At 35.7% G+C, this 72089-nt stretch overlaps 5 protein-coding genes and 2 pseudogenes across 6 annotated transcripts; 5 read left to right on the forward strand and 2 right to left on the reverse strand.

Moving 5' to 3' along the window:
- Positions 1–14815: 14815 nt before the first annotated feature.
- Positions 14816–16901, forward strand: LOC113291661 (annotated as a pseudogene).
- Positions 16902–18845: 1944 nt separating this feature from the next.
- LOC113289794 (translation initiation factor IF3-1, mitochondrial-like) lies at positions 18846–24925 on the forward strand. Of its 2 annotated transcripts, none has more exons than XM_026539167.1 (8): positions 18846–19187; positions 19278–19368; positions 20342–20412; positions 21407–21511; positions 22325–22381; positions 23290–23358; positions 23638–23700; positions 23870–24925. In XM_026539167.1, exons 1-8 carry the CDS (start codon positions 18981–18983, stop codon positions 24767–24769), a joined length of 1563 nt encoding a protein of 520 aa, XP_026394952.1. In that variant the 5' UTR covers positions 18846–18980; the 3' UTR covers positions 24770–24925. The 2 variants fall into 2 exon arrangements, with proteins under 2 accessions (XP_026394952.1, XP_026394953.1); XM_026539168.1 differs by having other exon boundaries at positions 18850–19187; positions 20347–20412.
- A 231-nt stretch (positions 24926–25156) lies between these two features.
- Positions 25157–28483, forward strand: LOC113289795 (uncharacterized protein C57A10.07-like). Its single transcript, XM_026539170.1, has 3 exons — positions 25157–26110; positions 27592–27716; positions 27948–28483. The coding sequence occupies exons 1-3, from the start codon at positions 25516–25518 to the stop codon at positions 28263–28265; spliced, it is 1038 nt and encodes a 345-aa protein (XP_026394955.1). The 5' UTR covers positions 25157–25515; the 3' UTR covers positions 28266–28483.
- A 331-nt stretch (positions 28484–28814) lies between these two features.
- On the forward strand, positions 28815–30239 carry LOC113289796 (pathogen-related protein-like). Its single transcript, XM_026539171.1, has 4 exons — positions 28815–29093; positions 29210–29342; positions 29501–29802; positions 29894–30239. Exons 1-4 carry the CDS (start codon positions 28947–28949, stop codon positions 30038–30040), a joined length of 729 nt encoding a protein of 242 aa, XP_026394956.1. The 5' UTR covers positions 28815–28946; the 3' UTR covers positions 30041–30239.
- Positions 30240–30384: 145 nt separating this feature from the next.
- Positions 30385–34597, reverse strand: LOC113289797 (tRNA (guanine(10)-N2)-methyltransferase homolog). The gene is made up of 6 exons (XM_026539172.1): positions 34337–34597; positions 33480–33691; positions 31817–32141; positions 31633–31718; positions 31258–31332; positions 30385–31100 (listed from the first exon to the last, which is right to left on the reverse strand). Exons 1-6 carry the CDS (start codon positions 34545–34547, stop codon positions 30546–30548), a joined length of 1464 nt encoding a protein of 487 aa, XP_026394957.1. The 5' UTR covers positions 34548–34597; the 3' UTR covers positions 30385–30545.
- A 398-nt stretch (positions 34598–34995) lies between these two features.
- LOC113291662 lies at positions 34996–43360 on the forward strand (annotated as a pseudogene).
- LOC113286306 (glycolipid transfer protein 3-like) lies at positions 43357–45362 on the reverse strand. Its single transcript, XM_026534962.1, has 6 exons — positions 45142–45362; positions 44810–44865; positions 44222–44352; positions 43915–44053; positions 43642–43797; positions 43357–43543 (listed from the first exon to the last, which is right to left on the reverse strand). Exons 1-6 carry the CDS (start codon positions 45344–45346, stop codon positions 43508–43510), a joined length of 723 nt encoding a protein of 240 aa, XP_026390747.1. The 5' UTR covers positions 45347–45362; the 3' UTR covers positions 43357–43507.
- Positions 45363–72089: the final 26727 nt, after the last annotated feature.

The raw sequence follows: 72089 nt of genomic DNA on the forward strand, positions 1-72089 counted from the left end.
TCATTTGAATAATATTGTTTCTTATGTAATATGCAAATTGAATATTTTAGTAGCGTTATGATCTTTTTAAATCATGATAAACCATTTGAATTAAGTAATCAAGAATTTTATCATTTTATCATATTGTTGGGGAAAAAAAGTGAAAAGGCCCGATATATTCTTTTACATTTTACAATTTTAGTCTATATTTGTTTCCACCCTAATTGTCGTTTGTTTCCCCATATACAATTTAGCTTTTCCTATAACAATGATATAATGTTTTACGTCATCACAGATGACATATTAAAAATAATTGTAAATATGTTTATCAATTAATACTTAGATTTGATAACAATTATATAAATAACCATAGTGGTGGTTTTGGTGGAGTAGGTGAGCATTGAGATGGAAAAAATGTTATGGTTTTATGGAAAGCGGTGGAAGAAGTTGTCCCAGTAGAAATAATGGTGGTGGATGCACTCATATAGTCATTCAACCATAATAGCACGTATGATTAATCTTTTTCTGTTTCTCCAAATCGAGTTACTTGCATAGTTTTAAATCGACTTTTTTTTGCTTGCTCCTAGGTCATGATTTCTTTACTTTTCTTATTTTTATGTGGATTTGAATCTCAATCAGAACAAATAATTGAAAATTATGGTTGTTTTATCGAATGTGATATGATTTTATTTTGGATGTTCCATTGGGATTTTGACAAGCACATATCGGAGACAGTAAGGTTTTTTTAATTCTTCAAAGGATTATGTTATTTTTTATGAAGATAACTTTCTCGAACATGTATTTTTCATGGTTATCTATCTTATTTTTTGTTCATTTTTTTTATGTGTTGAACTTTGAAAAGTCAGATGCCATTTAAAAACTTTTTTGAGTCTGATCATACTATCTTGAGTGGTCATAGTGGTGGTTTTCGTGGAGTTAGTGAGCAGTGGAGATGGAAAAATGTTATGGTGTTATGGACAGTGATGGCGGAACCTGTCGCAGTAGAAATAGTGGTGGTGGATGTACTCGTATAGTCATTCAACCATAATGGCAAGTATGATTAATTTTTTTTCTATTTCTCCAGATAGAGTTAGTTGCATAGTCTTGAATCAATGTTATTTTTTTACTTTCTCGCAGGTCATGATTTATTTACTTTTCATATTTTTATATGGCTTTGAATCTCAATCTGAACAAACGGTTAAAAAAGAAAATTATGGTTATTTCATCGAGCATGGTATGATTTAACTTGGATGTTCCACCAGTCTTTCGACAAGCACAATTGGGAGATGTTGGGATTTTATCAATTCTTCAATGAATTATGTTATTTTCATGAAGTTTACTTTCCCGAACATGTATCTTCCATGGTTATCTATCTTATTATTATTTTTTTTCATTTTTTTCCCGTTAAACTTTGAAAAATTGGAACCCATTAAAAACTTTTTTGAGTCTGATCGTGTCACTTATTCTTTTTTAGTCATACTCTCTTGCATTTGTGATTTTGATTATTTTCTTCTTATTTTGTTTCCATCTTCGTTTTCATATTACTCTAAACAAAGTTCCTTAATGCTGGTGGAAATGAATATCGGGAATCACAAATCATATATCAAATACCAAATGAGCAACTCATCTTACGGTTAACCACCTATGTACTTTATTCCTTATATGAATTATAACGATTTGTATATTTTGCAAATCATACATTTCATTCGTGATCTGTCAATGTTCTCACATTCCTAATAGCGTTCAATGCAGGGAAAGCAGTAGCGACAACAACAACACTTTTAAATGCTTTATTCTTTAGTCCAACCAATCAGATAGGGGACTCACCATCTTCAGATAACTAATATGTTAGTGTTACTCTGCCAGTTTCCTCCTCGGAATAAAATGTAAGATGCTAATTAAAGTTGTTGCATCCAACACATAGATTCTACTAAGAAATAATAATAAAATTTTTTTTTCAATACTCATATGTTTAAAAATGTTTCTTTCTTCATTCGACTCTGTAATAAATTAGATGCTTAAATTGTTCTGTTTTATACTCGCCTTCTGAGTTAAACAGCCACCCTGATATAATCTGGCTCATAATTTTTCTTTCTATTTAATTTCATTTCACCACACAAATCACAATCTAACCTTCTCATTCTTAGTCTTTATTATATTGCCAATTGTTATCCTTGAATGAGTTACGATTATTCGTTATATTCTCAAACTTTGATCACATTGCTAAATATTTTATTTTTACTTTGTTGTTATGAATTTTTAGAATTTTAGTCTTTTATTGATCCGTTAAAACTGTATCGTGGTTTTAAAAAAATACTATTATAAATGATAGAACATATATTTCTTTTGTGTACTTTTACTTCTATAAGGTAGTGCAAAGAAGATATTGATAATATACACATGTATATCACTATAATTTGGCATCGAGACTCTTCTCCTACCTTGTGAAGATATTTTCTTGGCCATGCTTATATGATTTTAAAATTACAGGTAACAAACGCAAATATAATGTAAATTGACGAGTCACAATATTATAGTCAAAAAATTAAAGTTAAGAGCTAACAAAATTTGATTGTAGGAATTATTGCATCCAAGAGATTTTATAAGGTATTTTACACAAAAAAATATTTCTTACTAAATGTTTTAACGTCATTTCTGTTCAATGATGGATAACAGAGTATGTTGTTATCAGATTAAGTGGTTAACCGTTTGACTGACTAGCTAATTAAGCATGGTTTCATCATTTTTATGCAGTGAATAACCTCACATTCGGAAGGTCAAGATCGTAGAATGTATAGGAGTTTTGAAGTATTAGAGATCTGATGGTGTTATTGAATTCGTAAGAACATACAACGTGATATTTATTGTTGAGTCCATATTAGGTTTTAATCCTTTTTTGAGTATTCTTAAATGAAAAGAAGTCAACAAGGTTCTGGACATTTTTAAGGCCTACCCGAGGAATGGATTAAGATGACGTAAATTTTTAATAACTAACATAGTTCAAATTTTTGGTTTTGCACCATTACTAAAATAAGAGAAATTCAGTATCATTTCAAATGATCCATAAAATACCTTTGTTAACTATAAAACACATAACGTCTTTTTTTTTTTGGGAAATAGAGTGAAAATTTATTATGATAAAATCGTGCCTTGAGGATACAACTCCAACATTTTCGTTAAGATGTGAAGGTGTCAAGTATACTATAAATAAATCATAAATGGGTACATGAGAAAGGATTTGTAGACTGAAAAAATTTTCTTCACTTTTAATAAAGAGGGAAACCCGAAAAATAATAAGTATACAATAACGTCAGAAAATGCATTATAGATAAAAATTATGCCCGTGCCATAACGGCACGGGTTAAGCCCTAGTCTTCTATAATGGAGACTGTTAGTTACTCCCCCTCACTTTTTTAAAAAAAAAAAGAGGTGAAAAATCGGGAGTCTAACAACACCACCAAATATTTCGCTTAGCAATCTGTATGGACTAACTCCAATATACTTTCTAGATAGTCAGACTCAATCTAGGTAAAAGTAACTCAAGGAGTTAATATTTCTCTCTTGATTTGATTTACTCGATCTAATAGAAATCAGCGAGTCTTTAATCAAATATAAGGAATAACTTGAATGGTACCAAAGACCAATATCCAAGGATCAATCAATTTAAATCAACAACTAAAGGTCGGATATTCTAATTGATGATCTACAACACACAACCTGTATTATTTCAATTATAAAGATAAACAATATAATGCGGAAATAGAAATAACACAGATACCAAAATTTTGTTAACGAGGAAACCGCAAATGCAGAAAACCCCGGGAGCTAGTCCAGATTGAACACACACTGTATTAAGCCGCTACAGACACTAGCCTACTCCAAGCTAACTTCGGACTGGACTGTAGTTGAACCCCAATCAGTCTCCCACTGATCCAAGGTACAATTGTACTCCATACGCCTCTGATCCCAGCATGATACTGCGCACTTGATTCCCTTAGATGATCTCACCCACAACTAAGAGTTGCTATGATCCAAAATCGCAGGCTTTGACAATAAACAAATCTGTCTCACACAGAAAAGTATCAAAGGATCAATCTGTCTCCCACAGATAAACCCTAAAGTTTTTTTTTCCGTCTTTTGATAATAATCAAGGTCAGAAAGAACCAATTGATAATCCGGTCTTATATTCCAGAAGAACAACCTAGAGTTATCAATCACCTTACAACAATGTTAATCATATGGTAGCGAAACAAGATTTTGCGGAATCACAAACGATGAGACGAAGATGTTTGTGATTACTTTTTATATCTTGCCTATCGGAGATATCAATCTCAAGTCAATCAATCTGATTGTACTCGTACGATAGAAGATGCAAGATCAGATCACACAACTATGATAAAAGTAGTATCGGTTTGGCTTCAAAATCCCATTGAAGTTTTTAAGTCGTTAACCTGGTTTTAGAAGAAACAAACTAAAGTTTAAAGGAGAATCTACTCTAGTATGCAAACTAGTATCACATGTAAGGTGTGGGGATTAGTTTTGCACAATACTAGATGTGTCCATTATATAGTCTTTCAAATCAGGATTTTGCAATCAATGTTAGATTAGTAACAAAGCTTTCAATATCCACCGTTAGATGAAAACCTGATTTAGATTCAAGCTAATATTTCTCAACCGTTAGATCGAAAACTTAGCTTGTTACACACACTTGACAATGCACGCTTCTAGGTTTGTTAACCGTACCCAAACGTATGCACTTGTTGGTTCAATAATAGTCAATCAAAAGGTTAGCCATATGAGCATTTAATATAAACCATGTTCTTCTTCACCATAACTAGTTCAAATGACTTCAAATGAACTAGTTAGAGAGTTGTTCAATTGCAAGGAAATCTTATGTACTACATAAGACACAACTGAAGCAAAGATGATTTAATTCACTTGAATCGGTTCATGAAAATTTATAGCCACGGTTCGCAAACTGCATTCCTTATTCTTTTTAAGTTTAAGTTCAGAAATCATCTTCATATATATAACCTTCTTAAGTTCGCAGACTAGGTTCGCGGACTTAAGCAACCGGGAAGAGTTTACAAACTCCAGCAGAAAATCTCGGCAAAAGACCTTCCGCCGGTTCGCGGACTAGGTTCGCGGACTGGTACTCACGTAACTAGTTTGTCAACTCCAGCATAATTTCTCGGGATGAGAAGTTCGGCAGTTCGCGGACTGAGTTCGCTGACTTGGCAACAAGCCATTCTTCCGGTTTCTCTTGATCAACAAAGTTCGCAAACTTTGGTTCAAGGAATAGGACTTATACATAAATGTCTTTCTACAAAAATGCTTATGTCCATCATTGATTATATAATCTAAACTCTCATTTCAATCATTGAAACATTCTTAGAGGACATTATATAGTTGTTACACCTTTTCTCGTCAAAGCAATTTTCAAAGTGATTGAAACATATCATGACTTTCGTCACTGGTAAATATAAACTTGATCGAATCGAAAAGCTTACCAACACATATTTCGAGATATAGATAGTCGAGGTATACTCGGCTCGAAATACCAAATGTGTATAATCCAAGTCTATATATATAGCATACGACTTCTTGTCTCAAAGAGTAGGAGATAGAGTAGATAGACTTTTGAGTGATAGATAAGTTCAAGTCTTCACATACCTTTTTGTCGAGAAGTTACGCCGGTTCCTTGAGTAGTTCTTCTGCTTGTATGATGAATCGCCATGAAGTTCTTGATCTCAACTACACTTTATATCCTAGTCCGAGACTTAGCTATAATAGACTAGAAATCAAGACTTATAGTTTTGATCACTACCATTGACAAACATGCTTGAGATATCAATGCATGCGAGGTTGACCGAGCAATGCTCTAACAATCTCCCCCTTTGTCAATTTTAGTGACAAAACTATCAATACATACGAAATACAAAAAAGATAAAGAAACTTTAGTAGCTCCTATTCCACATGTCTAATATTCAACATTTCTCGAAATCTTCGTCACTTACAAGTACTCCAATGATCCCAAAGGTTGTAAGTTTAGTATCACCGTTGTTGAAGATCCATAACTATAACAATGAGAAAGCATCGGTCTCGATCATTGTTATACAGTGTCACAACATTATTACACAGTGTCAAATTTCTATTGTATCACAACTTTAACAATAATACTATGGTGATATGTATCACTCCCCCTTAGTCAATACTCCATCTCACATGGAAACCACTCCCCCTTACATAATGATCTGAAAACCATATGTACTTGTAGTATGAACTACATATTAATTCTCCCCCTTTTTGTCAATAAAATTGGAAAAGGTACAAGAACGAGATCCTAATGAAATTTCCGAAAGAGACGTTTCATAGACTACAAGAAGAATACATACCAACTAATTTAGATGCAATCATAAAGCCGAAGCTAAATGCATTCATAAAGGAGTTTAAAAATAAAAGATAACCCCTCTAATATTCCACAGCCGCACACCCCTCAAGATATGACCATTAAGCACAAGTTCAAAAGAACTCTCCCCCATTTGATGTCATTCCCGAAGGAACAACAAGAACGACCTTAATTTCGAAAGAAAAGAAGGATTTTTATTGGACACCAAAAACCATGAGAATGATTTTCTATATCCAAAAATCTCAATCAAATTAATCACAAGTAAACCCATGATTAATTTAATCGTAATACGCAATTGAATTAAACACAAGAGGTGATCAATTCAATTGATTATGCTCAACATAAGAGAACTTATGGAGATACGAAAAATACTCAACCAGATTAATTACAAGAGAACCCATAATTAATCTAATTAGAATACACAACCAAAATAATCACAAAAGTAATCAATTTAATTGTCATTTGTTTTGCTCGACATAAGAAAACTTACGGAGCAATAACTAAATAACCAAACAAGATGATTAATTTAGTTCAATATGCTCGACATAACATATCTCATGGAACACCAACTAAGCTAATAAATCAACTTGGTTTTTTAGTGCTCAACATAAGATGCATTACGGAGCCTCACAGTAATACATAAAAATATGGATCAGGGATGATCAATACTGCGGAATACACAAGGATTCATTTTATCTTCAATCACTATTTGCATAATGACAATTAATATACATAATCTTTGAAAACAAAAGATTTTAACCTATCTTCCATCAAATGTTTGACAATATAGGCCTAACTTTTGTATTTATCAAAAGTCTATTCATTCTTTTACCAATACGTGAATATCGATCACAAACGACTTTACTTTTGACAAAGTATGGGACAATCAAGTTCACGGTCGTAAACACACATATCCCATAACAATATTGCAATATATGAAATCATAAAGATTAATACTGCAAAAATCATCTTCCAAACAAATTTAGAATTTAAACAAATAAATCTAAAAATATTGAAGATGAAAACGTTTGGCAATAGCTATGTGTAACTACAATAATTACTATTCCAAACTCTAGTAATCCTTCTCAAAAACAAGAATAAATTCTCATAAAAAGATTCCTAGGCATCAAGACAAACTCGTAATGCACATATAAGATGATTTGTCCTTAACGGGTACAGAATCAATCTTTTTCGCCCGGATTTACACCAAGAATAGCTACCAAAGGCGTATAAAAAGACCTTCTTAACAAAGAAGAACATACAAACTCATTAACGACCATGCACCATAGTTCACATAAAATGATTGTGAACATTCAAGAATCCCATAGTAATGCGTGTTACTGCCCATTCTTGAACTTCCTTCTTTTTGATTCACCAACAACATTCTTGTAAAATATATAAATGAGCTTATAAGAGTAGTACTACACGAATAACAAGTGCCCAAGTCCAAGAGAAGTGGAACAAGTGCGACGAAACGGAGCAAAACACTTAAAAACAAGAGAAGGGACAAAAACCAATCTTAACTAATCCAAATACAATAATTATCATATCCATTTTGAAGATAATTCAAAGGGTAATATAATCAAAAAATAATGAGGTCATTACGAGTTCAGACGAAGAAGTTACGGCCAAAACAAGTTTACCGAATATCGATGTCAAGTATGCATACGGGTTTGCAAACGAATTTTCAATTCCACGAACTTAAACCCCTGGATTTTGATTTTAAAAGATGTTATGCATACCTGGTAGGTGTACCATGAATTCCAAACATCACGAACTACTATTTTCAAACCTAAACGTTTAAGAACCTTAAACACAGATCAAGTTAGGTATAAAAGAACGATAAGAAAGGTACGTGAATCATTATAAGTTCTCTAAACAAATAAAAGCACAAATATTGCTCAAGTTTATAGACATACCTTTTTAGATGAATCCAATTGAATTCTACAGCCTTACCGAACATAATCTGTGCGCACCAATTTTCATGCTTCCCTCACCGTATACATAGCGGGGCTTTCCTTGGTGAGGATGCACTTACAACACAATCAAGTTGTGTTGGGGCGAACAATGGCTTGTTCACCACAATTGACATTTGGATTATCATGAAAGAGATCACTTTTAGAGCCTTTCACATCTAATTCCATTTTTCCAAAAAACTTGTTTAGTTCCAACATCATGGATACTGCCTTCTCCATAGTCATGGAATTTTCTGGAAGATCATTCCTTTTCACACTCAAAGCATCATTAGCTTTATTTGGTACCCACTTCTTAGTGCGTTTAGGAACAACCGGAACCTTCTTCCCATCACTCTCTTCAAGATTTCTCGGAAAAGAATTGGATTGACTATTCTTTTGCAAGTTAGTCTTTCTCCAATTGGGAGCATCGGATCTTGTCTTCGTCTTTACGAAGTTATCCTTTTGATAACCATTACGATTGTGAAAAGGCTTCGTATAACGTTTATAGGAAAATCTAGGTTTATCACAGCAACAATTCCTTTGCCTAAAGGTTGGAAAGTTACAACTTGTAATGTTAAGGGGATTAGCCTTAGCATATGATCTTGGTTTCACAACTTCTTGTGATGCCAAAACAAGAACATCATGAAGTTTCTTATTCCTTATACGAAAACGACATCTCCTTTCCAGGTGACCTTTGTTTCCGCAATAGTGGCAAACATAAGGAATGTTCTTACCTCGATCCGTATATGCTGACTGTGGAGGTTGGTATTCTTTGCTCTTTCGAACCTTAATTTCCGGTGAAGGTATTTCACTTTTGCCATCAGTGAAAACCTTTTGTTGAGAAGAATCACTAGCCTTGACAAATTTTACCTCTTTGATAATACTTGGAGCATCTATTCCCTTATATCCCAATCCTCGTGTATCACGATGATTTTTACTTGCTCCTAGCATAGTGGTTAATTTGCTTGAACTAGTATTGAAATTTTTCAAGTCATCTTCCAACATCTTGATTTTATCAAGAGAAGCAGCTAAATCAGCCTCAAGGCGTTTTTTTCGAGCGAGACAAGCATTTTCTCTGTCATCAAAACTAATTTGTTGAGAGTTAAACCTTGCTTCAGATTCTGCAAGTTTCTCTTCCAACAAAAAGTACTTTCGCTAAAGATTATCACATTCAAGTGACTTCATACGTAGGTTTTCCTCAGAATCCTTGAGGATCGATTCGTTAGAACGATTCGAAAAATAAACACCTGCGTAACATCTTCTCAATTTCTTGTTTTCTCGACAGAGAGGAGTCAGAAGAGGTGAGACATGAGAAGTTGTAATCTTCTTCATCTTCCACGAATCCAAAAACTTAACATACTCTGAGACTTCCTCATAAACATCTCTATCAATATCTGAATCACCTTCATCAGAAAGTTCATACAACTGTTCTTCTAAGAGAGTTTCCCAATCAACAGTTTTTACATCAAGAGAATGTTTAGATATTGACTTAGATGTGATAGTTCTCTCAGGTGAATCCAAGCTTTTAGAACTATCTAGTAATTTCTGAACTGGTACGTTATTAGAGATAGACTCGTCCATAATCAGATCACTACAAACACAGACTTATAAGGTCTTTAACGTGTTTGCCTGCTCTGATACCAATTGAAAAAGCGGGGGGGGGGGGGGGGGGGGGGGGGGGGGAGTTAACAACACCACCCAACATTTCTCTTAGCAATCTGTATGAACTAACTTCGATATACTTTCTAGAGAATCAACTAGACAGTCAGACTCAATCTAGGTAAAAGTATCTCAAGGAGTTAATATCTCTCTCTTGATTTGATTTACTCGAGCTAATAAAAATCATCGAGTCTTTAATAAAATACAAGGAATAACTTGGATGGTACCAAAGACCAATATCCAAGGATCAATCAATTTAAATCAACAACCAAAGGTCAGATATTCTAATTGATGATATACAACGCACAACCTGTATTATTTCAATTATAAAGATAAACATTATAATGCGGAAATATAAATAACACAGACATCAAAATTTTGTTAACGAGGAAACCGCAAATGCAGAAAACACCGGGACCTAGTCCATATTGAACACACACTGTATTAAGCCGCTACAGACACTAGATTACTCCAAGCTAACTTCGGACTAGACTGTAGTTGAACCACAATCAGTCTCCCACTAATCCAAAGTACAGTTGTACTACCTACGCCTCTGATCCTAGCATGATATTGCACACTTGATTCCCTTAGCTGATCTTACCTACAACTAAGAGTTGCTACGATCCAAAATCGCAGGCTTTGACAATAAAAAAATCTGTCTCAATAGACAAGTCTATCAAAGAATCAATCTGTCTCCCACAGATAAACCCAAAAGGTTTTGTTCCGTTTTTTGATAATAATCAAGGTGAACAGGAACCAATTGATAATCCGGGCTTATATTCTCAAAAAACATCCTAGAGTTATCAATCACCTCACAACAATCTTAATTGTATGGTAGCTAAATAAGATGTTACGGGATCAAAAACGATGAGATGAAAATGTTTGTGATTAATTTTTATATCTTGCCTATCGGAGATATCACTCTCAAGCCAATCAATCTGATTGTACTCGTACGATAGAAGATGCAAGATCAGATCACACAACTACGATAAAAGTAGTATCGGCCTGGCTTCACAATTCCAATGAAGTCTTTAAGTCGTTAACCTGGTTTTAGAAGAAGAAAACCAAAGGTTAAAGGAGAATCGACTCTTGTATGCAAACTAGTATCACACGTAAGGTGTGGGGATTAGTTTTGCACAATACTAGATGTCTCCTTTATATAGTCTTTCAAATCAGGGTTTGCAATCAATGTTAGCTTAGTAACAAAGCATTCGATATCCATCGTTAGATGAAAACCTGATTTAGATTCAAGCTAATATTTTTCAAACGTTAGATCGAAAACTTAGCTTGTTACACACACTTGACAATGCACGCTTCTAGGTTTGTTAACCGTTCCCAAACGTATGCACTTGTTGGTTCAATAATAGCTAACCAAAAGGTTAGCCACATGAGCATTTCATATCAACCATGTTGTTCTTCACCATAACTAGTTCAAATGACTTCAAATGAACTAGTTAGAGAGTTGTTCAATTGCAAGGAAATCTTATGTACTACACAAGACACAATTGAAGCAAAGATGATTTGATTCACTTGAATCGGTTCATGAACTTTTATAGCCACGGTTTGCAAACTGCATTCCTCAGTCTTTTTAAGTTTAAGTTCAGAAATCATCTTCAGATATGTAACCTTCTTAAGTTCGCAGACTAGGTTCGCGGACTTAAGTAACCGGGCAGAGTTTACAAACTCCAGCAGAAAATCTCGGCAAAAGACCTTCCGCCGGTTCGCGGACTGGTACTCTTGCAACTAGTTTGTCAACTTCAGCAGAATTTCTCGGGATGAGAAGTTCGGCAGTTCGCGGACTTGGCAACAAGCCATTCTTCCGGTTTCTCTTGATCAACAAAGTTCGCAAACTTTGGTTCAAGGAATAAGACTTATACATAAATGTGTTTCCACAACAATGCTTATGTCCATCATTGGTTATGTAATCTAAACTCTCATTTCAATCATTGAAACATTCTTAGAGGAGATTATATAGTTGTTACACCATTTCTCGTCAAAGCAATTTTCAAAGTGATTAAAACATATCATGAGTTTCATCACTAGGTAAAGATAAACTTGATCGAAGCGATAAGCTTACCAACACATATTTTGAGATATAATCCAAGTCTATATATATAGCATACGACTTCTTGTCTCAAAGAGTAGGAGATAGAGTAGATAGACTTTTGAGTGATAGATATGTTCAAGTCTTCACATACCTTTTTATCTAGAAGTTACACCGGTTAATTGAGTAGTTCTTCTGCTTGTATGATGAATCGCCATGAAATCCGTGAGCTCAACTACACTTTTTATCCTAGTCCGAGACTTGGATATAATAGACTAAAAATCAAGACTTATAGTTTTGATCACTAACATTGACAAACATGCTTGAGATAGCAACGCATGCGAGGTTCACCGAGCAATGCTCTAACAGTTTGCCTCCCTTTTGGGGGCACACTAGGCCGGCTAAGGGAGAATATTTTTCATGTATCAACATCTATGAAGAATAGTTGTGTCAGGAACTTGAGCAGCAAGAGCATGATTGGATGAGTTGAATTTGATTGTATAAAGACCATTTTTATGCGACCCTTGCAAAAGAGTCCTCCCAGAGTTTACTTCCTTCACAATGAAACCGTGAGAAGAGAAAGTTATCTCTAAATTATTATCAGACGTGAATTTGTGAATGATCATTAAGCAGAATGAATGATCATTAGCATGTTTACTAGATGTACTAAGATGTGTGATATTCATACCTTAGCCATTCAGTGCAGTGATTTCTTTAGAACCTTCATATAGAGTGGACCCTGTGAGAGTATTTGGATCTACAACAATGTGCTAATTTGCACCACCATTTGCAAACCATTCATCATCAAAAATATCAGTAGTACCTATCATTGCACTAAGATTAGGTGGAGGTTGTCTTTCTTGATAAGAAAAGTTCAATCTCTGATTACATGTAGTAGCAGTATGTCCTTTGAGTTAACAAATCTGACAAGGTTGGATATCAGTAGCTCCATAACCGTATCTGAAGCATTTCTTGAGAAAATAGCAGGATTTGGGTATCTACCATAACTTCTTCCTCTAGTATTACCTCTTGAATAACCACTACCTCTATAACCTTCTCTTGTAAAATTTGATGTGTTAGTAGCAAATTCTTTAGGCTCATTAGCAGATCTTGTTGCAGATATAACTATTTCTTCACTAATTGCAACAAATTGTGCAATTCTTGTGCAGTTATAGGTGCTGATCTGATTCTAATAGAAGTGGAAAATGATGCATAGTCTGCTGCCAAGCCAGATAGAACATTTACAACCAATTCATTATCAGACACAGGACAATCAGTTGCAGCAAGTTGATCTTGTAATTTCTTGACCTCCACACGGAAAGAAGAAATAGATCCAGTCATCTTCAACTTTTGAAGATTTGTACGCAATTGAATAGCATGAGTTGTAGAGGTTTGAGCAAATCTTACAATAATAGCTTTCGATAAACCAGCTGAACTATCATCTCCAACCACATAATAGGTACAAAATTTGAAATAGTGGATTGAATCCATATATACAATCAAAGGTGAAATCCTATGCTTGCTAAATTGTGTATTGAAGATTAATAACTTCATTACTTTCTGCACTTCTAGTAGGATACACAGAAGGAATGGAAATGTACCATCAACATATTTGAGAACTTGAAATTTTCGAAACAATGGTAACATGAGTGATTTCCAAGTAAGAAAATTATCATCCTTAAGCTTGAGAGAAATGATATTAGCTATAGTATTTAGAGGTAAAGTTGAAATACGAAATGGATCCATAATCAGATTTGTAATCTAAATGAATTACAGATGAAAAAGTTTGAAAAATTGTAAAGAACAGTAAGGGAGGAGATCAAAGAGAGAGATTAACAAAAATCTCAGTAAAAAGAAGGTCGAAATCAAGAAAATTAACAATAACCTGAAAATGAGATCTAGATACAGGCAAGAACAACCACCAACAAGACTGTAGATCTAAGAAAAAGAACACAACATGCAAAATTATGAAGATGAATTCTTCAGCAGAAGTGATAAAGATCGATAGACTCCTCAGAAAATCATGGATCCCGAGTCTGATACCATAATAACCTTAAATCGGGTTAATAGTATTCTTGATTAACAGAATTATATTTAATGACAGACTGTATTAATGTTTATATATCACACCAATCACCCACATTAACAAACAAAAATAAAAGAATGAATGCTCCAAAAAAAAAAAGAAAAAAGAATGTGTGAGACACAAGAGTGCAAATTAATAATACAGATTGAGGAGTCTGTGAAATACACGAGTGCAGTAAAGCTGTAACAGAAAACAGAAAAACTGAGCTATCCTACGCTGCGGTATTTGCTTATCCTGCACCACTGCTATAACTCTCTGTCAGTCTGTGTCATTAAGCACCAGCTGGCTAGTTGCCAAGCAAATTGTAAAGAATGGCATAGAGGAAATACCAGTAACCAAGACTTGCGTTTTAAAAGTATTAATAGTGTTTTTTTTCCCACTTCTTTTCCTGCTTTCCCTTCTTCGTGTTAGAACACCGACTCAGAGAGCTTCTGTTGTGTTGCGTCTCAACTTTTCCTATTTCAAGTACTTCTGTAGTTTTCTCCCACTTCTTTTCATGCTCTCGTTTCACTTTTACTTCCTCTCTCAAACACCTCTGTCTCTCTCATCAGCTCTGTGAAAAAAGAGGCGCCTTCTAGGCTTTGCAAGAAGAAGGTAAAACATCGGCACTACAAGAAAAAGGTATTCCATTAAAAATCAAGATTTCTTGTAAGTTTTCTGTAAAAATTCATTCTTGATACAGAATGGGTTTCTCAAAATTGTTCTTCTGTTCATTAATTTTCATTGTCTGCATATCGAGTTTATCAATTCATTCTGTAGCTTATGTTTCCATCAATAACATCACTCTTTTGGGTGATGCTTATTTTCAAGAAAATGGCAGGATTTGCCTTACTCCTTATTCACCATCACCATCACCTTCATCTTCAATTGGTGTGGGTAGAGCTCTTTATAATCATCCAATTAGGTTTCTTGATCCTTCTACGAATTCCAATGCTTCTTTCATTTGTCGTTTTTCTTTTTACATCACCCCATTTTCTGATTCTTCATCTTCTCCTCCACTGTTTGGAGATGGTTTAACCTTTATCATTACTTCCAAGAAATACATACTAGGTAGTGGTTTTGGTTATATGGGTCTCTCCAATGAAACTAGTCAAGAAGAGGGGGGAATGTACATTGCTGTGGAATTTGATCCTAGTTTTGACCCGGCTCTTGAAGATATTAGCGATAATCATATAGGAATTGACATCAATTCAGCTATGTCATTTGCTTCTGTTGATTCAACTTCGATGGGTTTTGATTTAAAGAATGGTAAAAGAACGACAGTGTGGATTGAATACATAGATTCCAAGAAGATGGTGAAAGTTTGGCTCAGTTATACAAAATCTAGAACTATTAGGCCAATTCTTGCTACTCATATTGATCTTTCTATGTACCTTGAAGAGTTTATGTTCATTGGTTTTTCTGCATCAAATGGAAAGGGATCAGCACAACACGTGGTCGAGAAATGGAGATTCAGGACTTATGGGTTTCTTCCTTCCGTTAATTCCTTTGATACAAGGGTTGAAGGTGGTTGTTTTATGTGTGTTCCTGATGATGTACTACCAAATGATACTGCTCAGACACCCTCAACAAGAAGCAGGAAGAATGAACTAGTTCTTGGAGTTGGCGGGGCAGCATTTTTTGTCTCGGTTTCGTTGGTTATTGGAGGAATAAGTTGGTTTTTCATGAGAAAGAAAAGAAACGGTGATACGGGAAATTCGAGACATCAACGTTATAATGCTGAACTGAATCAAGTGCCACAAAGGCTTTCACTTGATGAGATTAAAGTAGCAACTAGGGGTTTCCATCGTAGTAGAGTATTGGGTGAGGGGGGGTCAGGAACAGTCTATGAAGGACACCTTGCATCTGGCAAGGAAGTGGCAGTTAAACGATTCCATCAGATCAACACGGCTGATCTTTATAGTGATCCGTTCACTAATGAACTGGCAGCAGTAATTGGTTGTTTAAAGCACAGGAACCTCCTTCAGCTTCAAGGTTGGTGTTGCGAGCGAGGTGAGCTAATCTTGGTTTATGAGTATATGCCCAACGGAAGTCTTGACAAGTTGCTGGAGAGAACTGGTGACTCACCAGTTGCAAAGCTCAAATGGGAAGACAGGCTAAAGATTGTTCTTGGTGTTGCCTCGGCACTAACATATCTTCATGAGGAGTGTGAAAGACAGATAGTTCACAGAGATGTCAAGGCGTGTAACATAATGCTTGATGCTGATTTTAATGCAAAACTTGGGGATTTTGGTTTGGCTGAACTGTACGAGCCTGGTGCAGCCATAAGGAATCCAACCATACCCGCAGGAACAAGGGGTTATCTTGCCCCTGAATATGTACATGCAGGAGTTCCCACTGTGAAGACAGACGTTTTCAGCTTTGGAGTGGTGATACTGGAGGTGGCCACAGGAAAGCTGCCGGTAGATAATGATGGAAGGACCCTAGTTGAATGGGTATGGGACAAGTGGACTAACGGGAAACTGATTGAGGCTGCAGATGCCGGTTTGATGGGAAGGTTTAACAAGAGGGAGGTGGAGGGAATGCTAATGGTAGGTCTTTCTTGTGCTGATTATAATTGCGTCGAGAGACCAACTGGAGGCAGCCAGGATGCTCAAAGGCGAAGCTCCATTACCAGTCCTACCAGCAAGGAGGCCATTTATGCCACTAGTACCTGCGTTGCCAACTGATATAATAGCACAAGATGATGGAGTTGGAAGTGGTGGTGGGGTTAATATTGGTCGTCGTTCTGATACTACATGGATAACAGCTCGTACCAATTTATCTTAAGACCTGTTCTCCGCTTCAAATGTGTACTTGTAAATGTTTCCTGATACACTTTTAGTATGAAGACCACGATGAATGCTTGAAAGTGTATGTTTTGTTTGATCTTCAGAATTTTCCAATAATGAGTTTTTTTTTGCAAGACAAAAGGAGAAAAAAAAAAGGAAAAAAAAAAAACATTAAAGGAGACTGCACTCTCTATCACATAGAGATGCAATACAAGGAGGAGGATAAGAAGATAACCACCATTCAAAGATGTGGTATTTAGCCGCAAAGCTAGCTGGAGAATGAGCAGCTTCATTAGCACATTTCTTTGTGAACTGAAATAAAACTTTGTTGAAAACTCTAAGCCTTTTTCTGATTTGCATGATTAAGGGACTGATTCTCCAAGGATAAGCTTTCTTTTCATCATTTAGGACTTTAATCACCGTCTCAGCATCGCTCTCAACAAGAAGAACAGTTGTGCCCACACGAGCCACCAGCTTCAAAGTTAGCTTATGAGTTGCTGGCTACAACAGCACAAGCACCTGAATTAGAGTTGAACGCAGCATCAGTGTTTAGCTTTATCCAGTGAGTTTCAGGGGGTTCCCATTTGTCTTTAATCTGCAGTTTATCATTATAAATACCAGGCTGATGAGAAGATGGATCTGCTGCTTCATTAGAAGTATTCACATAATAGTTAAACCAATACTGAGCTTCACAGATTATTCTTGAGATACAGGCTCAACATTATTAAAAAAGTTGTCATTCCTAGCCTTCCAAATGGCCCACATGATGCAGCTCCCCATTCTGAATACATTGAAGTCCATTTTTTCCTGTAACCAAGTTGAGAGCAGAGTTGTTATAGCTGTGTCATTAGAGTCTCTGCACCCCAGGTTAGAACCAAACAAGGAAGCTCTGGCCACAGTGCATTTAAGGAAGAGATGGTCTAATGTTTCTGGACTTGTGCCACACAACCTGCAAGTCTGATCCATCCCCACTAGATGTTTGCTCATAGTCTGCATAATAGCAATGCCATCCTGTAACACCCTCCACATGAACATATGCACTTTTGGTACAAGATTTTTGATCCTCCAGAACAGCTTCCATGGGAAGACCACCCTATTGCTTCTAGAAGTAGATAGTCTGCTATTCTTTTGAGATTTCATAAAGGACTTGGTGGAGAACTCACCATTAGGATGTGGGATCCAGATAAGCAAGCTTGTCTTTGATTCCCTCTTCTTCAGGAATATAAATGCTCAGGATCTTTTCAACAGTGTGTGGCTCAAATATTTGGTTCACAAGATTATCATTCCATCTGCTAGGGTTTTGTAGCCATAATTCAGACACATTGCAGATAGATTGTTGCTTCTCAGGAATGGGAGTATTGGAATCTGAGACCCATGGGTCTTGAAAAATATTGATGTTCTATGCAATCTAGGATAGCTTTCCAAGTAGAGCTACTTCTCCGGTTCTCCCTGTGTATTTAACCTCCCAAAGGTTTGAGTGTCTGCAGTACTTGGCCACCATGATCTGAACCCATAGACAATCCGGTTCCTCTAGGAATTTCCAAATCAGTTTAGCAATTTGAGCTCTATTGATGTCCTGTAAGTGTCTGATTCCCAGACCACCATTCTCCTTATCCTTCAGAAAAATCTCCCAATTGATAAATGAAGTTTTCTGGTGCTGCAATTATGCCCCCACCAGCAATCCTTATGATTCTAGATAGTTTTTTAGAGTGCCTTTGGGAAGAATAGATGTGGACATAAAATACGGAGGAATCCGACTCAAGACAGTTTTGATCAGAAGAGTCCTACCAGCATGAGTGAGAGACTCTCTCTTCCATCCCGCGAGTCCGCTGCTGGAGCATCCAGACTCCAGAGTCATGCTCTGCCCCTAAGAATGGCGAGTGTAATATGAGTGTAAATTGGTGTATGTGTTTAAAGCCTTTAAAGCGAAAAATAGAAAGCAGTCATTTTTATTTATGACTGGGTATGGGAGTTTTTGTTTCTCATGTCATGTCTGCTTAAAACCCTAAAGAGAAGACAGTTGCTGTATATCAATGCGGTCGATTTGAAATTTCTCCTGAAATTTCTCCTCTAAAAGATGGTTTTCTTGTCTAGAATTAGGCATTTAAAATCTAAGTCTCAACAATTGAAAGCAAGATGGTACTCCCAGGTTTCTCATAGAGTTTCGTCTACATCTTACATCTCTGTAAACACCAAAATCCAAGTTTTTCAGAAACCTAATCCATTCATTAAACCAACTGGCTATGTATACAACAATATTAGGTCTTTTGCTGCTCCAGTTAAGGTAAACATTGATTTTTTTTATTTGCCCTTAAAACCGAATCTTGTTTTCCCCTTTTACTTGGTATAGTAATCCTAGGAATTGCATTTTCAGGCTAAATCTAAATCGGGAGCTAAAGATTCTAAAGGAACAAGGCTTAATGAACAAATTACATCTGATATCATTAGGCTTGTTAGCAACGAAGGTATATTTCATTTTTGTGTTTCTTGTGTGAATCCTATATTGACCTTATTTCTCTGAGTTCTGTTGTCACCCATTGTTGTCAATACATTGTGAGAAATAATATAAAATGATATGTACTGTCAGGCGAAATGTTTTGAAACCCTGTATCATATAGTCTGAAGTGTGGGAGGCTGAGTTGGTTTTGTGATTAAGATGTTTGACGAAATGTGAATGAATACAATAAAAATGACACAAAACAGGAAAAATAAGAAATGTCGAATAGTAGAAGATAAACTCATTAGAATGGATGCCGTAAAGTGGTGGTCTCCTTATTGGTAATAATGGCACCATTGGGTTAGGAAAAGTAGACACGGTACATAGAGTAACAAGTGATAAGTGGTGACGAGTAATAGTGAAATACACAGAACGCAGGGTTGATCTTTTACTTTTCAAGTCTGTAACTCTTTGAGGGGTAATGACTATGAGTCTGAGGATTATTAAGTTTGCTGACTAGTGAATCGATTATTGGGTTTGCTTAATTATGTCAAATTAAGAGAATTGGGGATATGCCTCTAGATAGGCCAATTAGTTGCGTATTTCACACCTTTCGGAAGCAAATTCTTGCCCTTGGATGTCTTCCCTCTTTTCTTTTTCTGTTTGTCCATGACTCCACCAATTTTGCTCTGTGTAAGACGTATAGTTTTAAGTCTGCTCAACCATTATTGTGTTTTTTTTTTTGCCCAATTTCGTTATGCTAGTCACAATCTCGTCTTACTTCCTCTTATATTTACGATGTTTTCCATTATTGATATCATGCTTATGTTGTTGTCCAAATCTCTCTTACATGTACTAATTAATTCTAACGGGTGATAAGGTAGAATTACTTTATAGAATTGTTAATTTTTTGAAACAATCATGAACTTATTTGATGTTCCTGGTGCTTGATTATTGTAGTGGATGACTGCATGATTCATTAATGATTTTATGATTTGTAGGGCAGCATACAGTTGTTTCAAGGCGCGAGGCACTGGAGCGCGCAAAGAAGCTGAGTCTTGATTTGGTTGAGGTGGGTTCTGTTCGCAAGTTTCCATTTGTCAAAGTCAACATACGTTAAACAAAGAGTTTTGTTTATAATGTTAGAAAGCGCAGTTATGGGTCAAAAGAAACTTACTTATATAGTTATTAGAAAAGTACAACTGATGGGATTTATTACCATGCACTAGCAAACTGAACTACTGAAGACTATATTGACCACATGCACTACTAGTTATGATTACGGCTGCACCGAATGCAGGCATGCATGAAGATATTACCCTCTTGAGTTTTTTTGCAACACATGTAGTGTTTCTGGCAGAGTCAATGCATTTGCTTTATGGCTCTGATACTTTTCTTTCTTTGTTGAAGTCAACTATGAGTTTGTACTACCTTCAAAAGCTTCTCCACTGTTTACCCAATCTTTTAAACCTATGCGGACCATTTAGATTTGCATGGTTGTAGTATTTGAGCATGATACAAATGAACCACTTCATAAGCATCCACAAAAGTTGCACTATAGTTGTCTGGTAAAGATCGAGGAATTTCTTCCATGTTCTTAAAATATTAATTTTTAACCCAAGCCGTCTTCTAGTTAACAAAGCCAGAGTGCTATATGTTTAAAGGGCAATCAATAAATTGCATGGCTAGCCATGTAAGTGTGCACCGAGAACCAGTAAATTTTGAGAGCCATTGTCTGATGCAAATATGAGCTGTATCTCAAGCCTGGATAAGGTTCTTAAGCTTTTCTTAGGAGCTCCAGTCTGGTTGGGTGACAGGAGTAACTTCTTGAGCCACCTTAAACAAGTCAGAAAGTTGAGTTGTCCCGGTGAATCATCTGGAGAAGATTATACTTGGAGGCTTTGGCAATGGAATCTTCATTGTGAACCAGCTTGTTGTATTTCATGTTATGTTGCATCTAATGTCATAGTTTCAGCTCGACCATTTATATTCTTGGGAAAACTGCAATATCTACCTTTGATCAATGACTAATATTTCACTGAAGCCTTCTCCTTTTGTTTTTCCAGGTTGGCCTTGACCAAAAGGAAAAAATACCTGTTTGTAAGGTCATGGACTTCCATAGAGAAAAGTACGAAAAACAAGTAAAGGAAAAAGATCGTACTAAAAACAAGGTACGCTACCTTCTGGAGTTCTGGTTTCTGTCTATTATCCGTCCTGCAATAAGTGACGAGGATAAAACTTTATCGATGTATCTGAACATGCCTTCCCTTCCGACTTATATTTATTTTTATGTTTGCTGTCCTTATAAACAAGTTGAAAAGACGTAACACATAAACTAAATTGAGAATTGATCAGGGGCGGAGCCAGGTTTTGAGAAATAGGTGGGAAAGTTACCAATGACATCAAATTTTAGGGGGTGCAATGAGCTAAAATAACCATAATTTGGCTAAAATAGCAAAAATTGGACTTATGAGCCAACTGGGCCCACCCTTCCATGTTGTTCCTCTCCTGGAATTGATCTTGTGTTTGATGTGAGCATAGAAAGCACCGTCATACGAACCCAATAACATTTTGTTGTTGTTGTTATGTTTGGGAGTGTTTCCTCAACTCAATGTTTCATTAATTTGGTGAATGCATTACATTTTCAACAAACCCACATTAGAAGATACAAAATTAACTTCGGTTGTGATCCATTGAGAAATTCATGTAACTGACATGTCAAAGCCCCGACAATGTAACATATAACTGTTAACCTCTGTTCGCCAGTTTATTGAGAAATTCATTTTACTAGTTTCTTGATGAAATATTTTCCTCTTTAACTAGGATTTTCCAAGAGCTCAATCTTCTGTAGCTCTGCATACTAAACGCCATGTTCACTTGAAAAATCCTTTTTAGAACGATAGAATCTTTTTAATGAGTAGTCAAGTAAGTCAAATGGATGTGTAATCTCCCAAGTGCATAACTGAATTGACCTGTTGATGCAGTCAGAAGTTACTTTGCGCCAAGGGGACTGCAAAGAAGTTCGTTTTACAGGAAAAATAGTAAGTTTTTTCCATCAACCTACTGTTATTTCATTGCTATTGAAATGGTAGCTTTTTTTAAGGCAACCTGGTTATACTAGCAGACAAATAATCTGCTGTTAGTTGGAATATTATAAATTTTAGTTGAGGCAGTGAAGCAAAACCCATATAGAATGATGTGCATTTTATTGCATTTTTACATTTAATTTAGTGACTACGTGTGCAACTGATATTTTCCCATGAAAGTTTCTGTTATCGTTATTGTATGCATCTGTATCTTAAATGCTCCCAACTTGTTGCATTATTGGATTTTTGCATCAAGACCATTCCTTGGGATTTAAGTTAGTTGGGATTACCTTTCAGCTAGCCTTTCAAATTGGAATGATCTGGTTTAGTATTTACTTGTTCGACGAATCTTTGGAATACCCTAATTGTTCATCTGAGCCATCAAACCGCTAGAACCTACAAGAATATATCTATCAATTCTGTCCATCCTTTTATTTTCTCCTGCTCTGTTTTCTCCCTTGAGATTAAATCTGGTTTCTCTCCCTAGCATACCTGAATCAATCTTTCCATGATCATTTTCCTTTTAGCTACTGTATGTATAGTCAGGTTTTCAATTGAATCATTTGGTTATTATACCTATGACTTCCATGAACCTTGAATAACAACAACCAAGCCTTTAATCCCAAACAAATTGGGGAAGGCTAGAAATGAAAACCAAGTCGAAGTTACCAAAACCAATTCCTAACCAAGCCTTTAGTGCATAAACCTTGAATGATGAATTTTTTTAATTTTCTGGTTCTGAACTTAGTTTTTACATGCAGAATAATATTCTAATCAAAGCAGTAGGTTCTAGGAAATATGGTCCATGTATGTCTAGGCCTCAACTATTTTGGTGTCTTAAAATAAACTGCTTCTTTTCTCAGGAACTAAAGGACCTTCAAATGAAAGCTAATGTGGTTAAGAGATTGATGGAGAAAGGCTATCGGGTGAAGGTATTGTGCTGTTCGGATGTTATTTAAGTATAAATGCTGGAGAATATGTTTACACAATCTCTTTCAATTTCTTTCTTTTAGAACAATTCCTCTCTTTGATATTTTATAAAATGTGTTTTTAGTCGAGCAATATGATATCTGCTGTAAGCGTGTGAACTATACTGCAAGTGTTTTTTCCCCAAATATGATTTATACTTGAAAAGTTGAAAATGATATTGTATAATAATTGACAATTACTGAGTCACGTCTTATTCAAAGATTCATTTGATTCTGTAACAGTGTACGGCAACGGGTAAAGAAGATGAAGACTTTGGAGGAAATTTAAGTCGTCTAACAGCTTTGGTACACCACTAAATCCTGTAATTAAAATTTTCTGTTCACTTTTACGATTGTGACATAAAGGGCGCAGCTATCTATGATCACCTTCAGTTCGCACACATCCAAACATGAAATTTCCCTGTAGTGTTATATTAGTTTTGTATATTTACAGCAAACCATTTTTCATTTGCAGCTAGAAGATACTGCTGTTGTGGAAAGTGGACCACTGGTGGAGAAAAAGCAGGCTTATGTAATTGTCAGGCACATTAAGTTTGGGCGCCCCAAGAGCGGTCCTTCCAAGAAAGTTGATGTCAGAAAGGAATCTACCAATTCAACAACGATCAACACTTCAGGTGATATTCAAACTCCGATAAAGATTGATGAAGACTCTGGTTCAGAATCCAACGAAGACTCAGTTTCAGAAATACCTTCTCCAATCAAAAGTATAGATGGAAAGCCTGAAAGGAAAAGTGTGTGGTCACCTAGTGATGTTGCTGGTAGGGAGGCTGGGAAAACTAAAGGTTTTATCGATGGACAAAGAGATGGTGGTATCCCAGTCACAAAACCGCCATTTGAGGCTGAGAATCGTTATGCCAGAAGAAATGAACCTAGAACTGGCATTCCACCGCCAAGATTATCAACTCAAAGCACACTCAATGATCCTAACCCGTTTGCCACTGTCCCAAAATTCTCCCCTTCAATGCAGCAGAAACCTGATATGAACAGGATTCCCCCAGGTCCAATGGACTCTAGGCGCTCAGCCAGACTTCAACTTCCACCTTCACCACCATTGGTGGAAAAGAGGGAAAACGGTGCTTCAACATTCAGAACCTTGAAGCAGCCAATCCCTGAAGTAAATAAAGAGATGGGGATTCCAAGAGCACATTCTCGCCAAGGTATTCCGACTTCTCCACCCCCAACATCAGCGCCAGCACCAAAATACGGAATTTTCAGTAATCAGAAACCTAGTAATCCTCCTAACCTGCGGAATCCAACCACAGGAAGGAATGTAGAGGTAGATTCATCAAATCAAAAAGCTGAGAGTGAGCAAAAGTCCAACGAACGGAAATATGGAATATTCAGCCGCAAGTAGAATGTGTGACAGTTTTGATATTCTGTTCAGCAAGATTGAGAAATTTACTAGTTGAAGGAATTACTCTCATGTCAATAGAACAATTTGATAATCTTGATTAAACCAAGAAATGTTTCAAGTTAATGAAAAGTAAAAAATAAAAAAGTTAGAATATGCATTTTTTTTAAACATGTTTGCAACGACCTAGCTCTCTTCTATCCTTGCTAGGCCTTCTGATTTATTCTATGAACATATTTGTCTCCCTATTCTTTTGATTTCTGGTGAGTAAAAAGAATATCACTAGGAAATTGCAGAAGCACCAAAGAAAGGGGGGATGCAAAAGTCAAAAGTCCTTGACCAAAAAAAAGTCACGTTAGATTAAAGGTTATTGATGGCTTGTGCGACAAAATAAGTCAGATACTTGAGAATACATTACATTTCATCACAAATTCGGAAATTCCTTTCCTGTGATCCATTTCATTACTTCCTTCTTCTGATTCTCTTTTTTATCCCCTGAACTGCTCTCAGGTTCTCAAAGTCACAATCTGATCCATAACTTAGAAAAATTCTATCTGGGTAAACCATCTTTTAAGTCCTCTCATATTTCTCCTAAAGCACATCTTTTTTCATTCAAATTTTGATCTGGGTATGTTAAATTTTACCCCTTTTCGTTATATCCGAAAACAAATTGATGAATTGATCTATCTTCTAGATCACCATCTGTACTCTTGAGCTATTATAATTTTGTTATATTCTAATGTTATGTCATGATGAACATCTTCTCGCATGGGAGTCCTAAATCCTTTCATGCTTACCCTAGTAGTGATTTCGATTTAGAATCAGGAAGTTACAGAAAAACACGAAAGCCTAAAACTTTACTATCTAACTCCAGAAAAATGTTGAAATCCTTAGGAAATCGCTTACATTACTATTACAAATTACATCCCATTCTTTTCTTTTTCATTTCGTTATCATTTGGAATCACTGTTTTGATAGTTCTCTCTGTATACGAAAGCCAATACCGGGGAATATTAACTAGTCAGAGGAAATTTGATTTAGGTTCTTCGAGTTCTAGTCCGTTCTCGAAATATCAAAATTTAGTAATGGTTGCTGGGCATTCAGTTTATATAAGTAATAATTGTGGGAAATTGGATTCAGAGGATTCGTGGTATTTAGAATCTTATCAGAAGCATCCTGGACAGGCTGCTTCATTTTTGAGTCATATAAAAGAAGCGGTTGAGATTGCGGCAAGAGATGAAGGTTCATTGCTTTTGTTTAGTGGTGGTGAGACTAGGAAAGACGCTGGTCCTAGAAGTGAAGCTCAGAGTTATTGGGCAGTTGCTGAATCACAAGGATGGTTTGGTAAGTTATATACCTATACTGTTTGCAGAGTTATGAGTATTTAATTTCTTTAGTCTTTGGTTCATGTGATGTACTACATCTTGGTTATGAGGATTCCTGATTCCTCTTGTGTTTGCCTTAAATACTTGAAGTACTTGTACACAGAAAACCATATAAAATCCTTAAGGAATCATTGGTTTAGTTACTAGGTTAGTTGGTCATTGGAAATTTTTATTATTTACTTGTTATGCGGATGGATCTAACATCTAAAGTCTATGGAGCTGGTCACTAACTATGGGTTTCTGATCCTCTAATTTGATGAACATGATATGTATTCTCTGAAAGGTTCTAGTCTGATTGCATTTTGTTGGACTGGTGGTGATAAAAGCATGGTGTTTTTTGTGCACTTCCCGAGATAAGGGTCCGAGTAACCTGATGAACCAGGTCATCATCATCTCAGGTTATCTGACAGTAACTAAGCTAGCCTGGGATGGATGCAATTACCTTGTAATAGTAAGGAAGCAAAGCTCATTGTCCTCTCAATAAAAGTCCTTGTTTGTTTCATGATAAACTGTGATGGTTTTTGCTGCTTGGGTAATTGATTTCTTTTCTGAACTTCAATGGTGGTAAATATACTTTAGGACACCACCTCCATCAATACCACAGTACCTTCTTATTTGTAGAATTGCAAGCTGCATGGTCACTGTAACCACTTGCACCATCTTTTCAACTACAATTACCTCACAATCATAATTTATTGCTGCTGCATCAACACCATGACAGTCCCACCTTTAGCTCCACATACTTACTATAGTTGCTATTTTTAGGATCATAAGCATCATCAAACCTCTTGATAAAGGTATCATAACGTCAACTCACTTCCATATTCCAACAGTACTGCAACATCACTCAATGGGTTAGTACCACGAAATAATCACATTAGGTCTCATCACCGTCACCTCACTTCTATGCTCTGGTATTCACTTTATTGAGTTGTTACTCTGTCATACTAATGTGTACTTCACCAGATAATCTTTCTCTGCTTCAAGTACTGATAAATATAAACGCTAATAAGCTGTTCAGAACCTTGGCGAACACCATCTTGTGTGTACTAGCTCAAGAAGCTCTATGGTAGTGTTATGTTTTTAGTGGTTCCACTGCGCATGTGTTCGTACAGATGCTTTTCTTGGGTTTCTTATTTTGGTTTGAACACTTAGAAGCAAATGAGTTCATCGAGGCAAATTTTGTCATATCTTCGAATCTGGTGAGTGCTTTGGGCCCTAGTTACATCTGCAAAAATTGAATAAGACATAAACCATAAACATTGACCTTTAAATCCATATAGCCTTCCATTCCATAGTTTTGTGGCTTTAGAAATAGAAAGAAACTTATCTTTGGTTTGTGTGTTGAACTTGTGATGTGAATAATCTTTAGGTTGTACAGAAAAACAATATGCTATTTGAGTTTAGATATTTCTTTATATGAATTTTTTACTTTTACAGGAAACAAAGAGGATGTGAGATCGAGGGCACTCACAGAAGAACATGCTAGGGACAGCTTTGAAAACCTTCTATTTAGTGTGTGTCGTTTCCGGGAACTTACTGGCATTTATCCACATAACATCACTGTGAGACTTCCATTTCTTTTACAGTATTCCTCTTTCTGTTATTTCTCTTTTACCTCCATTCTTTTTACAAAGAGAGAGGTGCAACAAAATTCTTGTTACCTCCATTACGAAATGTATACGTTTACATTTTTTTGGTCCCATTAACCTAAAAGTTTCTGTAGTCATTATTGCTTTTAGTTACAGTTCTTCTTGAATATTGGCCATCTGTAACTTGTTGTGGATGAAATACAGGTGGTAGGTTATGATTTTAAGGAGGAAAGGTTTGCCCAGCTCCATCGTTCTGCGATAGGCTTTCCTGAGGAGCGATTCTTTTACAAGGGTACCCCAGTCTCATCTACTTCCAAGGAATCAGCGATCAAAGGTGAAGCTTTAGTCAGGACACTATTTCAAGCTGACCCATATGGATGTTTAGGTCCTCTTCGACGTAAGAAACTTGGTCGAGATCCATTCCACCGCTCTATTCCATACCCTAATGGGTGTCCTGAACTAGAAGGGCTATTCAGATACTGTGGTGCATCTACTTATCCCGGCACCCTTCCTTGGCCTTGATACCTGTAATAACCCTACTGTTATCTTCTTAAAAATATTTATAAACTCACTTCTTTTACTAGGGTAAAAAAGTATATTTACAAATGGTCAAGGTGCGTTGACCAACATTTTGACAGCTAAATGATATCCAAAATTGATTTGGTTCAGCAGAGGACATGATGCAACTTTATTGAAAGTCTCACTTGTATTCTTAAATTTTAAGGATTTCACTTAACCAAGAGATACTCTGATCAGAAGCCTCGTGGGATAACGTTTTCTACTTGGCATCTTTCTTTCTCACATGAACATTATTTTGGCTTCAACCAATAGATGCTCAGATGGGATAATGTTTGCCGCTTCTTATCTTTCTTTCTCACATATGACAGCAATGGAAAAAAATTAAAACTCAACAGCGATATTTCCAGGTCCATGATGAAATCATAGGGCATGGCAGGGATGACCTACCAAGATCCAATGTGTTTTGTTTTCTTGCCGCCAAATTGTACTTGGAAGGAAGCAGGTAATTCAACGAAATGAGAGTGTTAGATCCACACGGCTCTATGGTAGTCAACATAAAATATTAGTGAGTGAGTGAGAGACCAGCATCAAATACATGTATAAAATTCTGGTTTCATTGTTTAAATTCTACTAAAACCATATAAACCAATCTTCACTTAACTTGATACAAGCAGTGGGAGAAAAATGAATGATTCTTCGTCTGAAGTTCAGGTAAAAGAAGATAAGTACCGGTCTTACTTGTATGGAGAAGGAGAGAAAGACACCAAATGGAGATATGGTGTTCCTAACTACGATGTAGTTAACAAGCTCTTTGAAGACGGCAGAACTAAGGTACAGGCCACTTCATAGAATTCATTAGTGGATTCATTCATATTTCATGGGAGATGGAGATGTTCCACTTCATAGAATCGGATTTTCACTGTGTTTTCCATGTTTTGATTTGTTAGGTATGGCCTGCTGGTTCTGTTGAAGAAGAGGTGCAAAACCTTGTCAAAACATGGGAGATGGAGATGTTTCACAAAATACGCTTAGAAGATTTCAAAACCATTGACCCATCAAACTACATGTTCAGTCTCAATGGTAAATAGCAAACTTATCCTCTTCATTACTTATTTTGGTTATTTGTTGATGGACTGTATAATTCAGTCGCAGAAATTATCATCCCCATGTAGTAGCATGTCATTACATGAAGAATTTGAGGTTGAAAATATCCTAAAAGACTTGTGAAAATCTGACAGGAAGAAAATTAATTTCTTTGGAGGAAAAGCGCAAGCAAGGTGGAGGCTACAACTCGTTATTGCAGACTTCGTTGCCTGAGAAATATCGCCTCTATAACCCAGCGGAAGAAACCACAGATTCTGCTCATGTAGCGTTCACAACAACGTTCCCTCGTGGCTTTGCTGTCGAGATTATGCAGGTGTATTCTGGACCACCAGTTATTGTTTACAAATTCAGACACTGGGGATTCCAAGAGGGTCCTTTTAAAGGACATGCTCCAACCGGAGAAAAGGTTGAATTCTATGGCATGGGCATCTTTACGGTAATTAGACTCCTCTTTTATCAACTACTCAGATGGAAAACTTTAGAAAAATTCATAATTTTCACTAATGATGGTTAATTTGTTGAAACAGTTGGATGAACGAAAGAAAATCGTGAAGGTTGAATTCTTCTTTGACAGAGGAGAACTACTTGGTGCTCTTGTCAAAGGTGACCAGACCTCGGATAACTCTGTTAATGAGACTGCATCAGGCTGTCCTTTCTTGAAGAATACAGGATAAAAGTTCAGTTACCATCACAGTTACAACAAATGAATTGTATTTTCTCGTTTCCTTGTCTCTAATGATGTATTTTCCTTTCCATGATATGAATAAGATTCTGAGTAGATGGATATGAGGACATGTGAACCTGGGGTGTTTGCAAAATGTCATCATTTGAGGTGTTGAAAGATGATGAAATGTGATTGTCTATTTATCCGCCTATAACTGATTCACAAAAAAAAGAGGGTCAGACATGCTAACAAAAATGTGGGGATCACTGGAGCAGTTAACTTTCCCATTTTTGTGGCACCATCTTGAAACTGTTTGCAGGTATCCTTGATTCAAATAATAGACGTTCAAAATTTCATGCAGAACATATGTTTCTCAGATAAATAATCTTCATAGAAATGGGCTATGGGAGAATTACAACACTATAGCTTCTGAACTACAAGGAGTCCTATAAATTATAGGTGGTTATAAGCTAACAAAGTTGAGTTAAGCAGCTAAATGATAATCAGCAGTTCAACTACACATACTTTCCTCTATACTTCCGGCTTGGATCACTATTTGACTTGGACTCCTTAACCACGTCAGTCTGCAAGTCATTAGGGCAGAAAACAGCAGAATGAAGGTTGCCCTCTTCTAACCATTTGACGTGATTTTCTTTAAAATCAAGATGCATCTTTGTAGCTTCCTCTGCAACCTCTTTGGTGTAAGATCCGGTCTTTACCATTGTCAATAGAAATCTGCTGTAACGAAAACTCAGGATCTGTTCACTAACAGCAAGCAGGGAGAAACATGGGTGCTCAGGGAAAGAGGGTTCAGAGGAGGCATCTTCACTCAGTACTGGATAGAAAAATACAAGCCTCCCACCCATGACTAACATCTGGGCAGCAAGGTCAAGCAAATCGTGAACACACTCAGCTAAGCTGTAAGGGGCCGTCGATGGTATGTGACCTATTCTCTTATCATCTGGAACAGTATATGGAGCAACAACACCCTTGAGTAATTTCCTCCCACCAGATTTACGGCCTCCCGCACGAACACCATATGGAGGATCGCAGATAATTGCATCAAACATCTATGGAGAAATAATAGAAAACCGCAGTAGTGAGATTACATGATGATGTGCAGCAGTAAATACTGCTCAGTACATTCAAAGTCTCCATTGAAGTTTACCAAGGGAATAACAAATTATCAGTAAGCAACTTCAAGAAAAATAAAACAAAAAATCCTACCTCTTTTAGCCCTGGACGCCAAGGAGGAAGGTTATTATCAGCCCTCAGCAGACCAACTGGCATGGGCAAACCATACTGCAAAAACAAATGATGATACAGTAAGCCTTTCAATTCACTGGTAAACAACTACTATCGAATTTGCACTCCTAGTTAAAAAAGCTCAACAAAAACACATGAACATATGAATATGATATAAGCACTTTTCCCATTAAAGGGAACTTAATCAGACTAGTGCAAATTCCTTTCTAATCTCTCGATGAATATAGCTGTAAATATGATAAAAATTCTCACCAGAGCATGTACAGCATTAATGCAGCCAGAATAGATGTTATAAAGCTTAAATGATTTATAAATCCGTGCAAAGAAAGGACTCACCTGCTTGAAATTGCTCCAAACATTACAATCAGGACCACGCCCATCACGCACTACTCTGATGTCAATGTCGCCCCCCCTAAACAATTCTTTATCAATTATGTTCACAGCAAGGTACTGGAATAATCACCATACTAACAGTTCCAAAATAATCTATGACCCGCAGATCAAGATAAGATTGCAGTACCAACCATTGTTATTGCTCCGAAATGTGCAGCTGCAACAAGGATGCTACCTGTGCCAACAAATGGATCATAGACAAGTTTTCCCGGTGCAGCCAAAGCTTGGTTGGCCATAAGAAAAGCCATTTCTGCATCCATGGCTGTGGGACCTAAGTAATTCCGGCTTTTCAACTGATACGTTGGCAAGAGCTTCCGATCTGCAGTTCCAATTTCCCGTCCAAAGAAGATTCTTTTTTCAGCAACAGGTGGAAGCCCGTTGTTCTTTGATCCATAGTTGTCTGTTTCCATGAACCAGAACTTGTGATCAGGTTTCTTTAAATTGACTTTGCCCTGTAAGAATACATAAGGTAAGAAACTGAACGAATTGAGATACTGTAGATTGTGAATTTATGAGAATATACATCAGTTAATCTGAAAAGGGGGAGTTGGAATACATCAGATGCCAATCATGTAAGACACTTTCCTAGGTTAGATACATTTTGAGAAACTTGGTCAGCTGAAAGATTCCATTTCCAGTACAAAAAGAAGACAAAATTCAAACCAGAAAGTTACTGAAGAGGGGGGAATAGGTTCTCGCACTTAATAACATCTAGAGAACAAAACAATGAATAAAAGTGCGGCGTTTACATATTTTCACATCAAGCAGTGTCTATGTATCTGAGACCGGCTCTCATATTTGATATTTCTATCTAAATGCCTCCACTTATACATATCCAGAAAATTGTAAGCCACCGCAGAGCTGATGCCCATCATCAAATTACAACAGTATGCATTAGATAATCCCTGCTTGTCCAAACACCAAGTACCAAGTGTAAGAGCGTAACACTCACATTAGTTTAGGTCTCAGAGTACCCCCCGAATCACAACTACTTTTATGGGTTTCTTCTTCAGAAATGACTTGGCAGTTTCATATCTCAAAGGACCCAATATCTATTTACATACAAGACAAACTCTCCAAGTAATTCTGGACTCAGAATTCTATTTCCTAAGGGGAACACTAGAGTACTATTTCCTAAAAATGGTGTGCTAGTTGGTACATATAGTGGATGAGAGATTTCAGCCTGAAGAGAATTGACAGAGGGAATAGGATGAAGGGAGACGCAACACCTAAGGTAAAGTACAATTGAAAGGTAAAGTTGTAAACATTTTCTCATTAAAGAAATAGAGAGATCCAACGCCTAGGGTAATGAAACCTTGACAGGTAAAGTTGGAAACATCTACTCACCGATGTAATAGAGAGATACCATGCCTAGAGTGAACTACCTTGAAATGGAGAGTTCCAATGGTCTTTCTGTAATCAAATAAACATCACGTTCCTATTGAGCACTTTAAACTTCGATTATTTTTCTTGTTTTGCAACTGGTTGTTTATCTTATTGGGATCTAGGCTGATCAGCATAAAACATCAAAGACATAAGTTGAGCTTTCCCTAATGTATTGGAACCTAGTATCTGGAAAATGTGTTACAAAATCAGATGCAGCCTATTGTTCATTGTTGATTAAAGAAGGTTACTTCTATAGCATACTAGAAAGACTAAACATTGGTAGCGTTGCGGATTGTGTACACAACATTTATAAGCTTATAACTGAAGATCCTCGGTATATATATCACGCAAGTACCTCATTAATCTAGTTCATAACTGCAACTATAAAATGATAAAAGGAAAACCTTAAAGGGTATGAATGCGAATTTCAGAATACGCTCATTTTGCTCTTGAAAGGTGAGAGAGTTGCCAAAGCTGTCAATGATTATCCTGAAAGTACTGTCTGAAGTCATGTACGGTGCTTTCAGGTCTTCTGGGTAACTTTTGATAGCCTCTTCCAACTCTTCATAGCTGCTTCCTTCACCCCAAAGTTCATAGATTCCCTTCACCAAAATACCTGCACTTGGACAAGTAAAATGAGAAAATCTGATTTAATTTGCTTAAAGAATATTTAAGGTGCCGGGATAACACAAGTAATGGACACAATAAGTTACTATAACACCCAAATTTGCGAGTCAACTGGAACCCTGCTAGTGAGTGAACTTTTATGGAGATCTGAACGCTACTGTGCAGGCCTTAGTTCATGTAGAATGCATCTTTTATCCTCTTCTGCATATAACAGTATCATCTCTATGCAATGCACAAGTACAATGTCACTCTAAGTTACCTTATGCTGCGATCACCAAGAACTAAACCCTAATAAATACAAATCGAGAATTATTATTTTCATCTAAACCTCGCATTAGATGAAATTTCTAAGATATAGATTTATCTACTCCGAACTCCAGTCTTTACACTATGCATAGTTCATCAGAAATTCATATATTCAATAGTGAAAGTAGAAAAACCCTAGCTTTGACAGATTTTGTTTTATCTCCACTTTTCTGTATACAATTGTTTTAGCATAAATTTCCACACTTTCTGTTCTGGGTTTTTTTTCTATCCATGTATAACTAACATTTATACAGATTAAACCCTTACAAAACCTGACCTAATAACTTTTCCATAAACTTGAAAAATACATCAAAAGCAAGGTACTTACTTCGTTTGGCGATGTTTGAGGCGATTTGTTCAGAAGGAAGATTGACGAAATGGTAAGGACAATCAGGGTGATGATGTAGAGGAAGTTTCCATTCTAAAGAATGAAAACTTTCTTCTTCGCCTTCAAAAGCACCGAAAAGCTTCGCAAGAGCCTCTACTTCAGCTTTCCTGTAATCCAGTAATCTATGGAAGAATACACACAGATACCACATCTCTCTCTGTCTCTCTCTCTATCTCGATCCCTCACTTTGGGCGTCAGTCAGTTGACAGTTTCAGGAAGAAGAAGAAGATGATGAAGTGGGAAACAGGAGAAGCAAGGTTAATACCAGTAAACCCAGTAGGCCAAAACCCTGATAGTGGTCAAAGTCAAAGCTGAATGGTCAAGGTCAAGTCAAATCCAAGGTCAAGGTCAAGTTTACATTATATGCCACTGCCGATAGTCTAGTATCTTAAGTGCAGTCCAGTATCACCATCTACCAACGACTACCATACATGCATGATACAGACACAAATTTTGGAGGCTCTGCATTGGTATCTAAGAAAATAAAAACTGCATATGAACTTGAATATAAGACAAAAAATACATGAAAGGGTATAATTTTTTTCGAGATACAAATATTGTTCTTCTGTTGGCCAAATTCAATTTCACATCCTTTTAACATGATAACATCTGATGATATGGAAGGGAAGTGTTCCATGTATGCTCATTCAGTTTCAGAAGCTTGTCGGCTTCTTCCATCATCTAGCCAGTGGAACTCTATTGAACTTGAGTTTCATAGGTTTCACTCGTCAACGATTTCAATACACAATGATAATACACCTTCTGGTTACTCTAAATCTTATGATTGCAATCTATTTATTAGCGATAAATCGCATTTCAAACGTTTCATTTATGTCTGCGTGGCTCTAGTATTCATCATTCTCGCTACAGTTCTATTAGTGCACAGCTCCATTGAAACAAGCTCTTCTATTTTTTGATGCTCAAAAGTGTAATCTTCATTTCTATTCATTAACACTTTCTTGTACCTATAAATCGAACTTGTTATATGTATATCTCATTTTTCTGACTTTGTTGCAGCTGGAATTCAGCCGAGGAACAACTATTCGATAGATTTTCGGGGGGATTCAGGTTTGCAGGATGGAGATTTTGGCGATACCCATGTGGATCTTGTTGGAGGTTATTATGATCCCGGTAACAATATGAAATTCACTTTTCCCACCGCGTATACCACTACTTTGTTGAGCTGGACTGTGATCGAGTATCATCAGAAGTATAGTGATATCGGCGAGCTTGAACATGTCAAAAGTATCATCAAATGGGGAAGTGATTATTTGCTCAAGGTGTTTGTTCTTCCAAATTCTACTTCTGATCCAACCATACTCTATTCAAACGTAAGCACTGAATTAATAATGTCTTAAATTTATCCCGTTTATTAGTACAACAACTCTGACAACTTTCTTTGTTGAATAAGTTAAGGTTGGGAGTACAAGTACAGGTAAAGCTAATGATGACGATTGTTGGCAAAGACCTGAAGATATGAACTACCAAAGGCCTATTTCTATTTGCAAAAGCAATGCTTCAGATTTAGCAGGGGAAATTATAGCAGCATTATCGGCTACATCATTAGTTTTCAAAGGTGAAAACCGGAGTTACTCAATCCAGCTTATCAAAGCAGCGGAGAAGTTGTTTGAGCTTGTTATTAGAAACCCAAATAAGCAAGGAACGTATACAACGGATGATGCTTGTGGGAAAGAAGCAAGGCAATTTTACAACTCTTCTAGATACTTGGATGAAATAGTTTGGGGTGGAACTTGGCTTTTCTTTGCCACCGGGAATGTTTCTTATCTTAAATATGCAACTGACAAGTTTGAATTAGCAATGAATGCCGAAGAGGTTGATGATGGAGTGTTTTATTGGAATAACAAGCTCCCACCTAGTGCGGTAATAGTCTTAAGCAGTACTTCCTGTTGGAGTCTTGCAACAATAGAAGAAACGTCAGATGTATCAAATAATAAATATAAAGAACCGTATCAAACAACTCTACCACGAACAAATTGATGAGGGCAGAATCACAGGTTCAACAAGCTGTCCTTAACACATTAGTTCGCGGGTATACTCTGAAGTAATGCTAAACCCCAACGTGCGAAGATGTGTCCAGGATAAGACTGACCGATATAACTTGAGTTAGCACAACGCAAATTACCCACTCTTAAACTCAGCAACAGGGATGGAAGTAAAACGCCGCACAAAAAACAAGAAGAAGAAGAAAAGTAGACCTAGAGATAGTCGTTGCTTATGTGTTTTGAAAACAAAATTTCGTGTCATATTTATAGGACGAGATACTTGCAAATCAAGTTAGGTTTTGGTTTTCTTCAAAAACAAGTAAAACTCGTAAAAGGAATTTCCCACAAATAAAACTCTTAAGAAAATATTTTTGGAATTTATTTCCTAAAAAAATTCGCCAAAAATAAATACGAGTAGAAGAGGAACTTGGTGCATGGTATACGCGCATGGGCATGGGTCGAAATATGTATTTTTCTCCCCACCCGCTCCACCCACATTGTTTTACAACATATGCATGAGCACATGGTTATATAGTGGAGCACCTCTTTAGTTTTCCACAATGTGAGACTAAAGGTTCCATTTCATTCACTCAAAAATGAGTGAGTATCCTTAGACCCTTAGGTCATGAGATCAAACCACACCAAGACCAAAAATCCATTTATTAAATAATTCATTTTCTCCAACAATCCCCCACATGAATGAAATCTCGATAAATATCGAAAAATCAGAGTACGGAAAATACCATTTAGGCAAAGGTGTCCATGAGGTCTTGAACCTTGCTTAGTGAGAAGTTACCGGAACTACTAGCTAGACAGTGAACGCGATGTCTCGAACTGCTAGTGTTTGGTGTAATTCTAATAACATCCACGCATGATATCCTCCAAGTGTTGCTAAGTTCGTGCCGTTTTGTCCATTTTGGCCCTGGACATATCCTGTTTCTCATAATGCTCTAGAGAATCGGCTCCATTCTCATAGGAAGCGACCCACTTCCTCATTTAAATAGGTGAGATCCATCAAGAGTGTTTACTGCTACACCCCACTTCAATCTTAAATTGAAACTATAGAACTCATTAAGACTTAATTAAAAATCATCCTCCACATGCAGTCACACTATCACATCAACACCATAAGGAAGGGACGGAGAATGAAATTCTCTGATAGTGTTTACTTTTACCCACCACAAATTAGTTGTCTCATTCGAAACCTTGATCTTGGGATCTCCAGTCAACAAGGTTGAGTATCCTTCATGGCAAGTTTAATTATTCTAGCCTAAGCCCCATCCCCTTCGATGCTTTACTAACTATCTCCTTGGACAAACCTTTCTTCAAAGGGTCCGCGGTATTCTCCTTGGACCTTGTCCAATCTATGGAAATAACGCCTGTTGAGATTAGTAATTTCAAAGAATCATGTTTTCTACGCATATGTATAGACTTTCCATTGTAGAAGCTATTCTTAGCTCTACCTATTGCAGATTTGCTATCACAATGTATAGATATAGCTGGCACAGGCCTATGCCAGAGAGGAATATCTTCTAAAAAGTTTCTTAGCCATTCGGCCTCCTCTCCTGCTTTATCTAACGCAATAAACTCCGACTCCATAGTTGAGCGATCTATACATGTCTGTTTGGAACTCTTCCAAGATACAGACGCACCTGCTAATGTGAATACATATCCACTCGTAGACTTAGACTCCTATGAGTCTTCTATCCAGTTTGCATCGCAAAATCCCTCACGGACGGCCGGATACCCTTCGTAATTCAAACAAAAAGTCATTGTGTGCTTCAAGTACTTTAGAACTCTAATAAGTGCATCCCAATGTTTCTGCCCTGGATTACAAGTATACCTGCTTAACCTACTCACAGCATAAGCAATGTCTGGTCTCGTACAATTCATCAAATACATCAGACTTCCTATGACTCTTGAGTATTCAAGTTGGTTAACACCTACACCCTTATTCTTCATGAGTTTGCAAGAAAAATCATATGGAGTGCAAACAGGTTTGCAGTCAAACTGATTATATTTCTTTAGTATGGGTTCAACATAATGAGACTGACTCAGACTATAGCCATTAGAAGTTTTTATAATCTTCATCCCTAATATGACATCAGCGGGGCCTAAGTCTTTCATGTCAAAGTTCTCATTCAACAGTTTCTTAGTGGTATTAATAACATCCATGTTTGTACCTAGTATAAGCATATCATCAACATACAAGCATACAATCACACAGGCATCCTTGACAAGTTTAGTATAAACACACTTATCAGATTCATTAATTCTAAAACCACTAGAAATCATCACATGATCAAATTTATCATGCCACTGTTTAGGTGCTTCTTTCAATCCATACAAATATTTCTTCAGTTTACGAACTTTCTTTTCACAACCTTTAACTACAAAGCCTTTGGGTTGTTCCATATAGATTTCTTCATCTAAATCACCATTCAAAAACGGTGTCTTTACATCCATCTTATGTATCTCTAGGTTATGGACACAAGCTATAGCAATTAACATCCTAATGGAGCTAATTCTACTCACTGGTAAATATGTATCAAATAAATCTATACCTTCTATCTGTTTATAGCCTTTCGCTACCAACCTAGCCTTGTATTTTTCAATAGTTCCATTTATATTACGTTTTCTCTTGAAAATCCATTTACAACCTATGGCCTTAGACCCTGGAGGTAAATCTACAAGTTCAAAAGTACCGTTTTCTCGAATGGAATCCATTTCACTAATTGAAGCTTCTTTCCACCACGGAGCTTCAGGACAAGTCATGGCTTCTTTAAGTCTGAGGATCAGACTCGGCTAGGTATGTAATGCAACCAGGATAGGTTTTCATAGTTTTAACCCTTTTACCTCTTCTAGGTTCTATTTCTGGTTCATCTTCCTCTAAAGGTAATGACTGACTGGATTGTAAAAATTCTAGGGGATCATCTAAACATCTCTTTCGAGAATCACGTTTCATAGGAAAAACATTCTCAAAGAACTCAGCATCCCTAGACTCCATGATAGTATTCAACCCTATGTCAGAAATTTCAGAACTCACAACCATAAACCTATGAGCACTAGAATGCTCAGGATACCCTATAAAAACACAATCAACGGTTTTGGGTCCTATCTTATTTGTCTTAGGAGGAGGGATGGCCACCTTTGCCAAGCACCCCCACCTTTGAAGTAATCATAAGATGGTTGTTTACTTTCCATAACTCATATGGACTTTTATCTGATCCTTTAAAGGGTACTCTGTTCAGGATGTAATTGGCTGAGAGGATAGCCTCCCCCCACAAATTCGAAGGTAATCCTGAACTAATCAACATGGCATTCATCATATCCTTAAGGGTACGGTTCTTTCGTTCAGCTACACCATTGGATTGAGGTGAATAAGGGGTAGTTTCATGTATTATCCCATGTTCTTCACAGAAATCTCCAATAGGAATTAGATACTCACCACCACGGTCAGACCTAAAAGTTTTAATGGTAGCATTCAATTGGTTTTCAACTTCACGTTTATATATCTTAAAGGCTTCTAAGGCATCGTCCTTCCCTCTAAGCAAATAAACATAACAGTACCTCGTACAATCATCTATAAAAGTGACAAACCATTTCTTACCACCTCTAGTTTGAACTGACTTCATGTCAACTAGGTCTGAATGGATTAACTTTAAGGGTTTAGTGTTTCTCTGGACATTCTTACTAAATGATTTCTTAGCATGCTTAGATTCTACACAAATCTCACACTTATGACTTTTATCTAAAGTGAATTTGGGTATGCGTTCTACGCTAGCCAGTTTATGCATTAATTTGTAATTTACATGACCAAGTCTACCATGCCAAACATTCGATGACACACACATGTAAGCAGAAGAATCATTCAATTTCACTTCAGGACAGGTCACATTAAGTTTATAAAGACCCCAAGTCTTATAACCCTTACCCACATAATCATTGCCCTTAGTTACTATAAGTTTTCTAGACTCAATTGAAAATTTAAAACCCTTATCATCTAAAACAGAACAAGAAACAAGATTTTTGCAGATGTCTGGAACATGAAGAACTTCATTCAATGTGAGAGTCTTGCCAGATGTGAGCTTCAGACCGACCTTTCCATTTCCTGCAACCTCTGATGCAGATGAGTTACCCATATAGAGTTTCTCGCCTTCCACTACCCTCTGGTAGGAGGTGAACAGGTCTATGTTCCCGTAAACATGCTTGGTAGCTCCAGAGTCTACCCACCAGTCCATCACATTGGTCACCAAATTAACTTCAGACACTACAGCAGAAACCTCGTCCTTGTTCTTTTCAACCAAGTTAGCATTATCCTTCTTGTCCTTACGATGTCTACAGTGAACTGCCATATGACCAGTAACTCCACACACATAACAAGCACCCTTAATTTTAGTAATGCTAGACTCTGGTTTTCGAAACACACCTTTCTTGGGAGGACCACGCTTATAGTTACGATTGTTACCTCACCTTTTCCAGCTTTGGAAGATCTGTGTTCAGTCATATGAGCTTTGTTACTCATGTCCCTTGCTAAAGACACATTCTTGTCCTTGGTGCACAACATCTCTTCCACTTGAATTTTCTTTCCTAATTCAACCATGTTGATCTCGCCAGTTTCATGTCTTAGCTTTTTCTTGTACTCAGACCAAGAAGATGGTAACTTCTCAATTACCGCAGATACTTGAAACGTCTCATCAATTACCATACCTTCAGCAAGAATCTCATTAATGATCTGTTGAAATTCGAGGAATTGATCAACAACAGGCTTATCATTCGTCATCTTGAAGTCCATAAACTTCGCCACCAGAAATTTCTTGCTCCCTGTAGTCTCCGCTTGATACTTTGCTTCTATCGCAGTCCACAAATCATAATCACTGAAATTTTCTTTAGCATTGTAAAAATCATACATCGGATCTTCCAAACCATTCATGATATGATTTTTCGCCAGAAAATTACACCTCTTGTTATACTCGATCGCCTCCTCAGTTAAACCTTCAGCATTCATCAATTCATCATGTGGAACAAGTACATAATCCAGTTCATGATGGCTTAGATAAATAACATCTTGGATTGCCATCTCTTGAAATCATTTCCGTTAAACTTTTGTGGTCTTTCAACGTCGTTATTTCCCATTGTTACAAGGAATGCTAATGTGTTAAGATTGTTGGAGTCTTGCAACAATAGAAGAAACGTCAGATGTATCAAACAATAAATATTAAGAACCGTATCAAACAACTCTACCACGAACAAATTGATGAGGGAAGAATCACAGGTTCAACAAGCTGTCCTTAACACATTAGTCCGCGGGTATACTCTGAAGTAATGCTAAGCCCCAACGTGCGAAGATGTGTCCAGGATAAGACTGCCTGATATAACTTGAGTTAGCACAACGCAAGTTACCCACTCTTGAACTCAGCAACAGGGATGGAAGTAAAACGCCGCACAAAAAACAAGAAGAAGAAGAGAAGTAGACCTAGAGATAGTCGTTGCTTATCTGTTTTGAAAACAAAATTTCGAGTCATATTTATAGGATGAGATACTTGCAAATCAAGTTAGATTTTGGTTTTCTTCAAAAACAAGTAAAACTCGTAAAAGGAATTTCCCACAAATAAAACTCTTAAGAAAATATTTTTGGAATTTATTTCCTAAAAAAAAATTCGCCAAAAGTATGTACGAGTAGAAAAGGAACTTGGTGCATGGTATACGCGCATGGGCATGGGCCGAAACATGTAATTTTCACCCAACTCACTCCACCCACATTGTTTTACAACATATCCATGAGCACATGGTTATATAGTGGAGCAGCTCTTTGGTTTTCCACAATGTGGGACTAAAGGTTCCATTTCATTCACTCAAAAATGAGTGAGTATCCTTAGACCCTTAGGTAGTGATATCAAACCACACCAAGACCAAAAATCCATTTATTAAATAACTCATTTTCTCCAACACTTACCACTTTGGTTTTTATGGGTGCATAATTTGATTTTCCATTTATCATGAGGAATGCTGTGACAAGCTTTTCTTTAGCTTTAGGTTTTGTTAACACGTCTTAAATACTTTCGAGATCCTGGTTACCCGTATGAAGAAACACTAGACTTGGCCACCAACATGACAGACTTATTCATGTGTTCATACCTTTCTTCTCAAAGATTCACATTTACTCCAGGTAAATACTGAAAGTTGCTTGAGATTGAAATTCAACCATGTAGGAGAAAAATGTTGCACTATGATGACTTAAGGCTCATGTGCAACAGGATAATTGTGTTTGAGGTAAGCATAAAATTCTTCTCAATTCATGACATACAATGTATACAGGTGGATTGGTTCTCTTAAGACCTGAATCTAGTGCCCCACTTCAGTATGCTGCAACAGTATCTTTTCTTACCAAATTGTACAGTGATTACATAAAGCTCACACAGAGCACCGGTCGACATTGTAGCACCAATTCCTTCTCCATAGAAAAGTTGCATAAATTTTCCATCTCTCAGGCAAGTACATATATAGAGTTCATTTCACGAGTTTTTCTGTAGATTCTTATTCGTTTGTTCATTTTTTGGGTCTATTTTAGGTGGATTACATATTACGAAATAATCCGCAAAATATGAGCTACTTGGTTGGGCATGGAGACAATTTCCCTACACACATTCACCACAGGGGTGCTTCTATCCCATGGGATAATCAACAACACACTTGTGCAGAAGGAAGCAGATGGTTATACTCAGAGGATCCAAATCCTAATGTTCTTGTAGGAAGCATGGTTGGTGGCCCAGACCAAGATGACCATTTTTTGGATTCAAGGGACAAACCAGAGTACACTGAACCAAGCATATCAGGAAACGCTGGTCTAGTTGCTGCACTAATCGCACTTCATGACCCTCCTAAACATTCTTCTGGTTTGAAAGGCTTCAAGGGGGGAATAGATCAGATGGGCATCTTTTCAAATATCAAAATACAATAACTAGCTTTTAGCATTATAATTAACGGATCAAGTAGTCAAAGAACAATTTGAACAGATTACAGAAATTCTACTAATTTGAAAAGAAACGAAAAAACGTTTGGCAGGAACATCGATGAATGTAAGGTTCTACACTTATATTTCCTTTTACTAAGTCGTCTTTAACTTGTGGCAATTGAACTTCATCTGCAAGAACAGATGCATCAAAAGGTTCAGTAAATAATGAAGGGACTATTAGTTATATGTTTTATCAAAATGTAAAGACTGGTTTAATTATTTTTTACCAGAATGGAGTGGATTTGATCTAAAAGAGGCGAAAGAACTGCAGTTAAGCTCTTTATTTCTTGTGTTAACAAGTCACTACTGTCTTTCTGATCTTGATCTGCCATTAGCAAGTTGATGAAGAAGGTTTTCCTTTCTGGTACCAGCTTGAGAGCTACCTGTTATGCAACAAATTTGATTGAATATGCGCTCACCAGCTTTCAAATCTCATTATTGACACCATGACAAGTTAACTAATGAAAATCTGAAACAAGGCGTGGCATAATATTCTGTACTCTGTAAGCAGCGGAAGAAATCCATCCATGCCACGGTCTCAACGAGATGTTGTAGGATTCCTCTACGGCTTGTTTCATGCTTTGCCCACCTTGATCCTTCACTAATTTGTCTAACAAAGCTACGGCAAAGTCCAACGACCTATCGATTCCCAAGAAAAATAACATAATAAATGGATGATCGAATCATGTACCATAAACGTGGGAGAGAAGTGTTAAGTAAAATACCATATTATATGAAGATACATATCATATGAGTTACATACCGTACATTTTACTGAAAAGATTTGACGTGCAAGATAATGCTTACCTAGTAAGCCAAACCAAGGCTCTAGTACAGCTGCTAACCTTTCTTGCACTCTTTTCAGTTGCCTCTTTCTTCAATATTTCAACAACATTTCCGAAACTTGAAGGATCCGACTCAAGAAACTTTTCCAATCTCTGTAAAAGTCACACGATCGACCAAATAATGAGACCTTTTGAATTTAAATAAATTCTATGTATATCCGAATTCCTTGCTGTATTGAATGAGACACACTTGGTTCCGGTCATTGGCTTACGGACATGATCAGAAACTATTATCTATATGCTTATCAGTATTTCATCATTTGGTCCATGAAAGTTTTTGATTCTTAATGTCTATTAAATATGGACAATAAATTAATGCGTCGGAATCTTATAACAAAAAAGGACAGCATTATCATATCATATGATAATGAATGTGGTGACACGAACAAAGGTTACATCTATATATATATATATATATATATGCACCTCTATTCTCATGACATTACTATATGATAATGTAGTCAGACTGATCACCCTATCCTGCTGTAACAACAAACAACTGCTAGCTGTGATTTTACTATTTTAATAATTGAATTGTGTACGTACGTACCTCAATATTTTGATGCACATCTTGTCTCAAAACCAACATTGAAGGTCCTACTTTATCTGCAAAGAAAATGTAAATCAAATTAACTCTCATGGATTCATCAAGACTAAAAAAGATCAATCGAATACATAAGCATACTCCACCGGCCGGCATTTTATCCAGACGCTGGAAAAATGCTTGTAAAGTAATAAATTTGAGGAAAGATTAGAAGTATTAATGCAGTGTCGGGATGAGTTCATGGAGAGGGATGTACATTATGTAGCTAGAGATCAGGTGTATGCATAGAGAGAGAGAGAGAGAGAGAGAGAGAGAGAGAGAGAGAGAGGGAGACTAACCAAGTGGTTGAAGAAGGAGCAAGTTGCAAGCACGTAAAAAATGCTTGGTAGAGATATAATCCTCAATAGGAGGAGCAGCAGTGCTAGAAGGGGTTTTATGATCTTGAGAACTAACATCTTCCTGTTGATTACTATTAGTAGGTGTAACCCTTATTGTTAGACATAGCTCTTCAATGATGCTCCTTATTTCAGAACCGTTCTCCATTCTCCCTCTCTTTGAAATGAATAATGATCCCCTCTCTGTCTCTAGATCTCTTTATTGCTCACATTCTTTCTGCCCCTCTTCCTTCTTACATATATATAGTGATGGATAATTAATCAATGATTCCTCCCAAGAGGTCATCCTAGGTGTTTACTAAATACAGGTAGAATTCTTCCTCTTTAAGTTCTCAATATCCAATGTCTAAATTCTCTTTTTATTGGTTTAGTCAACCCAATGGATGCAAAGTCTAAAGAGAGAGAGAGAAATTTACACTGGACGGTTACCACTTCCTTGGTTACAACTTAGAAGTAGTTGATCATCATTTGTGATTGTGACATGTTATTTGATTTTCTTAATATTAATTTCTTTCTTTTTTTAAAACGGAAATTTCTTATTACTTGCTGTATTTTTCTGTATAAAATTGGAGACCCAACGCATATCCAGCATTTGTATTAGAATGATTTTTTCAGTGACCGTGATTTTTCCGAGGGGACCATGGTTTTATTAGGCCACCCTCCCTATAATTATAAGGGGTGTTCTAAAGTGTTGAAATGACTAACCTACTCTTAACCTAATTTAATTTAAAACCAACCTAATAACCACCACCTCCTCCCACCACCACCACCCACCACCGCCGATTACCACCACCACCACCTCCGATTATCACCACCACCAACCACCGATTACCACCACCACCTCCCACCATCGCGGATTACCACCACCACCAACCACCGATTACCATCACCACCTCTGATTACCACCGCCACCAACACCTCTATATATATAGCTTATTTAAAACATTAACAAAAATATTCTCACAAACCCATTACTTGTCGTTCATTTTTGGTTGAATAAATGAGAAGTAATCATCAAAATGAGTTGAAAATGGAAGTTGTAGAGAGGTTTAATAGAGTTTTTTTTCAGAGAAAAGTTCGGTTACGTCGCAAAACGTTCGGTTTTGTCGCAAAAAGCTCGGTTATCACGAATTATTTTTTTCTTAACCGAACTCAGAGTTCGGTTGATTGGCAAAAAAATACTTTTAATCGAACTCCTTGTATTAGAACAACACAAGTCCATAAGTTCGGTTCCTTCGCAAAATAAGGATATCACCGAACTTTAGTTTGCGAAAATAATGAGAAATCCAAAAGTTCGGTTCATTCGCAAAAATGTTAAGTTTTCTTTGTAACCAAACTCTACCTTTGAAACTTCGTAACTAAACTCTACCTAATTCACCAAGAAATAAATTTCTTAGTAACTGAACGTTTGCCTAATTGCATATATGCATATATAAGCCCAGTTCGGTTGATTCGCAAAATATGTTGAAGTTTGCGAACCAACCGAACTTCTAATACTAGGTTACTTTTAACCTGTAGTTCGGTTGGGAACTTGGTTGCGTTGAAGTTTGCGAACTAACCGAACATACCTCTGTAAATCTTATTACTAAAATTCGGCTACCTGCATGTTTGAAGAAAGAAACCGAACTCTGTGTTCGGTTATATGTTCTTGACATTTATTAACCGAACTTCGTGTTCGGTTACCTGTTCTTCACACTTGGTAACCGAACTACCTGAACCTAGCAGGAATTTTTTATAAAATTTTACAGTTTTATGAATATTTGGACCAATTCAACCACCATTATCTAAGTTTGAAGCATACTTGAGTACTCAAATACTCTTCCTCCGGTTGTGGTTGGTAAAATCCATCATTTTCATCTTGAGATTGAGTTTATGGAAGAATACATTCACCATCTAAGAAATAACTCATATCTAGATCATTGTGAAGATTAACAAATACTCTACGAGAGGATGGAGATGAAGAATCGGATGAGCTATCATCACTTGAATACTCAAGCTTAGTGAATTGGAAAAAAAATTATTTTCCATATTTTTCTTCTTCATCTTCTCTAATTTTACTCTCTCAATAATTCTACTTCTTTAACTTAATCATTTCACTAATCATTACCCAAAATTAATCAGGAGGATAATTTAGGTATTAATATAAATATCTATATAAGGGGTGACCTAGATTTACTTCTAAATGTCTTACTAAAAATAGAATTATGGTCCCCAAAAGAACCATGATCCCCAAAAAATCATTCTTGTATTAGTAGTAAAATACCATTCACATGTCCAATGGAAAATAAAGAGTTTCAACCTTAGTTATGTTTATTGCTATTAACAATCTGTAAATAATTAAATCGTGTGGAAGGCAACTACAACTGACTAAGGTCTCAAAATGTCTTACATAATCATGCCAATTATCCATCGAAGATTGGCTGTTTTATTGTGGCTTACATTTGAAAGTGAATTTGTTATTTTATACCAGCTTACTCTTGTTTAATAGGGGAACCAGAAACGATGGCCGACTGGCTGTTATGATTTATGGAAGGCAACAACAACTAACTAAGGTCTCCAATTGTCTTACATGATCATGCCAATTATCCATCGAAGATTGGCTGTTTAGTTGTGGCTTACATTTGAAAGTGAATTTGTTATTTTATACCAACTTATTACTCTTGTTTGGTAGGGGAACAGAAATGATGGCTGGTATGAGGGGACCAAAGTTTGTTATGCCTTCACTCTTGTCGTGGGATATACATTTCATCTTCAGTTACCCAAATACTCTTATGGGTTACAGTGTATAAACTTAAGGTATTGGGGGGGAAATTTGCTGAGCTTTATATAAATAACCCTAAATATATTCCCCTTGCCCAATTTAATAAACCTTTTCCTCAAAAGAGATTATTGAAATATTCTCATTGATATAGTCTTTCTTTTTTCTATCACACATAACATCTCTTTCCATTTTGTTAAGTTACTCAACTAGTTATGTACAGAAAATCAATCTCAAATACAAATAGGATCTAGCCTTGAGTAGCAAAGGATCAGTGGCGGAGCTGGAAAATATAGGTAGGGTGGCTTTGAAGACTAATTAAATTGATAGGGTGGCTTAAGCCTATGTTTTAGGCATGAATTTTTTTTTCCAAACTTAAAAGCACTGTATAATTTGGTGTTTAAGCATCCAAAGTCTATACATAGATCCGCCACTGAAAGGGATTAATAATGAACAATAGAGTTATGTTCACATATTCAATATTTCCTAGCATATGAACTTGCGAATTCCACTTGTACATATATCGAAATCTGTTAATCAAGAAAGAACAAACAAACAATTCGAAATATGCAAATGAGAAGTAGTTCAGAATTTGGGACTTGACCTAAGAAGATCAGTTCTAGGACCGGTTCTAATAGGATCGATCACGGGATCGGTTATGGATCGGTAATGAATCCTTATTTGAATACGAAACTTAGATTCGAGTTCAAACTATTTTTTAATCATGTCTATGAAATTGCTTACTAACATGTTTTCAAAGCACTAATTCACATAAAAAGTTCAACTTGAACTAGTAACAAGTACAATATTAGTTTTACGCTGAAATCTCGTAAGCACTGAAAACTATACTTCATAACTCAATACAATTAGTTGCAAAAACAACTAATGTATATTATTCCTTCGACGCTTTGATCATAGATAATGATCAAGTCACTTATATCTTAAATCCATGTAAACAAACATCACATGTTATGTTTTATAATGAATAAGAGCGTAAGAACTAGATAAAAATGGAACACTCGTCCAATAGTTACTAACCTCAGTTTGAAGAATGATGTCTTCATTTGTTCTTCAACACGTCTTCAAGTATTCAAAAGATAACTAGAATTCTCAATATTTTTATGTCCCAAGTTTAACCTAACGAAAATGACTTTAGTAAGCAATTCAAGCAGTGAATCCTGGAACTAAACTTATAGCCAAACTTGGGGGTTCAGCCGAACAGTATTCAAATACTCTCTCCATCTCTCTCTGGTTTCATGATTCTTAAAATTCAAAAACTCCGAGCAAGTTGTTTCATTTTCATATTCTTCCCCTATATGCAAGTTGTTGAAATGAAACTGGTACACGAGATATTAGTTTCCAAGAAGAAGTTGGAGTCAGACGTAGATGAGGAATTTCTTAATCAATCCAAATCCAAATCCAAAGTCTTTTCCAGTAGCAAGTACCGGGTCGACTAAAGAATATCTCTTAAGAGTCGAACATAGGTTTTACGCCGGCCTGTCCGAGCCTTGCACAACTTGCACTAAAGCAAGCAAAAGTTTCTTAATTAATCATCATACCAAAATTCTATCATTCTTACACATCCAACTGTGATGAGTGTCATGCAAGGGTTAGTTGTCCCAGGACCGCAAGCTCAAGTTGTTAGTACCGATAAATTTATTTATTTTGGTTGAAAATAGAGAGTTAACAAAGGATTCATATGAGGACCAATTTCTTTTGAGCGACATTGATCAAAAGTGGAATCAACTTTCTTAAGTTGAGTCAAAAATACTGAGCTCATGAAATAAGTTGGCTCCAAAAGTGGAATCAACTTGCTCAAGTTATCTCCAAAATCTAGAGTCCAGGAACAATTGCCTACAAAAGTAAATTCAACTTTCTTAAGTGAGTCCAAAGACCAAGTTAGCTTCAAAATTGGAGTCAACTTGCTCAAGTAGATTCCAAAATTGGGGTCAACTTGCTCAAGTTGCCTTGATAAGTGGAGTAGACTAGCTAAGATATTGTCACCAAATACAGTCACTTTGGAGTCAACAAGTACAAGTTGTTTCCAAATATGGAGTGAAAAAAGCATACGTGTCTCCAACTATTTTGGAGTCCAGGAACCATGATGGTTCAGATCTAGAGTCAACAAGCATAAGTTGTCTCCATAAAGTTCATCTTCTTCAACTAGGTATATGACGAACTTTGGTTTGAATCAAAATAAATCAATAAAGTATCTTAACTTGTATTGATCCAACATAAACATCTTTAAAAAAAATCAGAAATTGAAAGCCTATAATCAGATCTAAAACAAAATCGATTAAGTATAACATTCTAAATCTTTGAATATGAAATACTTAGTTTTTCGATTTCTTATTTCAAATTTGAATACGAAGAAAAGAAGATAAATTAGGATAACGAAAAGGTTTAATTCGAACAACTAAATCATAACCTTAGTTTTTGATTGATTTCAGTTTGATCATCAAAAATTCCTCACCTAGTCTGAAGCGAAGGCGAGAAAGAGAACAAAGGAGGATGTCAACTGTTTTAGTTGTAAGAATCAATGAAAATTTTGGAAAGACAAATTATAGGAGGAGTAAATTTGGTATTAAAAAAAACAAATCATATCATTTTTAAAATACATCCCACTTAAATGACACCCATTTAGGGTATCATCCAAAGTCCCTCAAAGTCCCTATGTTATGCGGAGCTGAGTATCTTTTATTCCTAGAGAGAATTTCCTAGTCTTGTAGTCGAGTAACCCTAGGTTTCCTCGTCTTGCTTGATTCTGGCGAAGCTTCTAGCACTCTTTAGTGCCAAATGTCTTGCTCTTACATAGGAGGTAAACGGTATTTGTTTATCGAGAGAGGATCGCTTCACACTTTTATTCTCACACTTTGGACGTCATCTTTGTGAATAAAAACCAAACGATAACGTATTTGAAACTAATATTTTTTGGATATATTCCTCTTACAAAGATCTACGTTCCTACAAAATATGAGCACATTCCGAGATGTATAACACCGCCATCTACTACATTAAGAATGACCATTGAAAATCAACAAATTTTTAACCATTGAAATTAAGATTTATAAACCGTGAGGTTTATTATTTCGGAATGCACTCATATTTTATAGGTATGTAGATATTTCCAAGATGAACATATCCTAAAATATTAGCTCCATCCGGTATTATTTGGGTTATATTTGCAAGAAAATTGTCCAAAGTGTAAGCTAATATAATAATAAGAGTGTGAAGAGATATTCCCTCTTGTTTATTTCCCACTTATTTTAACTTTGTTAATAAGTAGACAAACCACATATCCATTGAGGAATTATATGGCTCGAATTTTTAATATTCTCTTATTTATCACTTGTGTTTACTATTTAGGCAGAATATTGTCGCCTATTGTTACTAAGAAACTAAAAGAAACTGCCGAAACGGAAGATGGGGGAAAGTGAGGAAGAAAAAATATATAGAAATCGAAACAATTTCAGAAACGAAGAGGACTAAACGGGAAGAAGGAACCGAGAATGAGGTATCAGGAACAATGAGTTTTATTACGGGACAACTCATGATGTTACCGATCTATTATGTGCCTCTCCATCCAGCATTGGGTAGACAAAGAAACACGATCGAACAATTTCCAATAATGATCCTTGTGGATCGGATCATCCGTATAGGATAAAAAAAAGAAACTCCATATATTTGATATCTTTCTCTTTAAATGAGATCTCAATTCCAGATACAGTTTCCTTATTCGGGAAAAAGAAAACGATTAATTAACTATAGTATTGATTTTGGAATCTGCATTTCTTGTGGGAACTACGTCGAGTGTTGTCCAACAAACTGTTTATCAAAGATTGAAGAATATGAACTTTCTAAACAATGAAGGTTATATTCATAGCATTTCGCACTTCTCGACGAATATAATTTATTTCGCTATTCTGGGTGGTTATTCTATTCTAAGTAATGAAGAACTTCTCGTTCTTAATTCTTGGGTGAAAGAATTCCTCTATAATTTAAGTGACACAATAAAATCTTTTTCTATTCTTTTATTAACTGATTTATGTATCACATTCATTGTTATTTGACACGGACTTGTTTTAAAAAGGTCGAGGTATTTCGAATTGCTTGTTGACACAGAAAAATTCAAGGAAACCCTATGAAATGATTTCACTCATTTTTATATATAGAAAGGTAAGGAAACTTCGTCCTGATTTGTTTAGTAGAGATCTAACCAACCGCTCGAATCCGTTTTTTATTCATAGTTGGAAGTTCTGACAACATAATAGATCCACTATTTTTGTGAAAAGAAAAGAAGTCTTTTCAATATTCCTTGAGTTCAAGGAGGCATTATTAATCACAAAATTGGTTAAAAAGTCCAAAATCAACAATTCCTGGATGAAAAAGACATTTAGATTTTGATACTGTTTAAATGGACAAACATGTAAAAATAGCCAGGATGTAAAAAGTTTCATCCTATCCATTTTCAAATACTTTTTCTTATTTTTAATTTACATCAGGATGCATCCAGTTTCATCCTTATTATTTTTTAAGTTTAAGTCAGGATGAATTCAGTTTCATCCTTGCTATTTTTTTAGTGTCCATTTCACCCATACTAATTTTTACTCATCCATTTGAACCATGTTTTAAAAATATTTGGACAAATGACCAATTTTTCGATTATTAATCATGTAACAAAGTATAAAATAATACGAATAGAGAAAAGCCGGCTATCGGAATCGAACCGATGACCATTGCATTTGATCTTGGTCTCATAAATCGATACAAGTTCATCATGTTACCTTGCTTGCCTTAAAACCTTTTAGCTATATTTTCTAGATAAATCAGATGTTGTTGGTTGGTTTCAAGCTCAAAATTAGCCAACTTTTATAATTAATTTCTTCTGTCTTAATGTAAGTTTTATTTACCAAAAAAAGAGTTTAAAAAATAAATAACCTTTTTAAAACACAAAGGGACAATGTGGTGTGTAAGTTAGTGTAAGAATAAAAAGGTGAACGGATTTTCCCGCTTGTTTATTTTCCACTTATTTTAAGTTTGTTAACAAGAAGACAAACCACATTGTCATTGCATTGGTCTCAAAAATTGATGCAAGTACTGTTTCCTTAAAACCTTTTAGCTATATTTTCGAGACAAATTGGATGTTGTTGGTTGGCTTCAAGGAGCAGGTTGTGTTGATGTTCTGGCAAGTCCGCATAAACTCTGTTATATATTTATGAGATGGAATCCTTCCACCTCTATCCTACCTTGGACATGCTCAAGGATAAAAGGCTTTCGGTTTCTCGGTTGGTTGGCTTCATCTCAAAATTAGCCAGCTTTTGCAGTTAATTTATTTTGTGTCGTAATACAAGTCTTATTTACCAAAAAAATAAAATAATAAACTACCTCTTTTAAATACATAAGGGGCGGTGTAGTATGTAAGTTGGTATGAAAATAAAAGTGTGAAAGGATCTTCCCCCTTGTTTATTTCCCGCTTATTTGAACTTTGTTAATAAGAATATTAACCACATAGCCATTGCACTGGTTTCAAAGATCGATGCAAGTTCAACGTGTTACCTCGCTTGTCTTGAAACCTTTTAGCTATATTTTCGAGACAAATTGGATGTTGTTGGTTGGCTTCAAGCTCAAAGTCAACCATCTTCTATAGTTAATTTTTTTGTGTGTCCTAACGTAAGTCTTACTTACCAAAAATAAATGAAAAACAAATTACCTCTTTGAAACACAACCAAGACTACGTGGTGAACAAATTAGTATGAGAATAAAAATGTGAAGGGATCTTCCTTTTTGCTTATTTTCCGCTTATTTTAACTTTGTTAATATGAAGACAAACCATGTAGCTATTGTATTTTGTCTCAAAAATCGATGCAAGTTTAACATGTTACCTTGCTTGCTTTAAAACTTTTTAACTATATTTTCGAGACAGATCGGATGTTGGTGGTTGGTTTCAGGTGTAGTTGCAGGAAATCCTACAACCACACCCTTAATGAAATCTAAAGAACAATTCAAGTGATCATCCTAAAACTCATAAGAACATTCATTAGATCTTCAATTTGGATACAAAGTTATGAGAAAGCTCTAACTTGGAGAACAAACAGTCTTTTCATCTCCTAAATTTCTTGTCTAAGCACTCCCAAAAGATCCCCTCCATATATGGTCGCTCGGTCCCTTATATAGAGATTTACATAGTGGATGACAGCTAATAAAGCCCTTATTTTCGAATCTGGCGTGCGTCATTAACGCGCGCTTACACTGACTCTTCTCACACGTATTCAATAACATCGCACGATCTTCAGACTTTACTCGTGATTAAGTCGACGTCATCCGATACATCATTCTGAATAAGCTGTACGCGATTGTCTTCGCTTGGTCTTGATAACCATTACTTTGCTTCTGTTATTGGTGTGCGGTATTTTGTATCTACATTAGCCTCAGAATTAACCAGCTTTTAATGCGAGTCATATTTACCAATAAAAAGTGGAAAAAAAAATCCTCTTTGGATGCATTAATTTTGGTTTTTCTCGCTGTATCCAGTCGGCCGACATGAGAAGTACATGGTGCCCTCCACCACAAACCGTCACATAATAGGAATAAAATCATCTGTCTGATACGCTGACAAATGAAATATTCTATCGTTTCAACAAAGCTCATTTATTAGCCAATTATTGAATAATTAAATATGAACTAAAACATTAGTGTATTCTGTATTTGTAATTTTGTATGTTACATGCCAATTCATGAACCTTCAAAACTTGAAATTAAAATCATTATCTCCACCCTTTGTTTATCGGAAATGCTATTAACCTCCTTATTCTCCACTTTCTTATTTTGTTCCCTCCAATCTACACCACACATTTAGGATTTGAATCACATTCAGATATAAGTGGGGTTCACCATTTTTCAAATATGGGATTTGAATTGGAAGGAACCGAGTAGGAAGGTGGAAAATAGGGAACTGAATAGCACCACCGTTCTTTTATACTTATTCTTAGATTATTTATATTTATACCCCAATTTAGGAGGAGAAACCATTTGTTAACGTTTGAGCCCACAGAATTCTATTTCCAGGTAAAGCAATACAACAATGGCAATTATCCAAGGCTTGTCTAAACTTTTTGGGATTTCAGATGGCATTGAGGTCCTTTTAACTACCACTTAATGTCAATCACGGCAACAACACTATTTTTTCAAAGATATTCTCATCTTACATAGATTGATGTCAATAGGTGTTGGATGATGTAACGTTTAGGGGCAGACATGGATTTTGAGTTTTTGCTCCCATGGTTGACTTTGTTTGATTTTTGTGATATCTTAATTCATGTCAACTGTTGCCGACTTTGTAAACCCAAAATGTTCGGGTCTAGAATCTAGATCTAGATACATATTCTGTTGGTGCTTGACCCATTGAAACCCTTGAGATAGCATAGTCGACGATGCAGTGGACTATTATGGTTGTTATGGATCAGCTTGTTGCATTTCAAAAGAAAAGGATTCTTTCACTAAATAATTGGAAAATTATCATTTCAAAACCAATAAACGAAAAGCTATATCGTGGTTTTTGTTCTAAAAATAATAACCCTTCTCCAGTAGTTGTATTCTAACAAAATATTTCCAGCCGCATGTGCAACTTTAATCAATCATTAATGTGATAATGACTTGGCGATCATCTTAGACATATTTTTAGTGAAAATTTCACTTTTAAGGTTCACCGAGTGGTATTTTTTCTCTCTTTTTTTTAATGCAAACAGAGAAATTTTATTACTCTTACGTACTAATATGAATATTGTTAACATCCTTCAATATTGCATAAGCAATAAAATTTGGAGGATGAATGTTCCAATAATTTAGAATTCCAAAATTTGTTGCATGCCTCGCTAATTTATCTGCGGGTTTATTACAATTCTTTTTAATGAACTTACAAGTCCAAGAAAGATAATCTTTTAACCTAGTAATGGTATCCAAAACTAATAATTTTCCCATGCTGCAATCTGGTAGTCTTCATTGACAACGTCCAAGACTAGCTTTGCATCAAATTAAAAACAGATGGAATGTATCTCTAATCCCTCAGCACACATTAGTGCTTGAAGAAAGCCTTCACATTCAGATTCCTTTGCATCCATCTGCATGCCTGCATCTGGCTTGTAAGAATGCACCTGCACAATTACGTAAGATTAGTCCATATCCATCTTCATTAATATCATTATACTTTTTAAAGGAAGCATCACAAGTAATTGAATAAGAAGGAAACAGGTGGGATCCATCCAGTTTGGATCCTAGAGTCTGTAGCATGATAATTATCTGTATTGGACTTTTTAGTCATTGAACTACAAGTTGCTGAGTTCAATTCATGAACCATGCAAATAACTGCCACCGAGTTTGGTTTGATCCTCTCGAAAGTACACCTGCACCTCGCTTTCCATATTTCCTAAGTTGTATCAACCATTTTGACGATCCAATCCTCGCCAAATTTGCATATATCATTCTCAAACCAACCCTTGATCCAGTCTTGAACTGAGATGTCTAGATTTTGCATACTTCTTCTAGCACCTAAAACGGAAACTCATGCAGCTCTAGAAAAAGTGCAGTCACATAGAATATGTTTGGTGGTCTCAATGTCTTGCTCACACATTGGACATGTTTCTCCAAAATACGCAACAACTCTAGCCGGCCTCTCATTAGATGAAACCATATCTGTCATACACTTGCATTTAATATGTTTGATGCATGGAAGTGTCTTTAAACTCCATAGTTTCTTCCAAAACTTTGCTTCAGTATTATTTCAATTATGATTGTTGTTGTTCTTAATCTCCATCAGTTTGTTGTAAGTCGATTTTATAGTGAAAAATCCATTTCTTGTCAGCGTCCTAACTAACCTATCTTCCATCAAAGTTGGTATTCTTATATTTAAAATCTTTACGACATATTCCTGCTCAAACCGTTAGTGTATTAACGAAACCTTCCAAGAATTTGTATCTTGATCAATAAGATCAGAGACAATTCTGTATGCATATGCTTCATTCATATCCACCACTGGTGTTAGTGGAAACGGATTTCCAGGTTTCCAATTAGCTTTCCAGATTAGAATGCTTCTTCCATTACCCAGACTCCAAAAACTAAAATTTTGAACAAATCCCGCTACTCCTTATATACTCTGCCATGCCTGTGTAAAGTTTTTATTCTTATTCACATGAAGTGTTGAAGTTGTTAAAAGTATCTCTCTTTCAATGTTGAACCCATAACTTCTTTGAAGAATGACACAACCTCCAAGCAGCTTTTTCCAGAAGTGCTTGGTTAAAACATTTAAGATCCTGAAAATCCATTCCAACTTCTACTTTCTTGTTGCATACTCTTCCCCATGAGGTTAAGTAAAAACCTTTGTTTTCAAGCTTGTTCCACGGAAAAATTTAGACTATTTTCGGACTAGCAGATATACAATCGTGGGATTTAAGGAGATGTGATGCCATTTAACTATGACATAACCGGAGTTATCTCACCAAATAAATTGGTCAAAATAAAAAACCTTCTTTTTTGAAACAAAAACTCTTATGTTCTTGATAAGATGGTTGGATACATTACATCCTTTGCTTAGAATTCTACTATAATAAGCCAAAATTTGTTTATGATCAAATCAAAGCACCGAACTAAACTCCTTCATGGGTTACCAAAATTTATCTGTGTGAATGATATTGATGATTACCTATGAATACCATCTCATTGTTATTGGCTTATTTATGAAATCCGCTGCTATTAATTTCTGTTTTTATAGGAGAAGCGACTAATCATTCAAGCTCATAATCAACAACAGGAGTTTGGTTGATTGAACTTCGGTGATTGTATAAAACTATGTGGTATTTAATTTTTATTATTGTGATCAATGAATATCTCCCATTTCTAATAGATCACCATTCAACTTGTGTTACGATTATCTTCCTTCCCTTCGACCAAGAACACTATTTTTTATTCCATTTTTACCATCTTCAATTTCATAGTCATCCATGATATCATCACTGGTAGCACCATCTGTCCATCCTATTAGAACATAACACTATTAACAACAACATAGTTTTTCATCTGCAGATTTTTTTAATTTTTATTTTTTTGATGGTTAACTCTAGGTTCTTGAAATATCAGATATCAACATTTTGGGAGACATCGTATCTCATTGAATCTCACGGTTATAAGTCTGCTAGTTCAAAAATGCTCTAGCTCTGCTAATGCAAAAAAAATTCCTTGTTTCACTAGAATTTTCATTGCACCTTATCCATATCATCGATAGTTGCATCTGGAATTTTAAAGATGCTCATGATATGATAAGGAATAATATTAAGTACATGTTTCACCATGACTGACCTTCCTGCCCGATTCATGGATTTTCCTTTCCATCTTGGTAGCCGAAACTTCATGTTGTCGACTAATCTAAAGAAAAAGCATGTGGAATACGCAAATATTTCCTGTTCATGTTTATTTTCTTTATCCTTATATTCCGTAAGAGAATTCTACAATGTTTAGGATGGACATTCCTTGAGAAATACACTGTCGACTTTTGAAAGTTGATCAGTTGTCCCGATATATCACTAAAAGCTTCAAGCACTTGTAAAAAATTGTTGACATTATGAATATCTGTCTTGACAAAATGCATACAATCATAGATTGGATACTAGTGGATCACTTCGTGCAATCTTGATGCCCTGAATTTTTCCTTCATGTTCTTCTTGGGAAAGTGCTCTTGTAAACACCTTCATAGTAAGAAGAAAGAGGTAGGTGAAACTGGATCACCTTTTCGTATACCACGAGTGGGTTTAATAGCTTGACAAGGTGACACATTCAACAATCATTGAATCTCAGAAGTACTCAAACATTCATGTATCAGACTGAACCATTTATTGCTAAACCCTAGTCTCTTCATTATTGTATCCAGATAAGACCATTCAACTCGATCAAATGCCTTTGACATATGAGTTTTAATGCCATAAACCTTTTTTAGTTCTTTTTCTCTTCATGCAGTGTATGAGTTATTGTGCATAAGTGATATTATCACTAATCTGTTTGGAATGATGAGGGTAACCAAGCACACCACAATCTTTTCGATATCAACCTATAAGCCTGATATCTAGTGTGATCGTCTATGGACAAAGTCGAAACAATACAACAACAAAGTATACACTTGATAATAGTTACGGTATAAAACATATATACTATGGGGTCACTATCAAGTGCCTCGGATTACCGTACTAGTGTATTTACTTTTAATTATAATAAAATAATTATAATTGCATAAAGTAAAAGTAAATCACACAACATGATTTTGTTAACAAGGAAACCGCAAATGCAGAAAAACCTTGGGACCTAGTCCAGTTTTGAGTACTCTCAGAATTAAGCCGTTATAAAAAGAACAAAGACAACTTTGTATAGTTGAGACCAAGTAATCTACCCCTAGTTACTTAGTTCCCTCAGTATCTCTACGCCTACAACCTCCTGGCCAATGCACGTGAATCCCAAGACATAAACCACTACCTTGAGTTGATTTACCGTTGTAAAGTCCTAAGCGCTCAACTCATTTTGATTGTCTTCCAAATAATAAAGGAACAAATATGTTTGGTAACCACTCTATTAATCTTTGAATAAAAGATATATTGAGTATTTGACAAAGGCTCTTCCTTTTAACAAGTAAACTCCTTTGTTGGGTAAGAACAATCAAGATCCAAAATAATCAGATCTAGGTTCACAAGGATATTGAAGAATACCACCAAATAATAGTTGCCGATCTATACGACTACTTGATCGAATCTACCAAAGATATATAAGATCTTAGTCGGATCCCAGCCAATCAAGGTGTATGCACAAATATCATTAGATGTGAAACCAATAAGAAAATTCTTCTTGTCTTCAAATGTTCAGTTGTCTTCAATTGTACCTTCACACAAAACTTGATTACACTTATGGTCGATCACGCACAGAACGGAGTCTGTTAACGATCGATGAGCATAAGTTTCCTTTAAATCAAATACTAGTTCTGAAGATCTCGTCAATATTTTAATCTAGTTTGAGTGACCTTATGTCAGAAGAGAAAGTTCTCAATAATAATCAAACTAGGTGCAATCGAAGGTTCAACAACCGTTAGTTAATCGAAAACTAAAATAACAATACAATTATTTAGTTTCCCACCAATGGTACTTTCTAGAGATTTTTTATCCCGCGGAAGTCTTTGAACGAGCGGATGTAAGAGATTTCGCCTAATTAGGGTACTCTCCACTCCAGAATAGTATTACAAGTAATATTATTAGTCGGTTCCCCTAGAAACAATAAAAATATGAAGTTTGCCTGGTTATGATAGTTTGTAAGAAGAACAAACTTCATTATTTATAGACCAAGGATATTTGGAAAACAAGGAAATTCCAAAACCGAAAAGATTCTAAAGATATGCAATGAAATGCCTAATCTCGGTTTTCATATTTTCAAATAATATTAAACCTGTAATTGTGAAATCTCTCTTAGAAAATTTCTAATATTAGTTTAACACTTGAATAATATGCTAGATATATATTTTAATTGCTGGAAAATCAAAAACATATAATTCAAAAAGCTTAATCAAAATATTTGTCCAACATTTCGGTTTGGGATCACCTTGAGCATCAAGGAATATCTTTAAGCAATCAGCAACAAGAATTATGTGCATGTTCAAATTATGTCGATATCTCTATCTAGCAAACCCTAATTTCAAATTCACACAAACCCTAAAGTATATGGGAAATCAGAAATCTGTTTTGGTCTTGAGACTTGTTCTACCATGACTCCTAATATAGGCTAGGATCGACTCTACCATGACTCCCAATATATGTAGGGATCGGTTCTACCAAGACTCCCAACAAAATCTTGGATCGGTTTTACCATAACTCCTTATATACCTTGACTCCCAACAAAATCTATAGGATCGGTTATACCATGTATCCCGAGATAGGTAGGGATCGGTTCTACCTTGACTCTCAACATAAGTTAAGATCGGTTCTACCTTAATTCCCTACTTAGGTACGAATTGGTCATCCAATAGATATTCAAATAAAAATGGACCAAAGCACCTATTGATTTCCTTTTGATTACGGAACAAGTTCGTATATCTACTTCATTTAAACAAATGTAATAAAACATGGTTTCCTAGGATGAAATCAAACCTATATCCAATACATAATCAAATAACAATCTATATAAATTATGTTGATGTCGCATTTACAAAGTTCAAAAAATAAACGTTATACTTCATAATTTAATATACCATTCAACAAATGGTATATACTTCCTTGACACTTTTATCATAATAATATGACCAAGTCTAATACTAGAGTATCATATATAACCTCGCATGTTTTCAATTTTAAACGATTTAAAAGAAACGATAGAAATGGAAACAAGACAAGTTAGTATTACTAACCTCAAGTGGAAGGTTGATGTCTTTATTGTAGTCGATAAGTCTTCGCATTCTTCAGGTCTCCGGAGTAATACTTGTATGTCTCAACATTCCTTGACTTTCTAATCTAACCTAAACGAAGTTGACTCTAGTAATCTTAGCAAGCGACTCTAATTGAGTTTTCATACTAAAATATGACAACCAACATTGACATATCAACACTTGGTGGGTTTAACCGAGCAATGCTCTAACAATCTTCCCTTTTGTCAATTTTAGTGACAAAAATCTAATACATATGGAGATAAACGAATTACAAATAAATCATTCTCTATACTCGTGATTCCAAGTTTTAACAACACAATATCCTGCACACATTCAGAAAATAAATGCCGCCGTTGACATTTGAATAACAAAAGTTTTACTCCCCCTAAAGGAAAGCTGGGTATATGTCCAATCCGAACATATTTGTTATTCCACTTTTTGTGGTATGAAATACTACACAACATGATAATATGTTTCTCCTCCTTAGTCTATGCTTTACTCTTTCATTACAGATAACGTTTAAGTACATATGTCCTTTCCTAGTGATCAAGAATCACTTGTTTACTCCATATATTTCTCAGTATTTTTGTCACAAAAATGACAAAGAAACGAATAAACATAAGAGCAAAGCGAAAAGATCTTACAAATTCGTAAGAACTTGTACAACCTATAAGAGTTAAGCACGAAGGTTTCACATACCATTTTAGATAAGCAATACTGAAACCGAAACTACCTAAGTAATCTTGTATTAGCGCATTATCAAGGAAACAATTGCCTGAACTAATTTTCCCTTAGTTCGATAATTAAACTAAGACAACTTAGTTACAAAATCGAACTGATTATGTATGTATAATCGTTTTATTCGATAGGACTCAACTGATATCCGGATTATCTCAATATTTCTTAGCAGGATCCAATTGTTCATAAAATAACTGTACCTCCTTTTAGACAAGACAAAAACTAGGTTAGTTAACTAGTTTTCTCATCAAGGAATCAATTAGATTTAAATAATCGAACCCACATTTGGTAAGCTTAAACTAAGATCAGAGCTAACTTAGTTTTACTTATCATGAATCAAAAGGACTAAAACAAATGATCTCTTTTTCGTTAGGCAAAAACAAAAATCAGAATTGACTCAGTTTTTCTTAACCGAAAACAATTGAAACATAATAATCCAAACAAAAAAATATAACAATTGCACCATATTTCGTTAAGGAAAAGCAAAGAATTAGCAATTAAATAATTTTTTCTTAACAAGAAGACGATTAACTAAAAAAAAATCGTTACCTTACACTTCGATATGACAAACTAAGATCATAATTAACTTAGTTTTCATATCAGGAAATAACATAAGAATAATTCTTCCCTCGATTTCCAAAACCACTCTCCCCACAAAGATATATCAATAAGCACCATTTCAATAAGAACTCCCCCCCCCCTGTTAATTGTTATTCCCTTGTAAAACAAAAGAATAACAAGCAAAACAACCTTTACCAGAGAAAGGTTAAACTCGAGTTCAGCTATTACGTGCCAATAGTAAGAACCTAAAACCAAAACTCATATGTTATGCTAAATACACAAATTATGCAAACATTAACCGATAATAGCATAATTGTGACTTTCACACATGAGTTTTAATCAGTATATCTTTATGATCCTTTGATAGTTTGAATATACTTTATAGAAACATTGAGATAAATCATTAGTCCATTCTTAAGATTAAGTACTACAATATCAAACTTAATCCTTAGTAGTGCTCTGGTAGTTCACTAAGGTTTCTTCAATGTTCAAACTCTTGAAGCATGTCTCGAGAGACTTGTCAGTAACCATCTATTATTTTTAAAGTTTCTCCACTTGTTGTTTCATCTCTGCAAGTTCAGTCATTGTCTCTTGAATTTTGTCTTTTAACCAATCTTGATGAGATTGGTTCTCAGTTCTTTAAAACCAGTGATGAAGTCCACCGTAATATCAGTAGGTATCTACTTGGTTTATTAAGGATCTGAAAGCAAGTATTCAAAACACTTCTTGAGATCCAATAGAACTGTCAAAATCATAATCACACATGGTTTTCGAGACAAACTTGTTCCTCCTTTGTACATTGATTCCTTGACACTCCTTAACTTTTCGATCTTGCTCTTTATTTTCCTTTGTAACACTATGAGTTATTGGAGGCATGCTAAAATATTTAAATAAGGATTTATCAGGGTTTCTAAATACACATAAGATGGAATTTCCTTAAGTTAATAAGAAAATACTTTTCGGACTGGAAATATTAAAGAGATTTCCGCAAATCAAAATATACGAAATATATTTTACTTCTATAAGACATTGTCCGAAACCCGCAAGTTAGGAAGAGAATATTCTTTATAGGGTAATGAATAAGAACCGAAAATCGGTGTTTACATGAACTTTAGACAACATGGATTCACAGTTACCCATTTCTGTCATGAATTTTTCTGATATTTACAAACACAATACATGTGCTCTTATTTCATGTGCTTCCTCATCCTTAACATAATGAGCACAAAATTGGATGAGGGTTCACAAACTCCATACAACTAAGTTGTATTGGAGTAAGCTTTGTCAATCTTATAATAAGTATCAGAAAATATAACTCCTACAATATTCCACAGCCACACTCACCACAAAGATTTGACAATTAAGCACAAGTTCAATTAAGAACTCTCCCTCATAAAATGTCATTCCCGAAAGATCAACAAGACGACTTTACTTTTAAAAGAAAAGATAGATTTCTTTGGACATCAACAAATCACATGAAACATGAATTTGTATCCAGAAAACTCAATTAAATTAACCACAAAAGAACCTTAATGATTAATTTAATCGAAAATGCTCAACATAAGAAAACTTACGGATCCATACAAAGTTGATCAGGGAAAGATCAATACTGCGGAATATTCAAAAGTTCATTCTATCTTATATCAATATTTGCATAATGATATAATAGACTTAACTTTTGACATATATGGGATAATCATAGTTCACGGACGTAAACACATATTCCATAATTTATTTATGTTTTTTCAATATATAAAACCATAATATTGCAAAATCATTTTCCAAATAACTTAGAATTTAAATAAATAAATCTAAAACATTGCAAGATGAAAATCGTTGGCAATAGCTACGTGTAATCACAATATATGTTATTCCAAACCCTAGTTATCCTTCTTAAAACACAAGAATAAATTCCCATAAGAAGTTTCCTAGACATTAAGATTCTTGAAAAATTCTTTATCATCCCCGAACTCCTTGTCGTCAACAGACATTGGAACATAAGGTTCGTGAAGAAAGGAGTCAATTCCAACAAAACTTCTTGACTGATGCCGAACAGGGCCTTCTGAATTTCAAGAGTTCTTAAAACAATAGCCTTTATTTGTTGAATCTCCTTCCTTGTTTCCTTTAACTCTTTAAGAACACCAGAAAAGTTCTGAAGATTATTAGATGGGATAGCCCTTGGTTTCTTCATATTCTTCCTTTTTTTCTCTTTAATGTTCTAGAGGAATGAGACTTATCTTTTTCCTTCATGATTGATGTATTAAAAATCATATTAATATCTTTTCCATCAGAATATATGATGCTTGGAGTCTCCATTCAAGTATGGAATAGTGAGAGAAATACACAATTAAAGCAATCTTTTGATAAACAGAGTTTTCAGGAAAGGAAAAAGGAATGTAAGGTTACGAAACCTATATACAGTAAGATTCATGTACGACCAACTCATAACCCTAAAGAAGGTAGAATTGTTGATTTTAACCCTGTTTCAATGAAAAAGGAAAGCCTTTTCGATACCAATTTATGATATGAAAATATCAACAAAATTAAAAAAAAAAACACAAAGAAGAAAAAAATAAAACAAGAATTTTCTTTTCCTAAAGCCTGGTCTGTGCTCATCTCTTGTCTCTTTGAAATCAGGCACATGAGATAAGATGCATCTTTAACACAATTAATCCATGTTGGGGTGAACAATAATTTGTCCACCATACACTTATTGTACGGAATTCATACTACCCTTTTTCACAGAATGTTTAGACCTTGTTCTTTTCTGAGGAGGTCTAATTTTTTCTTTAGGAATTAACTTCTTTGGAGACGAGTTGAGTTTACATACCTCTGATGTATTTGACATCTGAACAAGTTTGAGCCTGTTTGCTAATCGATTTGCTCTCTGTTGAAGTTTGCTAACATATCTTATTTTATGTTTGTACTTGAAATATTTAGAGAGTTCATGACCCTTAAGAGTCCAATAATAACATGTCAATGTGGAGGATGGTTCAGACACCATAGATGAGCATGCTACTAAACAAATTGAGGTACCTGAAACATGTGAGATAAAATTTTCAGTAGATAGGGAAAAATCCATTTTTTGTCCAAAGTGGTTGAAGAAGTTTCTCCAGGAAGAATATATATCAAGATTGATGTACGTATTGCTACAATTATCAAAATCAATATTTTCACAAAGGAGCGTAACACTTGACTTTTCATCTTCATTTGAATCATAGTGATCATACATTTCATCAAGAGTTGCAGCAAGACCTTTGTTTCCAGTGTATTTTCTATGATTTGGACATTCATTAGCAAAATGACCAAAACCTTTACACTAAAGCACTGTGGCATATCCTCATCATCAATATTGACAGTGTCCCTGTTTTTAGGAGGAGCACGGTCATGAGGTTTGACTGATGACCTAGGTTTATCTCTGATGAACCGTTTACTTCTCTTCAAAAGAAGATCTTTAAACTTCCTTGTGATCAGTGAGACTAAGTTGTCAAGATCTTCATCTGATGAATCAGTCTCAATAGGATTAACAACAGAGGTGTCAACACTTTAACTTTTATCAAGAAAGTTAGTGTTCTTTTCTGCTTTGAAAGCAATATCCTTTCCAGATTTGGATGTATACTCATGATCAAATATCTTTAACTTCTCAACAAGAGTATTTCTGGAAAGTGTATCAAGGTTAGTTCTTTCAACAATGGAATGTTTCTTAGAATCGTATCTAGCTGGCAACGATCTGAGAATTTTCATCACAATGTCCTTTTCAGGAATAGTCTTACCCAATGCAAAAGATGCATTAACAATTTCAGACACTTTGTGATTAAACTCATCAAAAGAATCTTCATCAGCCATACAAAGGTTTTCCCAATCAGAATATAGGTTTTGAATCCTAGCTTCTTTCTCATAGAAATTTCCTTCGAATACAGTTTCTAAGATATCCCAAGAATATTTAGACTTAGTACACGTAGTCACATGGTACTGAAGATCTGGGGTAATGGTATTGATGATAGCATTTAATCCGTCAGAATTTTGCTTTGCAGTGAGAATTTCGGCAGTATCATATGCACCAATATCCTTTGGAACAGTTGCATCGCCTTCTGTAACAACCGGAGGATCATAGCCATTAACTACACGAACCCATGATTGAAAATCACATGCTTGTATAAAGTCACGCGTAGTAATTTCCCACAATAAGTAATGCGAGCCATCGAAGACTGGTGGTACGTTTATAGAAATAGCGTTTCTGTCCATAGAGTCAGATTGCTACAAACATAGAATTATAAGGTCTTAAACGTGTTTGCCTACTGTAATACCAATTGAAATAGTGGAGGTCTAACAACCACACCCAATATTTCGTTTAGTCAATCTGTATGGACTAAATCCAATATAAGTCAAAGAGAATCAACTAGACAGTTAGACTCAATCATGGAAAATATATCCAAGAGTTATATTTCTGTTTCTCAATGTAATCAGCAAATCGACAGATAGAAATCCGCGAGCCAGATTATTATGAGAAACAACTTGAATGGTACCAATGTTTAAGTGTCAATCGATTTCAATCAACAACCAAATGTTGGATTTACCAATTGATTGAACTACGCACAACCTGTGATATCTCAATTACATAGAAAATATAATGCGGAAAAGAAATAACACAAACACCAGAAGTTTTGTTAATGAGGAAACCGCAAATACAAAAAAACCCCGGGACCCAGTCCAGATTTGAACACCACACTGTATTAAGCCGCTACAGACTCTAGCCTACTACAAGTTAACTTCGGATTGGAATGTAGTTGAGCCTTTACCAATCTCACACTGATTAAGGTACAGTCGCATTCCTTACGCCTCTGAATCCCAGCAGGACTCTATGCACTTGATTCCCTTAGCTGATCACACCCACAACTAAGAGTTGCTACCACCCAAATTCGAAGACTTGATAAACAAATCTGTCTCCCACAGAAAAGTCTATTTTAATAGATAAATCTGTCTCCCATAGAAACACCTATGAATTTTGTTTCGTCTTTTGATAAATTAAGGTGAACAGAAACCAGTTGATAATCTGGTCTTATATTCCCGAAGAACAACCTATGAATATCAATCACCTCACAATAACTTAACTATATTGTAGTAAAAAAAGTTATTGTGGAATCACAAAGAGTGAGGCGAAGAGCTTTGTGATTACTTTTTATATCTTACCTATCGGAGATAAATCTCGAGCAAATCTTAGAGAAGATAATACTCAATACGATAGAACGAGTAAGATCAGAACACGCAACTACAGAGAAAATAGTTGGGTCTGGCTTCAGATTCCCAATGAAGTCTTTAAGTCGTTAACCTATAACGGTTTTAGGAAAAACCTAGGTTAAAGGAGAATCGACTCTAGTCGTAACTAATATCACACATGAGGTGTGGGAATTAGGTCTCCCAGTTGCTAGAGTTCTCTGTTATATAGTCTTTAAATTAGGATTTGATAACTTTGGAACAAAGAATCAATATTCACCGTTAGATGAAACCTGATTTAAGATTCAAGATAATATCTTTCCATCGTTATATGGTCTTAGCTTGTTACACATAAATGAAATATACCTTTCTTTAATTAGATATGGGTAACCGTACCTAAATGTGTGTATTGAGTTGGCTCAATAACAGTTAACCGAAGTTAGCCATATGAACACTTTTGTATTAACCATGTTCATCTTAACACTTCTAGATCAATTAATAATCAAATGAATCTAATTGTGTTACTCATCAATTGTTTATATTCTCATAGAAGTATAAAATACACAATTGAAGCAAAATCGGATTGATTCAAAAGAATTAGTTCATGAACATTTTATCCATGGTTTGCAAAGACTGCATTCCTTAATATATAAATGTGTTTGTTCATGAGTATGAAATCATAATTAACCGATTTTAGAACTTGAATCATTTAAGTTTTCAAAAGGGTACGCAAAGTTAAGTTCCGGACATTGGTCACAAGCCGACAGTTTGCAAATGGGTACGCAAACTTTATCTCCGGACCGAACTCAGTTGAAATCATTTGCGAACGGGTACGCAAACTTGGTTTCCGGACTTCAAAATTAAATTAGTTTGCGAACGGGTATGCAAACTTAAATATCCTTACTTAAACAGTTGAATAAGTTCGCGAACGGGTATGCAAACTTAACTTTCGGTCTTGGATTCCATCAAAATAGTTCGCACACTTAGTACACAAACCGTAATGTATCCATAAATGGGTTTTAGCTCTTAACTCGCATTTCAATCATTAAAACATTCTTAGAAGATGACAATAGTTGTCTCACACAAACTATAAGCTTATAAGAAATTTTCAAGTGATCGAATGATCAATACGAAATATTCCGAGTCTACATCAAATGACTGTCTCACACAAATCATGTAAGATGTTACCAGGTGTGTTAGAGCATTGCTCGGTCGAACTCTCATGCATTGCTATTTCAAGCATGTTTGTCAAGTTTAGTTGTCAAAACTATATGTCTTGATTTATAGACTACTTATAGCTAAGTCTCGGTTAGGAAAAATTAGTGTAGTTGATCTCCAGACTCCATGGCGATTATCTTACGAAGACGAAGAACTACCCAAGGAACCAGTGGAACTTCATCCGACCAAAAAGGTATGTGGAGACTTGAACTTATCTATCACTCAAAAGTTTATCTTCTCTATCTCTTACTCTTGCGAAAAAGTCGTAAGTATGATAGTTTTCATACATACACATTTGCTATTTCGAGTCGAGTTTACTCGCCTATCATTTTCTTGAAATATGTGTTGGTAAGATTTTGCTTTAACCATTGTTCATCTTATCCGTGACGCAAGTCATGATGACATTTCAATGTGAAAATAGATTTAATGACGATAGTCGTGAATAGCGATTATAACATTACAAAAAAAATTCATTGATTGAAATGTAGAGTTGAGATTATGTAACCTACTATGGATATAAGCATATATAGTGTGTTCGTGCATTTGTGTATAAATCCATGTGCCGGAAACCAAGTGTGTGCATTCGTGCATACGGTATTGGCGAAGGAGACATGTTTGGTACGCGTACTTGTGGAAGTTTTCGAACCGAAAATTTCTGCTGAGGTTTGTTAGTTTACAAACTGGAAAACTGTCACCTTAGGTATGCGTACCCGTACGCGTACCCTGGGTTTTTGAACCCAATTCTGGTAAATCTAGAGTACATGTACCCCTACGCGTACCCAAGATGGTTATATCTCAAATCGGTAGCTCACGAACTTAAAACAATAAATCATTAAGGAATGCAATCTTTGCAAACCGTGGCTATATTTTTTATGAATTGATTCAAGTGAATCAAACCGATTTTGTTTCAATTGTGTCTATTATAAAGATCTAAGCAATTGAAAAACTCTTGAACTAGTTCTTTTGAAGTCATTTGAACTAGTTATGAAGAAGATGAATATGGTTAATATGAAAGTTACTCATATGGCTAACCATTGGTCAACCATTTGTGAACCAACCAAATGAACACGTTTAGGTACGGTTACTCAAACCTAAATAAAAGCGTTTCATTTGGGTGTGACAAGCTAAGTTTAGATCTAACAGTTGAAAGATATTATCTTGAAGAAATCGGGTTTTTCATCTAACGGTGAATATTGAATGCTTTGTTACTAAGCTAAAATAGATTGCAAACTCTGATTTGAAAACTATATACGGAGAACTTTAGCATCTGTGCAAAACTAATCCTCACACCTCCTGTGTGATACTAGTTGGTTTTGCTAGAGTCGTTTCTCCTTTAACCATAGGTTTATTCTCGAGACCCTGTCGGTTAACGACTAAAGACTTCATTGGGATTGTGAAGCCAGACGAAACTTCTTCTCTTGTAGTTGAGCGATATGATCTTGTCATTTTCTATCGTACGAGTTCAACTGTAAGATTGGCTTGATATTTATCTCTGATAGGGAAAGATATAAAAAGTAATCACAAACATCTTCGTCATCGTTTGTGATTCTGCAACATCTTGTTTCGCTACCATACGATTAAGATTGTTGTGAGGTGATTGATAACTCTAGGTTGTTCTTCGGGAATATAAGTCTGGATTATCAATTGGTTCCTGTTCACCTTGATTTATCAGAAGACAGAACAAAACCTTTGGGTTTATCTATGGGAGACAGATTTATCCATCCTATAGACTTGTTTGTGTGATATAGGTTTGTCTATTCAAGCCTTCGACTTTGGGTCGTAGAAACTCTTGGTTGTGGGTAAGATCAGCTAAGGGAATCAAGTGTGTAGTATCCTGCTGGGATCATAGACGTAAGGAGCGCAACTGTACCTTGAATCGGTGTGATATTGATTAGGGTTCAACTACAGTCCAGACGGAAGTTAGTTTGTAGTATGCTAGTGTTTGTAGCGGCTTAATACAGTGTGGTGTTCAATCTGGACTAGGTCCCGGGGTTTTTCTGCATTTGCGGTTTCCTCGTTAACAAAATTTCTGGTGTCTGTGTTATTTCTATTCCGCATTATATTTTGTTATATAATTGAAACAATACAGGTCGTGCGTTGTATCGATCAATTGTGAAATCCAACCTTTGGTTGTTGATTGGAAATTGACTGATCCTTGGATATTGGTCTTTCGTACCATCCAAGTTTATTCCTTGTATTTGATTAAGAATCGCATATTTCTATTTTCTTGAGTAAGATCAAATCAAGAGAAGAGATATTAACTCCTCAATATACTTTTTCTTAGATTGAGTCTGACTGTCTAGTTGATTCTATAGAAAGTATATTTCAGTTAGTCCATACAGATTGCTAATCGAAATATTGGGTGTGGTTGTTATACCCCCGCTTTTTCAATTGGTATCAGAGCAGGAAAACACATTCAAAACCTCAAAAGTCTGTGTTTGTAGCGATCTGACTCTATGGACCAATGTGCTGTCTCAATAAATGCACCACCAGATCCATGGATTTCAGAATATTCTTCCATGACTGATTTTTTCATGATTGTTGAAGAAATGTTATTTAAAACATTACCTGGTTTGAAATCTCTTGCAACCTTTTCAGGAATTGAAAAGAAACTTGAAAGCCTATCTTCTGGTGTTGATCTATATCTTCAGAATAAACAAGAATCTCTTGACAGGCTAAATCAAGTCATAATGAATAGTGATTATGTCAATGTTGATACTGATTTATTAATTGGTAAGAGCAGTGCTCCTCTTCTGTACTCTTTTAGTGGTAATAGACTGAATAAGGTACATGAAGAGTTTAAATCTCAAACAGATGAGAAATCAACCTCAAAGCATGAAAGTCTTCCTCAATTAATTCCTGATACCTTTTATCATGATAATAATGTTGTCTTCACTCTTGAAGAATTCAGGATGTCTCCTTTTAACAAAAGAGTTTTCCCGTGTAATTCAAAAACTATCC

The sequence above is a fragment of the Papaver somniferum genome, chromosome 6, assembly GCF_003573695.1.
Source record: "Papaver somniferum cultivar HN1 chromosome 6, ASM357369v1, whole genome shotgun sequence".
In the NCBI taxonomy this organism is placed as follows: Eukaryota; Viridiplantae; Streptophyta; class Magnoliopsida; order Ranunculales; family Papaveraceae; genus Papaver; species Papaver somniferum.

What these genes read in the sequence shown, in the direction of transcription:
- LOC113289794 (XM_026539167.1), top strand. Translation starts at nt 18,981, where the DNA reads ATGGTTTTCTTGTCTAGAATTAGGCATTTAAAATCTAAGTCTCAACAA. An exon ending in TAGGCTTGTTAGCAACGAAG is followed by an intron (nt 19,369 to 20,341) that starts GTATATTTCATT and finishes TATGATTTGTAG; the next exon opens with GGCAGCATACAGTTGTTTCA. An exon ending in TAAGTCGTCTAACAGCTTTG is followed by an intron (nt 23,701 to 23,869) that starts GTACACCACTAA and finishes TTTCATTTGCAG; the next exon opens with CTAGAAGATACTGCTGTTGT.
- LOC113289795 (XM_026539170.1), top strand. Translation starts at nt 25,516, where the DNA reads ATGATGAACATCTTCTCGCATGGGAGTCCTAAATCCTTTCATGCTTAC. An exon ending in TGAATCACAAGGATGGTTTG is followed by an intron (nt 26,111 to 27,591) that starts GTAAGTTATATA and finishes TTACTTTTACAG; the next exon opens with GAAACAAAGAGGATGTGAGA. An exon ending in TTTATCCACATAACATCACT is followed by an intron (nt 27,717 to 27,947) that starts GTGAGACTTCCA and finishes GATGAAATACAG; the next exon opens with GTGGTAGGTTATGATTTTAA.
- LOC113289796 (XM_026539171.1), top strand. Translation starts at nt 28,947, where the DNA reads ATGAATGATTCTTCGTCTGAAGTTCAGGTAAAAGAAGATAAGTACCGG. An exon ending in CTACATGTTCAGTCTCAATG is followed by an intron (nt 29,343 to 29,500) that starts GTAAATAGCAAA and finishes AAAATCTGACAG; the next exon opens with GAAGAAAATTAATTTCTTTG. An exon ending in ATGGCATGGGCATCTTTACG is followed by an intron (nt 29,803 to 29,893) that starts GTAATTAGACTC and finishes TTGTTGAAACAG; the next exon opens with TTGGATGAACGAAAGAAAAT.
- LOC113289797 (XM_026539172.1), bottom strand. Translation starts at nt 34,547, where the DNA reads ATGTGGTATCTGTGTGTATTCTTCCATAGATTACTGGATTACAGGAAA. An exon ending in CTCAAACATCGCCAAACGAA is followed by an intron (nt 33,692 to 34,336) that starts GTAAGTACCTTG and finishes GTCCAAGTGCAG; the next exon opens with GTATTTTGGTGAAGGGAATC. An exon ending in TTTGGAGCAATTTCAAGCAG is followed by an intron (nt 31,333 to 31,632) that starts GTGAGTCCTTTC and finishes TTGTTTTTGCAG; the next exon opens with TATGGTTTGCCCATGCCAGT.
- LOC113286306 (XM_026534962.1), bottom strand. Translation starts at nt 45,346, where the DNA reads ATGGAGAACGGTTCTGAAATAAGGAGCATCATTGAAGAGCTATGTCTA. An exon ending in GCCTTGGTTTGGCTTACTAG is followed by an intron (nt 44,054 to 44,221) that starts GTAAGCATTATC and finishes GGGAATCGATAG; the next exon opens with GTCGTTGGACTTTGCCGTAG. An exon ending in ATCAAATCCACTCCATTCTG is followed by an intron (nt 43,544 to 43,641) that starts GTAAAAAATAAT and finishes CTGTTCTTGCAG; the next exon opens with ATGAAGTTCAATTGCCACAA.